Source organism: Anser cygnoides, chromosome 26 (genome assembly GCF_040182565.1).
Source record: "Anser cygnoides isolate HZ-2024a breed goose chromosome 26, Taihu_goose_T2T_genome, whole genome shotgun sequence".
Classification (NCBI taxonomy): domain Eukaryota; kingdom Metazoa; phylum Chordata; class Aves; order Anseriformes; family Anatidae; genus Anser; species Anser cygnoides.
This window is the reverse complement of record NC_089898.1, coordinates 5,589,264-5,654,772: the sequence shown is the minus strand read 5'-3', so window position 1 is coordinate 5,654,772 and position 65,509 is coordinate 5,589,264. Positions and strand designations below refer to the sequence as shown.

Genomic DNA, 65,509 nt, shown 5'->3' with positions numbered 1-65,509 from the left:
CTGGAATCCAACATGGGATGACTGCAAAATCACAGTGCCTTCCTCCAAATTGAGGGGTTCCTGGTGCAAACTGACCTACATCCAATGCCATCTGCTCTTGCAATGATCAAATCTGATCAAAATGTTTCAAATCTGAAACTTGATAATTGGAGATCTCAGCAAGGATCACAGTAGCCCTTTGCATTGGTCAAGTGGGGCTGGTGCCCACAGCCTTATGGAGGGATGGGCATCATGAAGAAGACCCCAGGGAGGACAATGCAACCTCCACAAGGCTTAGTCACCTTTAAAGCTGGGCTATCCAAGCCTCACTGTCATATTGCCCATTGCCTGCATGCCCTGAATGCCATGGCATCCCAAGACAACACATTTCTTGCATCCCAAAGTCTCTTTCCGGCATCTCTACCACCATTGGCACTGCAAGTCACAGTCCCCCCCCATGCACCTATGGGACCCATGTCTTCCCAACACTCAGATCAAGAGGTTTCCAAAATGCCCATGAGATACATTTCACTTTCCATCATTTCAGAGTAACTTGCTCCCATTCATGGTTGTTTTCTGTGTGATTTCAGATGACCTTGAGAGTGCTGCTTCAGTGTTTAAATATTTTTTTACCTTTATAGGGATCTTGTTAGTAATCTGGCCATGAGGCTCAGAAGCCATTTAGAGAGACACTTCTCTATCGGGTCTAGGAGAAGCGTCAGGAGCATCTGGGCTGGAAATGCCACACGCTCTTTTCTGTGAAGATCAAAAGTGTGAAGAGGCAAATAATTCCTTCGTGGCTCACAGTAGACCATAATGACGTGAAAAGGCTTGGCTGCGGCTCAGAAGTCTCTGTGATTAGGACAAGTGCACGTTAATTTAGTATAAACTGCACATTCCTCCACTTCCGCTGCAGATAGGCAAAACAACCTCTATCAAACCACGTCTGTTTCTGAAGAGCAGAGTAACTTCTTTGAAGATATTCTGCCCATTAAAAATTGAAGTGTTTATAGTGGCTGTATTTAAAAGATAGACTTTCCAATGAGGTCAGGTGGTCTGGAAATTCCCAAGTGCACAGGGGAAGCAAGCAGCCTCTGGGAAGCAACATGGGCATCTTATGAGCTGGTTATGTGAGATAAAGATTTATTTTTATTAAAAAAAAAAAAAAAAGTAGGCTTTACCAGTAGAAAGAGATAGCAATATGTTTAGAAAAGCACAGACCTGCCCATGTGGACAGACCTGTGGAAATTTTGCAGCCTTAAGGGCACATCCTCTCTGCTCAGCCACACAAAGCCCAGAGCTGCACCTGAACACTGGCAATACCCAAATACTGCTCTGGATTTCATGCACTTCCAGAGCTTCTGTTGGGGACACCAGAACATGAGATCTCCAAAAACTGAGTGATGCAAGGCCTAGATTTGCCTCCTCCTTTTCTTTTTGCAGGCTAGCCATGAAACCTTTTAGGGAAGGAGTAGCAGAAAATGGCTCTTCTGTTCCCAAAGCAGGGGTTGCTGCTCCTCTGTGCTGCAAAGGACATTAAAACACTCACAGAGGGTTGCTTAGGGGCTGCTTTTCACTTCAGCAGGATTTAAGCATTGATTCTGTAAGTGTGAAACTGGTACTATCATGTAAAAATACATATATATATATGTATATATATACTATAAAAGGATAAGGATAAAGAATAAACCCAGTAGAAATATCTATTTCAGTCCTGTCCTGAGCATCATAGATTTGGAAGGTTGCTTCACCAAAAAGGCTTTTTTTTTTTGCCCCCTTGGTCCTTGCATGGCATAGCCATAGGTCACAAGAACATCCCCTTCAAGGAGATGGGAGAGCATGAAGGATAACCACAAAACACCCATGGGGTTTTCCTTTCCCTTTACATGTGAAAAGTATTTCCAGATTAGAGCAGACCTGAATGCATCTCAAGCTGCTAAACCATGCATTACGGAGTGGAATCATGTCTTATAGGACATTAATTTTAGTCCTGCTCTCATTGTCTAGCATTCTTTGCCTTAGAGCAAAAATCTATTTTGCCCTTCTTAGGTATTTATCATATGCATTTAGTAATTCACTTCCTTGTATCCAGGCATTTGGTAGGCGTGAGGCAAGAAAGTGAAATTACCCTTCCCACACTCTTTTCTTTGGATCCCGAGCCAGTCACACTTACACTGACTTATCCCCTCATATTTTATCAAAATCACATTTTTGGCATGATAGTAACTTTCTTTTTTTAGCTTGGCTACTGCAGAAAATAGCAAGTTGCTGTGGGAGGCGAGGTGGACGTGTGGGAAAAGTGTCCAGCCATTATTCAGGGTGTCTTACACAAACGGATGAAAAACAGCGAGAACATGTTGTTCTCCCCAGGAATGAGAGAGCAGTGTACGTCCTTCCCATAAACGGGAGCTGAATGATACCCCTAAAGCAGGCTGCGTTTAAGAATAAAAGACTGTGAAATTGAAACTTCTTATATAAATAACTCTCCAGAAAGGTGGGGAGAACGAAGGTCCACAGGCCTTCAGCCAAGCCCTGGAAGCAGTCGCACCACCTCGCTTTCTCTGTGTTTTCCTGCCACCTTGCTGCAGCACAGGGGTGCTACGGACCGTCCAACCGGCCCGGAGGAACAGCAGCCTCCAAGAGGCTTTGTCACAACCCGACAAAGTGAAGGCCAAAAGGGGGGCAGAAGGAAGCTGCCAGGGAAGAGATGGAGCACTCCTTTGGAAAAGTCCTCATCTATTCTAGCATGAAAATCCCGCAAGGTTGGGTATTCCTACTTACGCAAGCAGATAAGTGTGATGAATACTGCTGAGAGGCTTCAGCTGGGACAGCTTCTTCCTTGGGTAACTCTCATTGCCAACAGCTCACTGTGTGCATGGTGTCCACATTCATTTACCATTCTGGTTGTTGTCCTACACAAGAGTTTTCTCCATAGGTAATTCCCATGAACGGAAGCGCTTAGCAGTTGATTGGGAACTTGGAGTCTAAAGAAATAGAGCTTATAATTTCAGCCAAATACACTGGCCAGGTAACAGCCTGAGTGATGTGGGTTTGGGTGTGATTTTCCCAACTGCTAGGCTCTAGAGCAGAGCAGAGAGGACTGCCACTTGCGAGGCACCAGGGTGTGCTCAACCTCAGGCACACAGCCTACCAAGCTGAGAAACCCAACAAGCCCAGAGCTCAGCAAGAAGAAAGCATCCTGTTTACTCCTTGAGTCCACTATGTATGGAGGATTCAAAAAAGCCATTTTTCATGCATGACCCTGTCTGAAAGGTCTTGCTGTACCCCATGTGCAGCCAGCTCCGGTGAGCCCCGTCAGCGGCTGCTGGTGCAGCTTCTGAAAATTTGCTTTATCATGTGTAAAAACATGATGTGATATTTTGGCCTTCTTAACACAATACACTGATAACAGGAACTGGGAACAGGGGAACATTCTTTTAATCTCATCAGCTGGCCGAGATGCTGTTTGCCACGTCCAGGGAGCTATTTCCAAATGAGTGTATTTATAAACCAGCTAGTGAGGTGAGGGGCAGGTTTTGACCTCTTGTTAATGAAATAAAGATAAACATCGGCTTGGCATCTGCTTTCTGACCATGTGAGAGGTTAATTTTTCCTTTCCACAGCAGCGTTGCCTTGTTTCATTCCTCACCTCCATGATAAGGGTGGGCACAGGCTGCCGTCCAGCCTGAGGCTCCCCATGATCTCTGCATGCTCTGGATGAGCTCCGCGCTTGATGCCAAGGGCCAGTGCAGGTTTCGAGACTGTTCCATGACACCTTTACCCTGCCTGTCCCTTCCCAGGCCTCAGGGGATAGATTTTCTACCACTGCCAAGAGTTTCTTTTGCATGAATCCACCTTATTGAAGCTGCTAAAAATCTGGTGCTCGTTTTGAGTGCTAAACTCTATGGAAATGTGAATCCAAAAGGAATGAAGAAATCAGCCAAGCACCCCTAGGACAGTTGTTCCCAAGAGAACACAGGCCACACCGAGGAGGGAAAGTTCAAACACCCACTGGAAACTCTTGTGTTTTCACACCCTCAGAAAGGAGGTTTCCATAGGGGCGGTGGGAGCATCCTGATCCCTTGCTGCCTTCCTCCTATCCGATGTAAAGAAAGCTGCATGAACAAGTCTGAAATGGGGTTAAATCACATCTAGAGATTGCAGAAGACCTGGAATACAGGCTTAGAAAAGCATGAGCACCATAGGACTGGATCTTCCCTCTAGCTGGCAGTGATAGAGAAATGGATTATGGTCAAGGATAGCGCAAGAATTTATGGAAAAGCACCAGGAGATTAAATTGCTGTCATCCACTCTGACCTGCTTCTACTTACTCAAATATAAAGCCTCACTAATAATGGCAAACAGAATCATAGCAGACTCTTTCTTCCATTTTATTCGGCTGCTCAGAAACCACATGCAGGAACTCTGGCTGGGACAAAGCTCCCTGGCATCTTATCACAACATGGGGCTATAACGTGGTGAGAATCTATACTGTCTTTATGGAACACTGGTGTAGGGCTAAAACGATTAGATTGCTTTTTGCTTGACCTTCCATGTATCCTAGCGCCACATCCCTTTAGCTTCAACATGGGCAAGCAAGGAGTCCATTGCCATGAAGGTGACAAGGCAAAGGAATTTGCAGCAGAGTGCTCAGTGATCACCATTTGAGCCAAAATAATGAGGTCTTTTGCCTTGATGAAAGTAAAGCCATTGAGGCAACAGATTTTTTTTCTCCAAAACTCAACACAAATGTCATTATTTGAAAGCTTCGGAAAATGTTTGCAGAGCATATATGAAGCAGAGCCATACAAAGACTTGGGAGTCTTGAATCCCAATCTATTCTATAATATATATTTTGGTCGTAAACTATATTGCTGATCTTGCCAGATAACCCTTCCTTCTATTAACTTTATACTAAAGGTTTTAGACCAGAAGTGTTTACAACATTGGTGTCTGTGGTGAAGACACTGGTTTCTTCCCTGAGACTCAAATGATGCAAAAGCGGGATGTTTACAAGCAGAAGATGGAAGTGCAACTCAGATGTCCACAGAGGTCCTGCTGCTTGCCAGTGGCTGCCCAGTCCCCCAGAGGCTGCTGCATTCCCACATATGTGCTGACCGCAGTGTGCAGCAGGGTCCGGCTTGGCTGACAACTCTATCTTCAGCGTCACTCCTTCCTCATGGAGAAAGTACAGGGGTTAATGCATCTCCAGAGTGCTCACTGAGGCCTTCATCTAAATTGTTTTCCTGTCCTGGAACTCATTAGCATTGCATGCAGCACCCTGAGCCATGCCAGGAGGGAGCCTGTGGCAGCCCCATCAGGAAGGACATGTCCTGCGAAGCATGGCCCCCTCCCTCTGCCGTTAGCTCAGCACGTGTTGCTTGTCTCCATTGCTCTAATTAGGGAGGACAGAGGAAGTGCAAGATATGCAATCAATGTTATTGGGCTAAATCTGAAGCTGGTGTAATTCATTGGTTGGCAGAGGAATGCAAAAATTAACAATGTGAGCTAGAGAAATCCCAAGGGAGAAGGAGTGAGTTCAGATAGGAAAGCAAAAGTGGTTAACTTTAATCACTGCTATCCCTGCAAGATTGACTTCAAAACTGGTGCAAAACTATAAGTGAAATTCTGGATAGCAGCTTAAATGTGACTGATGTCATGCTACTTCGTGCCTACCCCAGCAGCAAACAACTGATTTAAGCCAAAATCAAATCTGCTCAACAGCTGGGTCAGCCCATTATTCTCCTAAGCATGTTTGTCTCAGTTTCCCACAGATCCCTACTCTCATTTTAACCCATGGGGGAATTTGGATTGGAATTTCTTAGTGAACAGTTATGCCAGCTACAAATAATTGTAGAAATGCTAGAAAGGGGTAGCATTTTTTTTTTCCTACAGTAAGATACTTGCTCTGCTTACAGTTCAGATGGCATATGTTTCAGTCTGTAGGGCTCTCTGTATCAGTATCTCAAGCTAGACATCTAAAATCTGGCAATGGTAGAAATGATTGAAGCACATTCAGTATTACAGGATAATTGGTTTCGCTTTCACACTCTGCCAAATCTTTGTATTTCAACTTTGCCTGATTAGCCAGTGGTGACAGCTCAGGAAATGGATTCCACCAAATCTCGCAACAACTGATCTAAAATGCTCTAATCTCTGGAAAGATAAGGAGTTGCTACAGCAAAGCCAACATAAACCTGAGAGCTATGGAAGGTTGGATTGTTGTTTAGCCTCTGTTGCTAGTTAGCTACTGTACTTGATTTCAAAGATCACCCTGTATTTAAACCTTCTCACTTAACTCAACACATATCTTTTCAACACCATCTGAGGCTCGGCATCCTGGATAGCATCAGCCACACAAAGCTGAAGGACATTGTTTGGGGAGCTCAGCACTGCAGTGAGCATCTCCTCATCCTAAAGTCACTGCAGATACATCAGGCAGCAGCTCCTGTGAAATGTAGTTATTGCTAATATCGAATTAATAGTACTGCAGCTGCTCATTTAAAATAAAATACTGTGTATTGTTTTCATTGGCCATATCTTGGGCCGTCATAGAAAATGTAATATTTGGAGCTAGCGAAAAAAAAAACAGTTCCCACTTCTTTTCAGGAAGCATTGCTCTATGTCACGGAAATCCATTCCTCTCATATCATTTCCTTTATTGCAACCATGTTGATTACTTTTATCCCCCATATTTCCTTTGTTTACTTTAAAAAATGCAATCAAAGGTCCGGCTAAACCCTTGAAATGCTGAGCAGGAGGTTGATCAATTTGCCTTGTAAACAGAATCACATTGGGCACATATCCAACAGCGTAAAACAAGCAAGCAAACTTCCTATTTCAAACGTAAGCTCATTTGGCGTGCGCTGTATGTGACTTATCACCCACTGGATAAATTACTGTGTATACGTTAGCAACTATCTTTTATATTTTCTGGCATTGTTCGCTCCAAAAAGTAGTTCAGTTTGCTGGAGTAATGCAGCTGTATCCTAAAGAATTTTGTCCACAATGCTGTGTGGTGAGATGGGGTTGGATGTAGAAAATTTCACTGCTAATTGCTTGCTGAAATTCTGCTTTTATTGATGTGAAGTGATGCCTTGAGAAGCAGTAGAGTGAGTTGGCATTTACTAACATGCATCTGAAAGCAAATGTGCTCAGTTGCTGCAGAAGATCGTAGCAAGACCTCAGCATGGAGAGCTGAATCACCTTCCACTATTCATCTTCTTGACAGGGATATCAAAAGTTGGACTTTTTCCTCCATTTTATCTGGGAAAAGTAGCAATAATTCTAATGGCTGCTCCTTCTACTGTTTTGATAGCCTTTGTGTTTCCTCACAACGTCTGCTCCTGTGCGCAAGCTGCAGATACTGCATGCTGCAAGTCCTGGTCACCAGGGAACAGCTTGCAGAGATGCAGCCTGAGAAAAAGCTTATCTTTGAGTGAAAGTGGTTGCAGAGTGATAGAGGGCTATGAGGAAGAGCAAGGCAGGGGAGAACGGTTGGAGGAGAGTGAGGCAAGAAGCCCAGCAGCCAGATTTGTGCCCAAAATATGCCCAAGGTTCACAGGTCATTCAAATGTTCTGCAATCATTTGAAAGCATGTCCCTGCATTGGGGTGTGTAAGTGAGATAACTCTGGTAAACCTGCCTGCTCTTTGAAAATTTCTGGCTTTATGGTTCATGGAAAAAGATTTTTATTTTTTCTCATGTATGTTTCTATTTCAGTGGGCTTGTAGTGCAAAATGTACCTTTTTCTTCTTATTGAGAAGATGTCTTTAAGGGAGGTCATTTGCACAGCAGCGAGTTTTAAAGTCCGTGTTTATTAGGAAATGTCTGGGGGTGTTAGGCCAAGAGCTCAGGTTCTCTTTGGGTTCGGGCTGTGCCATCTACAAGAGTGACCACACATGGGTGCTTTGCGCTGCTTCTAAATCAGTTTACTAACAGGTGGACACAAGTGTTGTGGTTTAACCCGGCTGGCAGCTAAACACCACACAGCCGTTCGCTCACCCTCCCCCCTCCCTCTCTGGGATGGGGGAGAGAAACGGGAAAGTGAAGCCTGTGAGTTGAGATAAAGACAGTTTATTAAGATAGGAAAATAATAATAACAATAATAATAATAATAGTGATAATGGTAATAGTATTAACAATAATAATGTGTAAGAAAACAAGTGATGCACAATGCAATTGCTCACCACCCGCTGACCGATGCCCAGCCTATTCCCGAGCAGCCGCCCCCCCACCCCGGCCAGCCACCCCTATATATTGTTTAGCATGACGTCAGATGGTATGGAATACCCCTTTGGCCAGTTTGGGTCAGCTGTCCTGGGTCTGTCCCCTCCCAGCTCCTGCTGCACCCCCAGCCTGCTCGCTGGCAGGACAGAGCGAGAAGCCGAAAAGTCCTTGGCCTGGTGTAAGCACTGCTCTGCAACAATTAAAACATCAGCATGTTATCAGCACTCTTCTCATCCTAATCCAAAACATAGCACCCTACCAGCTACTATGAGCTACTTAACTCTGTCCTAACTGGAACCAGGACAACAAGCCTGCCTCATTTTGGCTGAAGGAGGTTCAAGGTGGACGCACTTGGGATGTCTTTCATCTGTCCTCATTTAGGCTTCTGAACTCTAGAAATCAAAGCACGTGTGTGTGGCCCCTTTACTTGCAGGTAAGAGAAAGGGGTATCACCCTGCGCTGCCTCTCCTCATCCAGCATTGCTGCCTGAGAGGGCTCACGTGGTTTCCGTGTCATGAAGAGGCTTAGCCTCAAATGTTCCCCTTCTCACACCCAGGTAAATCACACCTTGTTACCCTGTTTGGGTCAATACAAGAGAAAAAAACACATTTCCACCTTAGACTTAGAAGAAGGAATCGAGGATAAGGCATGGGTCATGATTTGTGGCTGGTTTCTGCTTTCTGAAACAATGGCACCTCCCTAACAGCTCTTCACTCCTGACATTGCCTGTGCTAGAAATACACAGCGCTGGCCAAAATGCCTGGGCCAAGCACTAATATTCAACAACAATACTTTCCATATAATAAACTCCTTCTTCCAAGGGGTGTTGATAAGAATTTCCATTTTTAGTCGAGGGCAAATGAGCCATTCAGCCTTTATTGGTTGCTGTTGCAATTGAAGAAGGAGCAGAAGCTAATTTTTTTACTTTTCCTGTAAATAGTGCATTAATGAAGACAGATGGGTCAGCAGTATAAACAAAACCTCTATCTCAAGCTAGTTTTGTTCTGGCTTTGTTTCCCGGTATAGTAAGCAAACTACCACCACCCCGGTTCCCATCCTATTAACAGTGTTTGCACTCCAAATGTTGAACTGGGTTATAAGGAAGTTTAAATTAACCCTGGGCTGTAGTTTTTCAAATGCGTGAAGCAGATGTTCAAGTGCCAGGGAATCCTCCTTTCTTTCTCTTTTTAAAAACAAGTAATGGATTTTGCTGGGGTTTGGCTCAGTGTTTTGGATAGAAAATGAAAATACTTTGCTGAACCTCTTCCATTGTGCTGTAGGTAAGCCAGGCACAAAACTGCCAATGGTTGTTAAAAACTCCTTTTTTATTTTATTTTATTTTATTTTATTTTATTTTATTTTATTTTATTTTATTTTATTTTATTTTATTTTATTTTATTTTATTTTATTTTATTTTATTTTATTTTATTTTATTTATTTCTATTTCTAGGCTGCTGGAGCTTCTGGTTTGCTTTGGCCTCTGAGCAGTTTAAGAAGGGCAGTGCAATATCTGGAACTTGGGAGAAGAAGATGGACTTAGTTTTTGGCTGCAGTTTTGGATGATGGTTGCTTTGGGAGATGATTTTTCCTAAGTTACCTCATTTTTGGGGAGGCTGATTCTTACGCTTTTAGCTCCAAAGCTGCTCCTCACTTGTCAGGGCCCACTGTCTTTGGTAAGAGAAGAGATATAGGTCCATGATATCCTTTTTTTTTTTTTTTTTTCCTACAGAGACTTATGTTTTGGCACTTGCAAATGGGAGCAGCAAAGATTTGAAGCTGTTTGAAAGCCTGCTACTATAGAGGCTTTCTCTTCACAGACCAGAGTGTGTTAAGGTTTAATTGCAATCTTAATTTTGGAGTTTGGCACATTTGCTTTACGTGGCCTAAAGGAAAAGTTAAGGACCTTAGAAGCAGAAGAACACCCTCCTTGGAAGGGAGACAAGGCTGGTGTATGTGCCAAAGAAGGTGATGAACAGTGATGTGGTGGCCTGGGCCAGCATAAGCCACTGCCAGGCTGCTGCTTCTGCAAGCAGTGCTGTGGGGAGAGGTGATGCCCTGCTTCCCTGCCAGGACAGCACGGGGCTCTGCCCCTTCTGCTCAGGCTCTGCCAGCTGTCCCAAACAGCCCATCTGCCCAAAGCAAGGGGTCTGTCAGGGCCAGGACAGAAAAATCTGTGCTGAACTGCCAAGCTTTAATGCTCAGAAAGCTGGGAATTGGTATCTTCCATCACCCAGGCAGGGCACAGCAGCCAGAGTGAGCGTGGGCTCCAGGAACTGTAGCCAAGGAAGTGATAATGAAAGAAAGCTTTGGGGAGAAATTTACTTGAGTAAGGTTTAGTCCATGTGCAGAGAGCTAAGAGATATGGATCATTTAAGGGAACCTCAGACTTCCAAGCGCTTCTTGAAATCTGGCATTGGTGCTGCGTTTGCACAGGAGACACAGATGTCATGATTTCTCCAAAGGCCCAGGAATGAGTGAGATGTCTTGAAGTTCGTGCTCTTCTGGAGGCATCATGTGTGTTGATTTAAGAGTAGCAATCCAAGACCAAAGCTCTAATCGCAACTCCCTTGCTGATATGTTATCCAGGCTTTTCCTCTCTTGTTTTTTTTTCTTTTATTTTTATCCTTTTTTTTTTTTTTTTCCTGTTCCTTCCCCTTTGCCTGTCCTGTCTGTTTTGACTGTAAGCACTGCCTGGCATTTTATTCAGCGTTCACCACAACAAGGACTTCACATCTACTTCCATTGTCATACATATTCATTTAGAAACAGATGAAGGTGAAATGATTTTCATTGATTCAATTGATATTGATTTTGATGAGAGAGGGTTGCTGCCTCCTTTGGTTGCATGTGATAATTCGGAGATGGATGTATAGAAAGATACTTCCATACAGAATTTACATTTTTCCAAACCTTTCTAAAATTACTTTTTGTTTTTAAGCTGTGTCAAACATCTGCTAGTATCAGATCAGAATGATCAGAAATGAAAGGAAAATCAATGCATATTATTATTTAATGTGAGAAATACATTCTTTTAGAAACAGAAGAAGTCACAGTACTAATGTAGATGGATGGAAAGAAGGAAAAAGGAAGAAGTGAAGAAACAAAGAAAAAGTAAACATGCACTAGGATATTCTTTCAGGGACTTCTCACTGACAGTACCAGAACATACAGCTTGGTAGTACTGTCTCTTGTGATACACTCACCATATTATTTGTGTGCCATATTTATATGGACAGGTGTGTTGAAAGCTAAGAAATAAGAAGATTCCGACTTTGCAGAAACAACCTCAATTTGCTACTTAAGGAAAACTGTTTATAAAATAGCAGTCCCCAATTTTATGTGCTATTCTTCCTGATCTCTTCTATCTTACTACTTGAACATCCAGCAAATGTCTTTGCCAAATTATTTTCAAAGGTACAGTAAAGGTAAGGTGAGGTTTTGCTAATAAAGCAGGCATACAATCTTAAGAGGTGCACATTAAAAAATGAAATACTATTCTCCATAGTTTTGAGATGATGAACAACACAGTTGCAGCTGAAGGATTCAGGAGATGCTCAGTTTTCTCCTGAAATAGCGCAATAGGATATTTTTGTTTTACTGCTCATGCTTTACTGCTTGTCTTCACAAAGTCTGGCTGAAATCCCCTTTGATCATTGTTTCATTATAAAGGTTACTAATACCAAAAAGCTGGCTGACACCTGATCCTAAATAGGCACATTAGATATTTCTATGTTCATACATGCAGGTTTCCTTACTGATAAAACTACACGCCTGCCCACATTTGCACTGTACCATAATACTCTGCATCCCATCAACTCTGTTACAAAACGTCTGTGACAATAAGAGAGTGTGAAAGCAGCCACTCTGATTTGCTATGTGGTCACAGGGAAATTTATAGTGATTGCAGGTGATTAGAGTGGGTGACTTATTATTTTTAAGGCCTAGGTCCTCTTACATGCTTCTCAGAAATGTTAAAGGACAGTGGTACAAAAGCACGCCGGCTAGATCACTGCCACAGGAAGAGTTGCAGAAAAGATATGATAAAAGCAAATGTCGGATTATCTCCCTAATGCTGGATTATCACTCCTAACAAGGTGAACGGTTTGTCTTGGCAAATGGCTTCATAGGAATTGTGGATAGTTTTGAAAGGTTCTGTGTGGCGACACTTCAGCCGTTGGCTGCAGCAGTTCATGTCAGCAGAACGAAATATCACACCTCTTATGAATTCTTTTAACATAGCATTAACTACAGACTAAGATTGCAGAGTAGCTCAGGGGAAAGGTCTGTGAGCAGTGTCAGCCACTTGCAGGGTGAGATCCTGAGCAGGTGTAAAGTAATATAGCCCCTTGGCACAGCTCACTATCTGGAACCATGCAGCACAAGAGTGGAGTCTGTATAACTCTACAATAAACTACATAGCTGACCACTTAAAGCAATGATACCACTGCAAGAGTTGTTATACACTGAACAACACCATACATGCTTCAGAATGCTGTTTAAATTATTGCAGTGAACAGTTCTGTAAGCAAGGGAGATAACTGTGGTATACAGTATTCACAGATATCTAAGGCAGAAAAAAAATCAGCAACTGCAATCTCTGTGCAGCACAACTCAGTAAAGAGATTCCATGTACAATAGTATCGGTACAAGGTTTTTATCCAAGTGGGATTACATACAAGCACAAAAATAAAACATTCTGTATTCTACATTATAATACAAAGGCAGGCAGTCAATAAATAGGTCAATAAATTATGGGAAGCACAGAAGAGTATGTGTGAAAATAGGTATGTGTGAAAACCAGGAAACTGTTTTTAGTTGGTGCATGATAATGTCTTTTGTGTTCATTCCCATGAAGTGCTATAGTGATTCTTTCAAAGGCCTTTATCACCTCCAGTGAAGATAACTTTCCCTTAAAAGTGTAAAACAGATGCAGGGACAGTACAGTAGGCTCTGGTACAGGCTAAAAGAGTCAGCGTCACTTACACTTTCCCAAGAATCTGACAAATTTGCAGCTTAGTATAAATAAAGTGACGGGTCTATTGTTTTTCAGCTCCGACACCTTCTTATCACCAGAATTTGTTGCAGAAGACTGGAAGAAACATGGCATGTGACTCCATCATATATAGTTTAAGGGGGGGGGGGGGGGAAGGGGCAATACCTTTATGAATTGACAAATTCAGCACATACATAAAGGAAAGATCCTCTCTATCTAGCTGGTGCAAAGGGGTTTCCTTTTCTGTCTAGCTCTGTGCAGACAGTGCAATACTACTTGGCCATTTGAATTGTATTAAATAGGTGTTTTGTATGTAGCTTACTGGACTGGGCGGGGGGACTAGTTTTGTAACTGGTATAAACTGGTACAATTTCAAGGATTCAAGAGATTTACTGCTCTTATTTCTGCCACCAAAAGCTCTGACCCTTGAGGGACAGCACATGGATAAAGGAACAAAGCCAGTGCTGCTTTACACAGGGTGCTTTTGTAATAAACATGCACAGGGGGAATTTCTTGCCATTGCATGTCAGAGCACTGCAGACACCTGGCATTGCTCCTGGGCTCATTGCTTTAGTAAGAAAAATGGGAAAGGGAATGGTTCCCTTTTGCTCCAAATGCCAAATCATCCCTGCCATGATATCTTTTACTTTTAACTGAGACAGGGAAAGATAAAAGAAAGGATTAAGAAAAAAAGAAAGAAGTCTAAAGTCTTGTTCCTTAGTGATTTAGGAGCCTGTGTTTTATCAGGTAAGATCTATAGAGATAAATTTTCAAAGAAAAATCTGATCATATAAAGATCCTTATAAAGATTTTACACACAAATAAAAAATTTAGGAGTGTATTGTCCATAATTTTAGCAGCTCTGGGAAACTCTATAGATGCCAATCAATATTTACAAAGTACAAAAATATGCCTTTATTCCTGTGAATTTGAATGTGCCCCTTCTGGTTTGAAGAGCCTACCCAAACAACCCAGTGATCCGCACTATGCTCTGATACGAAGAGAGACTTGGCCATAATTTGGGCAGCAAAGAATAGCAAGAAGCAAGCAATGGAACAAAATATACATTCCCTACAGTCATATGACTTGCCAATTCCCCATGACAGGAAACATACAATTATCTGTACATGCCTCATTAAATAACCTTATTAAATAAGAAATCTGAAATGTACAAATTTACAGACTGAATCATTAAATACTTCCCGTGTGCACTCTCCTGTGCATGTGTTCCCTGCTACTATCTGCAGCCACACTCTGATACCACCATGCCTTCATATTTGAACTTGTAGGTGACCACCCCTGCATCTAGGTAGAGAATAGAGATAGGATCAAGTTTGGTTGGCACGCAGCAGGCCTTGGAGGCTTTCTGGGGATTCTTTAAGTGAACTAAAGTCTGGACAATTGCATGTTTTGTTGGTGTGACATGCTCTGTCAAGGGGTAGGCGCATACTCCATGGCACTCATAAGCTTCATATCCCGCTGGAGCGATGATCCAGGAATCCCAGCCAATCTCCTTGAAATCTATGTAGAGTGGAGTCTTTTTGCAGTAGTTGCCTTTTGCGTTCCTCCGGATTCGGGCAGTAGAGTCATATATGATGTTGGAACGCATCTGGAGCAGTGCCTCCTCACCAGGGTGGCCATGGAAATTACCAACCTCCAGGTTCTCCAAGTCCAGGAGCTGCTCATGGTCTATCATTTCGTTCAACTCTTGCTTCTCCTCTTTTTTGTCATTGCTTTGGTCATCAGAGAACACAATCAACAGGGGCACATGCTTAGCCTCAGAGTTGATGTCGATATCGAGTTTCCCCTCTCCATTCTGCTCCTCCCCTTCCCTGCTCTCAATATGAACTTCCAGTCGGTGCGTGGTCAGCCCTGCCCTTCGCCAGCGCCTGATGGCTTCGGTGACCTCAAAGCTTTCCCACTCACTGCTTGTGCCATAGATCTGTCTGGATGCCAGCGCCACTATCTTTCTTTCTTCTTCTACCCCCATGTGGTCGTTTTCCAGCACTTCAAAAATTGTGACTTTTCGGTCAAGCCCATCATAGAGCATTTGGTCCCGTTCTACCAAGGTGTAGAGCCTCAGCTCTGCCATGGTGATTTCTTCATGGTGAGGGATGGTCACATTGAATAGAAGGGGGTATTTCCGAACTCCTGTAATACCAATTGGGTGGGAAGCCAGATCTGGAAATGACAAAGATCATGCATTTTAGAAGGGTCAATACATCCAGTAACACGTGCACTGAAGTTCATCTGACATGTTTTGCCTTGCTGGGTTTCAATGAAATAATTTCAGGTGAGTGTTTTTTCATCACTTCCTAAAACTGTACTTGGAAAAAAGGCCAACTTCATTCTAGATGTTTAAGGACAGAGAGATTGCAGATATGATAAAGCCCATAAACTTGGATTTAAAGATTCTCTTTCTGCTCCAAGTCTTCCAGGGACTTCCTTGTCACCTGGAAGGATTTCATGTTAAAAATATATTGCCTAATACTGAAATGATATCAATTCTAGGTTGCTCTGTGGTACCTGCTTAACAAATGAGGAAAAACAGCAAGTGTAGAATAGGAAGGGTAGAAGGATATGGCACTGGAGTGAACATGAGACAGATAAGCTGCATATGCAAGAACAGCAGGCTGTATCTTGGTCTGCTTAAAGTTTCCGTGCTAGCAACTATTCCCTTCCAGTGAAATGTCCCTCACCAATGGAGAGGGGCAATCACAAAGGGAGGAAAAGTCTCTTGGGAAACTGTAAAGGCTCCTGGTTAGGAAGAACAGGCGGCAAACACCCAAAGTGACCTGCCAATCAACAGAAATCCTGCTACAGACTCAATGGGTTTCAAGTGAGCAAAGTCAAACAGCTGTACTCAGTCAGGCACTTTTGGCAGCTTTAGTTAATAACTTGTATAAGAAGAACATAATATCTGCTTGTCATTCAGACTGTCTGTCCTATCTGTGTTGTTTGTTTATACATAGGCAATATGCATTTCTTCAGGCAATGCCCGAGTCTTAGCTAACGACTATGTATTTGTTGCTGAATTACTGTGCTGTCTACTTGTAACTCAGAAGACAGATTAGGACGTAGACACTATGTGTAACATTTCTGCAGAGGCAAACTGCTTGTGATCTACTACTATCTTCATCTCTGACTTCTCCAGTTTTGATATGTTTGTAGAAAAGTGACACTGATAAAGCTGCAAGTATTGGCCATGCTCCATCAGTGCACTTAAGCAAGCAGTTAACTTAAGCACATGAGCTGTCCTACTGACATGAGGAAGGTTTTGAGGCACCTGCCTTTTTCTTTCTTTCTTTTTTTTTTTTTTCCTTTTTTGCACTTCCATCCATTCATTAAAAAAAAAAAAAGTGCCATTCTGCTTGCATCTCTCTACCTGTCTATTGATAAGGTGGGAGCTGAATACGTTCCGCACTTCACCAGGGTAGGAACACACTACACAGGGTAGGAGAGCTGAAGGGCAATGCTATTCAAGCACAGGGATGTTTAGCTTTAATCTCTATACTGGAAGTAATTGAGTAATTGTTGGGATTTCCTTGACCTTGGTATGCTAAAGCAAGTCTTCAGTCATTACAGATGACAACAGGGTGGAGAAATGCCACCTGACTATACAGAAAATGAGCATGAGTAATTCTCTAGGATGGAGGGCAAGGCTACACCACATGTAAGAACATGGTTGAGCACTAGCAGGGCAAGAAAAGAGTTCATGTGTAAGTCAGGATGTGACCTTGCTCTTTAATTAGAAAGGCCATGGGGTGAAATACCTTATTGTTACCAATAGTAGGGTCAGGAAGAGTGATCTGGAGTCCATAGGAAAAGAAACATTTCCCTTAAGACCTGTACTCAAGTTTTAAGAACAGATAGAATATTACAGCCCCATTTGCAATGGAGACGTTATGCATGGGTTAAAACAAAGAACTACTTCCAGCCGTGCAACATGTTATAACATCTTTATAACAATAACAAATTTAATATAGGAATCAATGAATACCATTACTGCTAGTTTTCAGTAAGCAGGTGAACAAAAAATTCCACGGGATAATCCATTTCTACTGTCTTGACCACTACAGTAGTACAAGTAATTCATTTCTCTATCAAAAAGTTATTTTGGCATGAAAGAATGGTTCCCAGTTTCACAAATTGTCAAGATAGAAAAAAAAACCCCACACATTAATTGCATCACTCCTTTAATGCATGTGTTTATGAAGCTGTGTTAATATCAGTATCCTCACTTTGCATCTTGCTGTTTTGGATTAGAAGAGGTGAGAGAAAAACTGAAATGACAGACAGTTACGCTAAGTTTACCCTATCTGGTACAGAACTTTTGCTGCGATGACAAAGACATTGAATGTGATGCTTACAGAAAGGCACAGAACTGTGAACCACTACTTGTATTACTCAAGAAAAGGTCAGTCTGTAGAGTTTTCAATGCTGCAAATCAGAAAGAATTTTGGTTTTGCCACTGGAATAATTTCAGATTTACTTCACTAAACCACATTGTATTTTATTGTTCAGCATAGTTTAAATTTGCCAAATTTTATCACATTTATTTCTTCTGAATAATGCAAAATGAGAAAAGAACAATAGGCATTCCAGCATATGTCTGCATTTATACTGATGCACAGTGACAGGCACAGCTCTTGAGGCGAATAACTGTTCACCAGTGGGTGTAACTGGTGTGCCATTCATCTTTCAATAAATTCCTCCACACTGGAGAAAAGAATACATAAAAAAGATTTAAACCACAATGCAGTGCCTCTACAAACCATAAACATGTTGCCAATAAGGAGTGTCTGGGCCTGGCAGAATGATAGAGCAGAGCAGAACAGAGCTGATGGATTTTCTCGTCACATCTGTGTTGCCAAACTGAAATAACTTGTGCACCATCTCTCCTTATACTTCATTATTTTTAAATTGCAAATGTTAGAAACAAACAAAAGTCAACCAACCAACCAAAAAAAACCAACGATATTACCTGATATACTTCATTAAGTAGACTAGTGAAGTAGGAGAGAAATCCCATGACAGTTTGAATAGTAGCATATATCTCTAAGTTGTTAAAAATAATTAATTAACGCACTTGTATTTGCCAAGTGGAATAACTGGTATTTGGAAATAGTTAGCTGAAAAACATTTTTACCTGTAAAACCTGTAATGATGCAAATAGCTATTGACAAGTTATTGAATGTTAGCACTGAAACGTTATCTTGACCTTCCTGAACTGAAGGGAAATGCTGAAGCAGAAACATTTTTTTTTTTAATAGAAAATATTCTACTCCCCTAAAGTAAAACCTAAGCGTTATCCAAAATTCTGCTTCACGTATTTCTGTATATTTTCTGAACTATGCTCAGATGTCAGAGGAAGAAAACATGATGAATCCTGTGAAGATCAATAACGAGAGGATATTAACAGAAAGCCATATTTGGTTAAGCTCTCAATATGAAAATACTGCACATTTGAACAATGTGTAAAACAATTTCTTGCCTTAATTTCAAATATTAATGAAGGTATCCAGTTGAAAATCAGGCAGATAATTGCAAAAGATGGGTGTCATTCTAGGGATAATGAAAATGTACCCAAATTATAGTTAGTGCCATACAAACACTAAAGGAACATCTTCTTCCCCCAAAACCTTACAATCTCAAAAACAGAGGACAAGGGATCTATCTTGCAGCAAGTTGTATCTGGCTTACATTGGTACATACAGTATTAGTTGTCTATTTCCGATGGTGGCCTCAATGAATGGCAGTTTTTCCTCTTAGTGCAGTTCCTGCTCAATGCCTCGTAAATACATTTCATGTTGACTACAAGGGTGCTTATTTCTATTTGCTTCCTCTAGAGATGCACATATCTTACCTTCATTTTTGAAGCTCCTAATAATATTTGCGGATGGCATAGATGTCCTATCAGTGGCAAACTTGTTGTACAGCTCTAGCATGTACTCTGGTGGGTCCACCTTGGCCGTTTCATGCAGGGGAATGTCAGAGAGGTTCAACGTCTTCAGGAACTCATTCTTCATATTCTGAAGCAGCGTGTTGAAATCAACACCATCCTGCTCGGAGAGGATCTCATCGAAAAGAGGCACGTCTTCCTCCAGGGAAGAGTGCTCCAAGCTCAGGATGGGACTGCAAGCAGCAAAGTGAACCAAGAGACAGAGGACAGCCCACAGCTGGAGGACTACAGAATCCATGGCTTCGGCTTCGCTCTAGTCTCCAACCACACTCAACAAGCTCTAGCTCTCGTGTGGGCTAAGTGGCGGTTTTATCCCCTGGGTTATATGCCGCTTGTGTCACAGGGAGATGACAAGTTTGGAAGCTCTTGTCTTGAAACTTGTGATCCGTCCTCTCTCTCCCCCTTCCCCCTCCCCAAAACCAGGTCTCAGTAATTGGATATGGCTTGCTCTCTTCTATGGTTGCCTTGCCTCTCTTATCTCATGTAGTGTAAGCTGTTCACCAGATTTGTTGCTATCTTGCAATCCCCTTTCCCTTAATGAGCGTTTTGTAAACATTTGCGCTAGGACACTAGGAGATAGGACGAGTTTCTCCTCGGAGAGGAACTGCCCTTACTTTCTGCCTCCTGGTAGCTGACTTCCTTTGGCGTGCGTGAACAATTTCATCCACACAGATTTCAAGCTAACGTAAATTCTACAGAGCCTCTGCCGAAACCTATGAATTTTGCACCAAGGGCAAAGAATAGCTCCTTTAAGGTAACAAATCTAGCTTTTTAAAAACTAATATAAAAATAAGTTTTAAAATTTCACTTTTAAAGGAACCTCTCTGGGAAAAGGTCCATTCTTCTGTGCCTTTGCAGCACAGGAGGGGAGCTGTTGGTACTACAGCAACACTGGGGTCACAAGGCCCTGAATGCAGAGAAGCTTTTGAGCTCAAGATATTTGGGTGAGGAGGGTTTCTCACATTGCAGCTATAAAGCTGCACTTTGCAAGGGCTTCACTGGGAAAAGCACTTTGAAGACAGTGAATATGAGTCAGGGAAGATCAGAGTATGGCCTGTAAAACTGTAAAAAAAAACGGAGCCCTTTTTTTTATGCAGACACCATATTACATGCATAAGGCACTGTGTTGTTTAGTGATTAAGGACTTTTATTTTATTTCATATTTTATTTTATTTTATTTTATTTTATTTTATTTTATTTTATTTTATTTTATTTATTTTCAGTGCTTGTTTTTGCTATAAAACACTCTTTCCTGATCTGAACATTAACACTGGTTGAATGCCAGTGCTCAATGCCATGTGCCATATAAAGGCTCAGAAACAGAGAAAGTAAAGAAAATATTTTCTTCCTTTCACATCTTACATATTTGACTCGGGAGGTTATAGGTTACAGTTACTTTTTATTTAGTCACAAGACTGTCCAAAAACTATTGAAAATGCACAAAGGCCAACAGACTACTGACTTCATTATTCACCTTTGCACGACTTCAAATAGCTCAGAGGTACAATGTGGGGTATCTGGAAAAGTTTTTGCCAAAAAGGTGTGCTAAAGTTGTTCAGTGGCTGACGTGCAAATTTCAACAAAATGTGAGCATCGCACATGCAAAGAATATGTATATTTTCTTGAGCAAGTTGTTATATAACATTGTTGTTATATAACATTGACCACTTAAATCACTTCATTATTGAGACTTTTTCAAAGTGGCCTTGTTTTGGCTACAGGGCCAGAGCTCAGCTCCTCTCTAGCAGTCAACTTCAAGATGAAGGGCCATTTCTTCTCATTACCACTGCAAAGTTTTGCTGCCAATAAGAGCTTTACCAAGAGCTTTACCAAAGAGTAAACCTAAACTGATTTGTTGATTTTTCTGGACTCTTCCATTTAGCCATTTAGCCATCTTAGCCATTCTGGCTAAGCATGTCCAGTGATTTGCTACCCCATCTCTGCAACTTTCTTCCTTCTTCAATAGCCCAAATCTGTCACTGGCAGAAGTGGCCACAACTCTAGCTGACTTAGTTAGAAAGATACTCAAGCCATGCTTATTTAAACTAATACTCTCTATTTTTATATTTTTTTTTTCATAAATATCAATATCTTTGTCAAAGTCATGTATGGTATTGATGTCAGGTACATCAGCTAGGCCTTTTAACCTGGCTTTATTCAACTTTTCTCCTTCTAGGCACAGGAAACTTGATAATAAACCAAAACACATTATCAAGGTCCCTGTTACTGCTTAGCTGCATTGGAAGTTGATATTTGAGCTTAGGAAGATTAATTTAGATCTCAGGGTGGATTTCATGGTTATCTGTACAACCTTATCTATAAATCCTCTTCAGCCTTATCAAAGACTTTCTCTGAATATTGTGGCTTTCCAGAGCTAAACACAGAAAATCTTAGGGAAATTCTGGAGCTGAGCTGAGGTCAGTTATGTTAATTAACTTAAAAAGAAAAGCACAGCCTTCTTGCTTGTGATTCATCACCTGACTATGCTGAGCTAAGGTCCATATGGCCGTAGGGAGGGAGATTAACAATGAAAACTGTGAGAAAAGAGTCAGGGAACATAGCCCTAACTCTTTTCTTCAGTACAGTAACTGGCTACTGTAAAAGGAGATCTTTGAGATGGTTTGTCATAGACAGGTGAACAGGTAGTACATTTGCTATGAAAGCAATAGTACCTACAGAAGTGGTTTCAAAAGGTCCTTTTTATGCTTAAATATTAATTTCAGAAATGCACTGACTTCATATATATAAATGTATATATTTTTCCATGAAGGGTGTAAGCATTTCATAGGAGCTCCTGCCTGTTGGAAGGCAAGAGGTGCTGAATCTTCTCAGCACTTCACAGCATATGGCCTTATCCTTAGTGCTTGCTCATATCTGGTTTTCCTTCTCAGACAAGCATGAATAACAGCTTGAATGCATAGGCAACAGCAAGCAGAGATATGCCTTTCAGAGCTTGTAGGCATTGGGATCTACAGCATTATAGGGCCCAATTCTGAGGGTTTTGAGTTTTCTGTGAGTTTTAGAGCTAAAGGTTTTAAATTTAAAAGCATTTTTTGAGTATTTGTACAACTGAGGTTTTTCGCTGAATCTCTGCCCTTGCTATGAACACTGGTGATTCTGAGGAGTGAGCCTTAAGCACACATAAAGTCAGTCTCCTTTCTATTATTCTGTTAATCGAACAATTCTACAGCCAGAAGAGTTTTTCCATGTTCACTCCACTTTCCTACAGTTTAAAACTTAGCCTGCTGTGCAGCTTTGGTTTGCTGGGTGACAAAAATGAACAAGGTTACTGTAACTGCTCTGGCAGTGACATAAGCAGAGCTGACACTGCCTTCGAGCAGAGGCTGGGCTACTGACCTCTCTAAGCCTTACTAAGTCCAGACATTTTCTGTGAATCTGTACGTTCACACCCCGTAGATATAAATATGTAAGTAAAATGTAGTGTGCACACAGCGATCTGACATAAATTCCTTAACCCACAAATATGTCATCTTCATTCAGTGGCTCATGAGAAGCACAATCACTGCTCAGACATTCCAGCTGTCTTTGCATTTCCACTCTTGTTTTGATAACTCCTTGAACAATAGCATGCTGAAAGGCAATGCAGCCTGCTGTGTTATATACAAACCAGCTTTCACTGAGTTTCTTAGCTTACTCAACTTAGACCCTGTTGGGGATCTGCCAAATGAGGAGAACCCATAGAGTACATCTGATATAAAAGCAGCTTCCTGTTTCCCTAGGTTTTAGGCTGATTAATTTAACGTGATTTTTTTTTTTTTCCAGAGTTGAAGTATTTAACAGAATGGCTTTATTTCATGTCACTGAAATTAAGAGGTTTGGTCTTTTTTTTCACATGCACTGCAATTTACATGTACAATAAGTATCCTGGAAAGGAAACTACCCTCAAGAAATCTATGCTAAACAGATTAACTGAGGTAGATGGAGAGAGAGAACATTAATAGGCATTACTGTATAATTGTTATTAAATTTTGTAGCATAATTGATGACCCCATTTCATGAGCAATAAATTGTGCATCAGGCAGGTAGCGTTACAGAAAGGTTTCTTGGCCTTCATTCCTAGGAAATTTGGGTTCTTTTCCCCAGAGAATTCAAAGTTGTACATGGGAAAATGTAGCTAATGGAAACATTAGCCTTTGCACTGATCCCGACAGAATCAGGGAACAATATTCAATGCAACTATGGCATTGTTTAACTAATGCCTCGCCCTTCCTGTTCGAGCTGGCTGCTGGTGGAGGTGGCACTCTAGATTGGACACTCTCCATTCTCATGCCATGAGACATGGAGGAGGTGTGCAGAGAGAGGGCCGTTCGCACTCACAGTGCTAAGCAGCTCGGGCAAGAACGTGAGCGCGGCTGACACAGCGGTAGCCGAGGCTATGCGGCAGCAACTCCTGGGAACAGCTCAGCTGTCGAAAGGGTCAGTCCTGAAGATTGTGGGTCTCCAAAATAGACTCTAATCTCAGGCACCATGCAGCTTCCTCCAAGCTGATGCCTTTACGGCTTCTTCTGTCAAGAGGCAGCAGAAGAGCAGGGGTTTGAACAGGAATGTGTGAGGCAAGCTCAGCGCTGAAAGCCTAGAAAGTGAAGCAGAGCTTTACGAAGTGCCAAGGTCGACGATACACCATGATTGAAATGGTGTGATGCTCCCCTGGGTAAGAGGAAGTTGGGAAAAAAGAATGTGAAGTGTTTTTTAAGCATCCTTACCCTTCCTTAGCATGATTTTCAGCATGGAGAAAAACCTGCTCTCACTAACACACTCAGAAAGTGTTGGGATGTGGAACTTTTTCCAAGAGAAAGTGTTTAATGTTTGCTTACATGTCCTGGGCTTTTGTGACTTAAATGGTTCCTCAGTGAATAAACAGAAAGCTTGCCAGTTAGTTACAAGAAGTCACGTGTAATTTTTCCACGTGTAAACTCAGTCAGCTGGATTTTGGTTCAGTAGTGCATAACAAAAAATTTTCATAAGATTTACAATCCAATTTTATTAGATATTCAGGTTTTTTAAACATGAATAAATCTGTTTCTTTTCCTTTTTTTCTTTCTATTTTTACTCCTTCTCCCTGATTCCTTTTTTGAATAGATTCTATTGAAAAGACCACTCTGAAAACATATAAAAGAAAACCCAAAGAGATTAAGTTTTCAGTAGAGGAAAAGAATGTAATTGATCATGGTTTAAATACAAAAGCATTGCTGAAAATCAAATATTCCTTACAGATTACTCTTTAGTTAGTTTGTTTGTTTGGTAATAAAAAAGAGAGATATTTGATGAAAAAATATCTGATTAAATAAATCATCTATTGGATAGGGGAAAGATATTAAAATATTGTCTGCTCTGTTTATAAATGAATATAAATATCACAGGTAAAATTTGGGCTGGAATATGGAGGTAAGAGCTTTTCATTTCAGATTTCACAAGGGAAGGCTTTGCATCCAGTATGGTCTTTTAGGGACTTTTCTTATAGATCTTTAAACTGTAATTTCAAATCCCCATATTTAGGGCTGGAGACACAGGAAACCAAACAAATATTGGACATTTCCAGTATCCTGTGACCTTGAGCAGCTTTACAGTTTTCATTTAAGCTTCATGTTTATTTGTCATGGAACATTTCCGTATTTGCATGTGTAATACATAAGAAAAAGAATCTGTCCTGCAAGAACGTACACTGTATAGAAAGAAGAAAGAAGGAGAGGATAACAAAAGGGATGCATCCTTGTTTCATAGAAGAAAATTTTTCAAACAACTTTGAGTCAGCAATCATGCCTCCATTTCTGGAATTCAAAATGCAATGCCCTGCTTTGCCACAAGAAAATACCCCCTGCCCCTCCCCAACCTGCTCTTGCAAGTGATTTGCATTATAGCACAAGGGAACTTTTGTTTCTGTGCTAGAACCGTTGAGAAAAAAATAATGTCAAGCCTGAGAGTCTTTTCTAAATGACACGGAGAGTTCTCATTCTCAGACACATGACTTCTTTTGCCCATTAAGTAATACAGAATTAATAAAGGAGAAAGGATGTGTTTTAATGGAGAAAAAAACATCAGTGCCTTTGGTGACGTTAATCACCCCTTAAAAACACAGATAAATCTAAAAAAAGCCCACATATTTTTCCACTGCATGGTGTTAAGAGGTATAACGTATCTCTATCACAATACTTTGATCAAATGTCAACATTCAGACTGAATCAACATTAAGACATCTTGTTTGGAAATTTTCAAAATTCCTGCTGAGCACATCTTCAATCCTTTCCAAAATCTGTATAAATGCAGGAGTTTTGGTTCAAAGCTGCTCTCTAATCAGGATACCACTGACATATATGCCATTTCAGGGAAGTAGGAGAGTGATGCAAGCTAATGTGCTCTAGCAAGCATCCCAGCATATGATTTGAAATTTTCCAAAATACAGACACAAAATTATTACGAATATGGCCCACAATTGTCTCTGTCAGGAGATAGCTGTGGCATGAGGCAACTGTTGGATGTGATATGGTAGATAAAGAAGAGTGTGACACTGACAGTGTGATGAGCTTGCAATGGAATAACTAAAATTAGTTTCCATTCCTGCATCTGCCTGAGTCCTTGTTCCTGTATGCCTCGGTTCATGGCTGCTCTGGATTTTCTTTCCATAAATGGGCTGTTCCCCAGCAGCTCTCTGTTCTGATTTCAGATGGATCTGGAAATCGGAAAGATATTATTTAAAGAAAGAGTGGGAAGAGAGAGGCATAGCAATGTGTTAAAACCAGAGTGACGGAGAAAAAGAAAAGAAAACAGAGAGAAGAAGGAAAGACATTGTGCAGCCACAACAGAAGGGAACTACTTAAGCTGTGTAACACAGCCTCCTTGTGACCTTTTGGAGACAATATTGAAATGCACATCAATAGCTCTATAAGGGAAGCCAGTGGCATTTCATCTTCATCAGCTATTTCCAGGCAAGAGAAAAGGCTGGGGGACACACTAACAAGTAGGGCACGCAGACTACCTGCATGTCTGCTGTCAATTACCTTTTTTTGTTCTGTTTTTCCTGCTGAGGTGGCAAAAGCTCCAGGCTCTAGGAAGGGAGTCCATCACTGTGCATTTGCACAACTGCAATCTGGTCTTAGCGGCAGGTCATTGGCCATGAGGCGGTACAGATAAATAATGATACGCAGAGATTTTTCAAGCTGGCACAAAGCCTGAATAACAGAAACAGAAAGAAGAGGACTGGAAAGAGCTGGACATTGCCTTCTCATCAGTGTCCTGTCAGTCGTATGTGGCAAATTCACTGCAAGCATGTGGCTTCATTTTTACTGTGAATCCCAGCTCCCTGTGTGCTCAGTTCCTTGAGCACTATTTGGAGGAGCTACCATTATCCAGTGTGATTGAATTTTCTTTATATGTAATTGGGAAATTTGTGCTAGCATGCAGTCATGCACATAACTCAGTCTTGTGTAGTGAGAGAATGATACACAGAAATTCTTAGATCCTTACATGAGAAAGACAATGCAGCCCCTTGCTTTTGTGTCTGCTTCTGTACATTTCAACATTTAATCTTTCTTTTTTCCTGCCAAGCTTCAAAACACATCAATACAGGTGATAAAAATGTTTCCATGAGCATAAGTATTTCCAGGAACACTAAGATAAACATTTGCTTATATCATTTATGAGATGGGGGACACCTCAAGAAATCTATTGATTTGTCTCCCCTCCCATTATTTGTGTATATACACAGATTGAGGCTCTAAATAATATAAAAAGGTCATTTAAAATTTAGTACCTTTAAAGGTCACACAATTTATTTAGGCTAACAATTCAAATCCAGTGGGACACAGTTGAAACGAAATCAATATCTGAGATCTTCATAAAGAACCTGATTGTATTGTAATGCTAATGAACAGCAGAGTAGGCACGCTGTTTAATACTAAAAGTTTTGACTCCGCTGGCTCCTTATCATACTTGCTTCACAGCACAGCTTAATAGAAAAAGGTCAAGAGAAAGTTTTAATTTTACATTGCTGAAATTCCTTCTCTCATAATCTAGTTATTTTGTGAAGCTTTGGATTCATGTGGGTGTTAAACTTTGGGCAACCCTCTGAGCAGCTTCAGTGACACTGACAAAAGCAAGACTCCTGAACAAAACTTTACAGAAATCTCCCAAGTTGTTCCCCGTTGTCAGCTATGTCCAAGTGGACTGTTTGAGGAATAACATTCTTTTCCTTAATGACAACTCCATTTAAATACTTCCAAAGCCCTAAAAGGACAAAGCTCTTGGGAACAATGACTAATTATATCCTGTCCCTGTTTTTTGGAACTATAGATTTTTAATCTTGAACAATGGATTTGAAGAAAACAGGTTATGTTCACCTGAAATTATTTTGATTAATAACTCAAAATTACTTAATTAACAACTAAACATAGATGGAATATTTTCTGGTAGTTTGTTGATATCTCAGTGCGAGATGGTAATTACAAAGCCAACAGCTTGTATTCGCCTCAACAAAACATGAAGAAAAATGAGACAAGTGTGTCTAATAATTGTTCTGTTTATTTTATATTAGGGTTGGCATCAAAAAGGAAAGTTAAGTTCTATGTGACAGTAGAAGAGACTGATTCAGTAAAAAACAAACAAATAAAAATTGTCTAAATCCATCCTTAAAAATTGAAAGAATTAAAATTAACATTTCAGTTTCTGTAATCTGATGATTGGAATTATAATGGATAAATTAGGATGGTCAGCAGCCTTTCTCAGTTATGTTTGTCATGCAAATGAATACCAAATTCTGTCTTTTCCACTTAAAAAAATAAAAAGTGTAGAAGTTCTTTTTATTTTCACTTCAAACACAGCAAAAAATCCAAATATGGTCTTGTCCTCCTAGACTCTATGGTGTTTTGCCTTCTATATGTGCTGGTTATCAGCAAATGAAAGAAAAAAAAATGTTTTAAATGCTTATTATATTTAGTGCAGAAGAAAAAGGTAATGATTACATTCCCTATGGCTAAACCTTCCAGAATGTTTAAACTCATGGCTTTTTGTTGCCAAAACTACCAGAGAAAGGCTGGGAAAAACTGTTTTGGAGACATTCTTTTTTATGAAAAAGTTAAAAAAATTGAGAGAGAAACATTAATAAATATTAGTTTTTGTCATACAGTATACTTTTCTAAAGGGAAAGAGCTTATGTATAGCCCAGGTATAATTGCATAGGGTTTGCTTGTCTGTTACTGATTTTAGTTTGGCTTCTGCATCTTTATTGTTTAGGATGCTCAGGATACATATATATTGGTTAGCAGTAGTTAGAAATTTGATTAAATGCTGCTAGTAGCTCAGTTCACAACTGCTGATTTTCCTCACCTGAAAAAATCTTACAAGACCAACAATAAAGTGAAAGACTAATTCTTCTCCAAATTTAAATGGCATATTAAAAATGTGACTTTATCTTGACAACTTAAAAAAAAAAACAAAAAAACAAAAAAAAAACCACCACAATGGGCGGTGAAAATGAGAGCCCCTAGACAACTGCTATAAGTAGTTATTGCCAGGATGCTTTCCTGATTGATACACAAATTGTTTTCTGATTAGCTGTCCCATCAGTTTGAGTCCATTCTAGTGGCAGTGCGTGCATAAAAAGACACCTCTATCTCACAGGTACTAATTAAACTGTATTAACAGTTGTGATGCTCAGGATCACGAAAATACATTTTAATTGGAGAATTTTTAATGATTCTTCCACTTTTTAGAGTTTTGTACTGACAGTTCTATCCTTCTTGTTGTGTTATCTCCTTCACTGCTGTTTAACATCTATGAGCTGTGCATAAACACTTTTCTATCTGAAGGATCCCACACTTCTGGTGTTTCCTCACTTTTGATTCATGAGACCCCCACATTTAGGATTGCAGCTTGTAGGAGTTTGTAATGTGCTTTAAATCATGCTGCACATCTCCCAGTTTTTCTCAGAGCGGCTTGGCAGATAGGAGTGTCTTGTGAAGCGCGGATGGCAGCTTATCTTACTGAGAGCATGGAACAAGCCCCTCACAGTCCCTGGTGTTAAAGGGCTCTACTTATCTGGAATGAGTGGCAGAGTGCCCTGGCTCGGCTCTCAGTATATTGCACCCAGGGACATTGCTTAATGTGATGCTGTCAAACACCTCCTGGTGTGCTCAGGGCAAATTTCTGATTTAGGGAGCTTCTTTAGGTGAAAACTCCCCCTGCTTCCTATCACACGGGATGGAAAGGGTTAGTGGCTACCACTGTTGGGTCAAGCCTTAAAGTCCTTATGTCTCAAGTTAAGCATATTTCTAAATGCTTTCCAATTACTATTTGACCATCTGTACAATGGTGACAGCAGGGGAAAGGGGAAACTCCACAGCAGCTGGCATGGTGGCAATCGCAGCATGTATGCGATGGGTGGATGTGTTGTGTCCTACCCAGGAACTGTTGGGCAGGATTTACAGCATGCAAACAAATAAAGGCCTTAGCTGCCTTTATAGTCTGGGCTGTCCTGGAAGCCATCAAAACCGTAAGAGCCTTCTCAGAAAAACTCATTGCACTGCTTTACCCCTCTACCCTCCATTATATCCCCTCATCAGCTCTCATCCTAGTACCAGAAATTACAGGATAATTTTTAAAGGATACTTTCCCCGGTCTGAGCATGGCCACAAATGGGTCTATATGATACATCCGTTTTTCTGTCCAACAAGAAATGGCTGGATCAATTAGAGGACCCCACTCATTAGGTCTGTTTCACCTTACTCTCTTTATACACACCCTCAGAAAACTAAATAAAGTGGGAACTTTCAAGTCACATGAGTCTGTCTACCTCTTACTGAGCTGTGAAAAAGAGCAAAGGAAAAAAATTGCAGAATAGGAAGAGAAATGTTAAAAACAGTACATGGTATGGCCATGATGAGCACCAGAACAGCAGGACCTGCCTGCAAGGAATAGAGACCTGGATACAGAACTCCAGCCAGCCTGCCTGCCCACTTTCTCCCTGGCTACCTCTCTAAACGAAGCAAAGCAAAGAAACAAAAACCCAAACAAGCAAGAGTGCAGAATCCTTCTGTGGAGTATTTATGCCTGAGGGAGGAGCATAGCCAAGCAGGAAGAGCAGAGGTAGAGGCAGATGGCAGGATGAGGTTTGTTAGATTTCACCTGGTGACAACAGGGGTGAGAAGATAAGGAAAAGGAGATAAAGGGGATACAGGAGTTTTGGGGCTTCCCCCCTTACCTGGGCTCATGGTTAGTGTGTGATTGGCATTTGTCAGATTTATCTTACATCCTTTGCTGTATTCCTGTTCTGAAACAGAAAAAGATTTCACTTAAATTGTGGGAATCTTTGCTACTTACATTTCTGGAATTGTGTGAATCTTTGCTACTTACATTTCTGGAATGTTTTGGTCTCCAATTAGTAAACCTTCTACAAATGTAATGCTTTATTAGATAAAGGGATACGTCTATATATTGTAAAGAGAAGAAATGACAAATATTATGAGAAAAAGAAAAATTAATTTAGTCAAAAAATGGGGCTTAATTTCACATGAAAACAAAAATCACTGTGGTTTGGAAATCTGAAAGAAAGTATTCTAATCTTCTGCAATCCAACCCAGCATTTTCTTCCTGAGGAACATGTCTCAGGTTGACAGGGACTCACTTTATTTTATTTTTGTCTTATGGTTTGCATGTAATCAGTGTTTTTACTAGCGCAGCGAGAACAAGCTCTCACCTAGTAACAGTCATGGACACAGATTGTAATAAAGAAACCTTAACTGTTGAGATTACTGTAACAATTTGCCATCTAGTGGTCAATCAAAATCACACTCAGTTCTTACGGGCCATCAGAATTGGATTATGTGTCTTGGAATATCTGGCGTGGCTCATGGGCCATGACATTATCTTATACAAAACAAGTGATTTTGCAAAGCCCTCCTCACCTCCTCCATGGACAATAACTTAAGACTTGAGTACTTAAAATTAGGCACCTTGTTTCAAATTGTGCGCATACTTCCAATTTACTGGGATGACTTTTTTCTTTTTGCATGTAGATCCTGTATGTTGTTCACTGTTCAACTGCAGCTATTTGCTCCTGAGTGGTTAGAGGTTAGAGACAAGCTCATGAGGCAAGTCCTTTACTTCTAAAACTAAGGGATGATTTTTTTTTCCCATTACTATACATTGTTAGTATAAAAATGGTGGGAAGACTTAACAAAATGAGGACAATCAGACAGCACAATTTTAGTTTCAAATAGTGGGCTTGATTCTCCAGCCCAACTTCAATTTTATCTTCAAGGGAATTCTGTCCTATAAAGCAAAGTTTGCTCATGTAGACAGCCATCCCTCTTTGTTACTCGATGCAAACTGGAAGCCTTTTTCTCATTTATTAGACAGCTTATCTGTTTAAGAGCTCCAGCCACATGGCCTGGGCCCCAGAAGACAAAGGCAGGGACTGGAAGAATGTTGAACTGCCCAGTGTAGGAGAAGGTCAGATTCGAGACCATCTAAGGAACTTGGAGTCACACAAGTCCATGGGACCAGATGAGATACATCTGCAGGTCCTGAAGGAAGTGGCAGATGGAGTTGCTAAGCCTCTCTCCATCATATTTGAGAAGTCATGGTAATCCAGTGAAGTTCCCACAGACTGGAAGACAGGAAACATAACTACCAATTTCAAAAAGAGAAAAAAGGAAGACATGGGGAACTACAGGCCAGTCAGTCTCACCTCTGTGCCTGGCAAGATCATGGAGCAGATCCTCCTGAAAACTCTGCTAAGGCACATGGAAAATAAGGAGGTGATTGGTGACAGCCAGCATGGCTTCACTAAGGGCACATCGTGCCTGACAAATCTGGTGGTCTTCCATGGCGGGGTTACAGCATTGGTAGATAGAGGAGGAACAACTGACATCATCTACCTGGACTTGTGCAAAGCGTTTGACACTGTCCCCCATGATATCCTTGTCTCTAAATTGGAGAGGCATGGATTCAATGGATGGACTACTTGGTGGGTAAGGAATTGGCTGGAGGGTCGCACTCCAAGGGTTGTGGTCGACAGCTCAACGTCCTCAACAGCTCAGTAACGAGTGGTGTTCCTCAGGGGTCAGTACTGGGACCGGTGCTGTTTAACATCTTTGTCAGTGATGTGGACAGTGAAATTAAGCGCACCCTCAGCAGATTTCCTGATGACACCAAGCTGGGTGGTGTGGTCGACATGCTGGAGGGAAGGGATGTCATCCAGAGGGACCTGGACAGGCCTCGAGGTGGGCCTGTGTGAATCTCATGAGGTCCAACAAGGCCAAGTGCAAGGTCCTGCATCTGGACCTGGACATTCCCAAGTACAAGCACAGGCTAGGTGGAGAATAGATTGAAAGCAGCCTTGATGAGAAGGACTTAGGTGTGTTGGTCAATGAGAAGCTTGACATGAGTCAGCAACGTGTGCTGGCAGCCCAGAAAGCCAACCATGTCCTGGGCTGCATCAAAGGAAGCATGGCCAGCAGGTCAAGGGAAGTGATTCTTCCCATCTGCTGTGCTCGCGTGAGACTCCACCTGGAGCACTGTGTTCAGCTCTGGGGCCCCCAACACAATAAGGATATGGAAGTATTAGAATGAGTTCAGAGGAGGGCCACAAAGATGAGGGGCTGGAGCACCTCTCCTACAAAAACAGGCTGAGGGAGTTGGGGTTGTTCAGCCCAGAGAGGCGAAGGCTCCAGGGAGACCTTATAGTGGCCTTCCAGTACCTAAAGAGGGGCCTACAGGAAAGCTGGGGAGGGACTTTCTGTCACAGAATGTAAGACAAAGCTTTAAACTAAAAGAGGGTAAGCTTAGATTAGATATAAGGACAAAATTATTTACTCTGAGAGTGGTGAGGCACTGGAACAGGTTGCCCAGAAAAATTGTGGATGCCCCATCCCTGGAGGTGCTCAAGGCCAGGCTGGATGGGGCTTTGAGCAACCTGGTCTAGTGGGAGGTGTTCCTGCCCATGGCAGGGGGGTTGGAACTAGATGATCTTTAAGGTCCCTTACAACCCAAACCATTCTATGATTCTATGATATACAAAAACCTGCCACTCCTAATTTAAGCAGTCTATTTCATGTAAATGGTATTGCTTACCAGGGTAAGAGTTTCTGGGTCAATCTCTGATTTTAAAATGATTGCAACTGACAAAACTGTCACAACTTGATCTAGATAAATAGTCTTGCACACTGGGAAACACCCAGAGGCGACAGTGGGGAAAGTTCTCAGTGGAATGGCTTCAGTGGTAAAAAGATCTTAATATGCAGGACAGGTGTCTAGATAAACTGGTGTCCTTGGCAGTGAGGGACCGTAGATGCTTCCTGCCCACTGATATGTGTAAAGGATCAAGAAAGGTTAATTGCAGCAGACTTGGAGACGTGACTGGAATGTGTGCTAATTCTGCCATCCCAAAATACTTGACATATTTTAGCTGCCTGTCAGAGTGCATCCAATGATACCATTGCTGGGATTCCAGGCACGCCTTTAAATACTTTTTTTTTTTTTTTTAAAGCTGAAAGCAAATAATCAACATTGTTCTGATTATCATATCCTAGGATAAATACTGTTTTAACACACAAAAGCTGCCCATGTACGTGTACACACATAATCACACACTCAGGCACACCCAGACACACTCCCAATGTGCTCTCTTCTACATGAAATATTTTTACCACTTTTTATAGAACAAGACTAGCTGAAAAGCTAGCTAAACTTCCAGGACATGTATTGCTCGCATGGAAAGAAACTCTTGGAAAGACCTGGTAACCTTCAACGTAGCAAGAGTCACATCCTGATACTCTTCCTTTCTAGACTCCTTCCACCCATATCTCTATAGCATCTAAGCTTGAGCACTGGCTCCATTCCTCATTTCTGTGACAGATCTGAGTTCCAGTCCTGGTGGGATCACCACAGCACTGCACGTCCCCTGATGCAGATATACCAAATGCCTGTGCTATTTTCAAGGTGTTAATCTTGTGCTTAAGGCTAATAAGCCTCACGCACGATCTTCTCTGCATGTCAACCTTTGGCAGTTGTCATTAGGATAAACACTCTCCTTTGACTGTGAGCATAACTGTCTCTCCCATTGTTTCTGGGAATGGTCACTGGCTGCTGGCTGCTTAGCAAGTGGCTGCAACCTTCTGTGGGTTCCTCACATGGAAATCAGTAGGCATTTTCTATCCATTCCAGTGGGAGATCTCAGGAATCCAAATATTAAAATATCCTTATCCATAAAGCTGATGAATAGCTTATAGAGGAACCATAAAGCTATGAATACCTAATGAGCTCTGTGATAGCAGGTGCTTCATGTTATGTAGAACATATGCTTAAGTTTATACAATCGTAAGATCATAGAATATCCTGAGTTGGAAGAGACCCACAAGAATCACCAAGTCCAACTCCTGACTCCACATAGGACTACCTAAAAATCAAATCATATGTCTGAATGCATTGTCCATAGATGTCTTGAAAACCAGCAGGATCGGTGCTGTGACCACTTCCCTGGGGAGTCTGTTCCAGTGCTCAACCAACCTCTCAGTGAAGAACCTTTTCCTAATATCCAACCTGAACTTCCCCTTTCACAGCTCCATGCTGTTCCCTTGGGTCCTGTTGCTGTCACCAGGGAGCAAAGGTCAGCACCTGCACTTCTGCTCCCCTCAGGAAGAAGCTGCAGGCCACCATGAGGCTTCCCCTCAGCCTCCTCTTCTCTACGCTGATTAATCCAAGTGATCTCAGCCTCTCGTTGTACGTCATGTACGTCGCTGTACGTCTTGCCCTCTACACCCTTCACCATCTTCATAGCCCTCCTTTGGACACTCTTTAACAGCTTTATATATTTTTTATGCTGTGGTGCCCAAAACTGCACACAGTGCTCAAGGTGAGGCCTCACCAGCGCAGAGCAGAGTGGGACAGCCACTCCCCTTGACCAGCTGGCAGTGCCGTGCCTGAAGCATCCCAGGGTACGGTCAGCCCGTTTGGCTGCCAGGGCACACTGCTGGCTTGTGTTCAACTTGCTGTCAACCAGAGCCCCCCCAGATCCCTCTCCGGGGGGCTGCTCTCCAGCCTCCCGTCCCCCAGTCTGTATGCATAGCCAGGGTTGCCCCATCCCAGGTGCAGAATCCAGCACTTGCTCTTGTTAAACTTCCTGTGGTTGGTGATTGCCCAGCCCTCCAATTTGTCAAATCTCTCTGCAAGGCCTCTCTGCCCTAAGGGAGTCAGCAGCTCCTCCTAATTTAGTATCAGCTGCAAGCTTACTTAGCATGCATTCCAGTCCTGCATCCAGATCATGTATAAAACATTGAAGAAAACTGGCCCCAAATTGGAGCCCTGGGGAACCCCACTAGTGACTGGCTGCCAGCATGGTGTAACCTCATTTGTAACCTTTGAGCCTGATCTGTTGGCCAGTTGTTCACCCATCTTAGTATGTATTTTTATTCTTTTATCCAGAGGGATACTTTGAGAAACAGTATTGAAAGCTTTGCTGAAATCCAGAAAGATTACATCAACTGTCTTCCCTTGGTCAACTAGATGGGTAACCTAATCATAAAAAGAAATTTATTTAGATAAGCAGGACCTTCCTCTTGTGAACCTGTATTGGCTGTGACCAATAGCTATTGTCTTGCAATGTTTTTCAATATCTCCCAGAATAATATTCTCCATAATTTTATCAGGCACTGAAGTGAGACTGACAGGTATTCTTTCTTGCCCTTCTTGAGAATTGGAACAGTTTTTGCCAGTTTCCAGTTCACTGGGACTTCTCCAGATTCCCAAGACTGTTGAAAAATAATTATGAGAGGTCTCGCAATGACATCAGTTAAGTATTAAGTTATAAGTAAAATGAAAGTTATACTTTTCCTTCAGATCATGAAAATTCAGTCCAAAGTCTTTGCTGCCAGGCTGTGGATTTAAAGATTGAAAACATTTTCAGACTACAGTTGTTTAGTTGTTTAAGGCAACCAAGGGACTATATCTCCAGGGACACTTTACCTGTTGTTGCTGCCTTTTAATTCCTTGGTCTTTCCCTGTAGTCCACCAATAAAATCCATCACTTTGCAAAACAGTTAAAAATAGATTAATTATAGTATAAAATGGATACATAAAACACATGGCAAATTGTTGCATAGTGAGCAGGAAATAGCACTGGCTAACTACAGTATCAAATAGATAAAATATCAACATTCTTTTTCATGTGTAGGTCCTTTTCTTTGCTTTTGTTCAGAGCTGAGTTTACATTTCTGTTTGTCCTGTAGTTACAGTTACCAAACTCTGAATTAATTTCTTCTTTCTTCTTTCTTTCTGGTGGTGCCAATATGTTTGGGTTCAAGGTCTAAAATTCAAAGCTATAACATGCAATGCACGTGCTCCTGTGAAAACAGAACAACCTCTGAGAAACAAGGGTAAGGGGAATGTGGACATGTGAGCAACATGGTATATGATTCTCCCTGCACTTTCTTTTCTCTCTGTTGTGAGGTACACCACAAAAGGTGCATCAACAGCAACAAATTTGCCCCCAGGGTGCTCCATCCAGAACATTTTCCTCTAAGCTGTGCAGTTTGACAGTAGAGGTGCTGTGAGAGTTCATGGATGGCTGAAGCATTATTCATAAAACAACAAACACAGTAGCCTAAATGCAAATCTATTGCCAACAGGCCTGATGGATACAGTAAGACTGTGAACTAAAAGAAAAGCTAGAAACCTTCTTCCATGTTTGACTACATGAAACATAGAAACGCTTTATCTCCCTAGTTCAAAAAAAAAAAAAAGTTGTGGGTAATAAGGTATTGGAGCTTGTTCTGGACTTCTTTGTAGAACCATTTACTCTAGTATCAACTGCAAATCTACTGAGGAGTTGAAGTACACGCTAAAAACATTTCAGTAAACTTTTAGGTGTTTATGCAATATTTTCTAAACCAAAAATACAAGATCTCAAATATGTACATAATTTAAATGAAAAAGCCATTAAAACACATGAGATTCTTCTAAGCCTTAAGTGAAGACTGAAAAGCTGCATTCAGTTCCTGCCTTGGTCACAGACAACTTCCATAGAATCATAGTATAGAATCATAGAGTTATTTAGGTTGGGAAAGACCTCTAAGATCAGAAAGTCCATGATAACATTCAAACTGTACAGGGTAGATTGTGCTTCAGTTTCCCATCAGCAATATCAAGGCAGCAATGCATCCCTTATTTTGCCCATTTAGAAAAGTCTTCAGAATCTCTAAGCAACTACAGAAGAAGAGAACAGAACTTTTCATATGAGTATTGCTCATTATCCCTGGGTCAACAGAAGATTTTAGCACTGCATTTTTATAACTGTGCATAACCACCCTGTTGTTTTAATTAGACTTCATTCACTAGATGATCTTTGAGGTCCCTTCCAACCTGAGACTTTCTATGATTCTGTGATCACAACTACAAGTCCTATTTCTACATCTCTTCAGTAGACTTCACTTCAAAATACGGCTAAACAGACTATACTGTATCTGGCACACACACAAAAATACTCTTGGATTTAATTATCTAAGTCTGACTCTCAAGAAACATTCTCCAGATCACCAAGAACCTGCAGACTGTTGTAATTCGCCCAAAAGAACAGTTCTACCATAAGATGATAAAATGCTCTTTTAAAAAATAGCAGATGGTTTGACTAGGAGCCTGATTTGAAAATAACAAATTGCAGACCTGGGCCCAAAAGGAATACTTTGCCCTTTGGCAACTATTAAAGTCTCTGATAAACTGCAAATATTCAGTATTCTGCTGCAAAATTCACTCTTCTTCCAAGCACTGATGTGCAAATACAACCATTCACTGAGATCCATGGGAAAAGCACACAGGTAGCACCAATTCTGCCTCATCTTGTATTTTAATCCTGAGATATAAACTGCTCTCAACAGGTAAACTGTTCTCCAACATATGAGGGGAACTCAGCAAGTGGCCACAGCTCTGTCTTACACACTGGCATTGTGTGAAAGGATAATTTTATCCCAGGTTACAAACTCTTTAGGACTGACAGAGTCTCCTCTATCTAGGCTTGAAAAATGCCTATAACAAAGGGTTCTCTTTCTATTGCAGCTGTTCAAATTGCTACAAATTTTCATTGGCCTCACAGAACTCAAGCTTATTTGCAAATCCTAGTGTAAATCTGCAAGAAATCTAAAAGGTATTGCAAAACAATGGCTTGTTATCCAAAATCTGAAATCCTATTCAACAATGTTGAACACGAATTTCTAGAAGCGAACTTTCTCAAAGTGTCAGGTTTAAGATATGGGCCTTTGTTTCAGACACATCTGTAAAAATAATGTTTAAATGAAATCTGCTTAAAGATATTCTGAAGTGCTCCACTGACATTCAGTAAGATATACTTACTCCCTCTCTTTATCTATCTGTTCATCCATTTGCTTCCTCTGTCTCTCCCTTCTTCTCTCTAGTAATCATATGTAAAGTGACTCTGCCTGAAGAGCATGGGTGCTGATATGAAAGGGAGGTTCTCCACCAAAACCATGTTCTTTTACTCTTTCTTCTTTGGCATGAAGCATATACCAATGCCTATCTCATGTTGCAGCCTAAGTATACAAATGCACCAAAGTGAAACACATCTTTTCTGGAGGAAAATTTCTAGAAAGTCCTAGACTGTTTCTGTTCTGCTTTTGAATGAAGAAAAAAAGACAAAGCATTTGAGTTACTACATTATCTTTATTTGTAGAGCATACATTTTTTGTCTTCAAAGCTTAGGACAGGTAAGATGAGTATGTTTTGTTCCAGTTTAAGAATGTTTTCTATCACAAAAGCACACAGAGAAATGAGACTTTTCCATAAAGCAGAACCGTAAAAATCAGGATTTTTGGAGTTTTTCACAGATATTAATGCCCAGAATGGTTGGAATTCCTGCGCTGGCACAGCTATGAGATTTCAGTAGTGCTAAAAATGAAACAACGACAAAAAAAGATATTTTCAGTGACAAGATCCCTGTATCCAGAAAGGAAGAGTCAAATACACAAATTCATTCTCAGTTTTGGCCCTGCTCAATGTTCCTGTTGGTCTCAGTTGATACTGTATAAAACTTTTATTGTGTAACTGAAAGGGAGGAAACACCTGTATGGCTTTAAATCACCTCTGTGCTCCTTTCCCATCACCTGCATAGAGCAGGTAGCATGCTGTCAAATGACAGCAGATTTGTGGGACCATTGTACCATTGGATTGTAAGATGGGTACAAGTGCTACACAGTGCCTTCCTCTGTGACACTAGGCAAACCACTTCGGAACAGCTGTTTCAGATATTTAGATGCCTGATGATGAAAAATGGTGCTTCACTGGATTTTCCAAAGCATCCAAGAGCCTTACTCTTTCAAATTTTCTTAGAGGTTTACTCTTCTTCCCTAAAACAGGGCAATATGTTCCTGCCTCACAAAGGTGCCACATGGATTTAGGTTTAAGATAGAAAGGTGCTTATACACTGTAATGGAAGCACAATGTTCTATTCTTGCTACTTACGTTGTTCAGTCTTCACAAGCTTGTAGAGAGGCAGACCCTTGCACAGTTGTTCAATGGGTTTACCATAGAGAAACCAATCCTTGATATTTCCAAACACGGAATTGCCGGATTGAAACTGTACCCACACGTTTTGTGGAGAATACACTTTCTTCATAGTCTAAAGAGAAAATGTTAGACACCATCAGTAATGTAGCTTTGGTTTCATGCTACTATGATGCCATGCTACTATGGCATCCATTGAGAAAAATGCCATGATCTAAAATCACCTTCCTTTGTCTCATATAAAACGTTAGCTAAAGAATCTACATGTTTTTAAATACGTTTTTTTCAGTCTATTCAGAAACAAAGTGCACTAGATACTAATTCTATCAACACAGTGAAACTGAGTTGAAGTGATAATTAATAAATTGCTAATTGACTGCAATATAGTCAAGTAATTTTCACATACATTAATCTTCCCACTCCATAAAGGTACTCTGAAAAGCACAATGAGAAGTTTTGTTATAAATGCACTATTGTTAGTCTGTCATAAGATGGACCAGAACTCAAGTTCATCTCCAGGCAATGCTTCCAGTCACCTTCATGAAACCTTTGCCTGAATAGGAAAATCACCATCTGGTCATAGTAAACTGATTTCTAAATTCAGTTCTGCAAAAAATAAAAATTAAAATATTTCAAATGATGTCAAGGACAAAATCTTAGCATACCAATGAAAAAAAATCAATAAACCTTGTGTGATCTCACTTTGAGGCCACCCCAAATTTGTCAAAATACACCATTTCCTCAGGCATGGGATCTTACAGTTCTAACTATAATGACAATCTACTATATGCAAGGTTGGTCATGATTGTTTATTATTTTAAAATGATGTTCTATATGATATTTCCTTGAAGTTCTATCTTGTTAGATCTGTTTCATCATTGCTAACCCAGTAAAAGACATTCCTAAGAACAACAACTGTTCTTGAAGGCAGAATGGAGGGATCCCATCATACCATGTAACTTGTACACAGTAGACTTTCTTGTATACAGAATAGGTATCTCTACAAAATCACCTTTTTCTCAAAAGCCAGGCGTCCAATTTCTTGCAGCTCTGGGATGGAAGCCTCAGATATTTTCAAAATAAAGCAAGCATTTCGTGAAAACAGCCTTGTTGCAACATATCCCTGTGATTAAAAAAAAAAAAGTAATTAATTAAAAATAGTTACCACTGGTGTTTGTTGATTCTCCCTAGTTTTTAGGGCAATCTAGAAGAAATATGAAGTGGCTACACTGACTGTCATGGTGGAATGATTCCTCATTTCCTCATTTACATTGTCACCTTTGGGGAACAGAAGCAGCCTGCTAACATTAATATCTGTCCATAAGACTTGAACAATCTTTTCCCATGGACTTCTGCTGTACTTGCTAACTTTCTATACATGAGTGTATACAGCCAGCTCTTCACTCCCTTGCATTGAGGTCAATGATATTCTTCTCACTTTCATGAATGACTACCATGTGTTTTACTACAATTCTCTTAAAAAACTTCATCATCATAGGTGTGAAAGAGAGATTGCATAAGAGGAGTAGAAGTGATGGGAGTCTTCAATGAAACAGTGTTTCAGGACAACTTATGATGACAATGCACTAAAATAATTTCTCTGAGTATATTAACTTCTTTAAAGAGATTGTTAGAATCTAGTCAGATTCTTAGATTTACTTACATGACTGTAGTCAAAAATAGTATCAGAGGAGTACAAGCCAGAACGGACATGGACGTCAGCAAAGTTCTTCTCATTGCTGATAGTCATAGTTGCAGTGACATAATCATTGTTAGGTTCGTTCAGGACAAAAGTCTTTGGTAAAAAAAACACAAAACCATTGTTCACCTGGTTTGCACTTTTAAAGACACAATATAAACAAATGTTTTCTCTCAAATGGACAATCATGATTGTTTTATATACATGTGAAATCCATTAACAACTCTCTAGCAATCTCAAGAGGCCCTTGTGGTAGAGACTAATTATGAGAGATTTTGAGTCAGGGTGAGTGGGAAGGGGACAGGCCCATACTGCAGGCTTTGGAAAACAGCATGTGGCATCCCAGTCATTATACATGGCAGCAGCAATGACTCAGAGAAGACTAAAAGAGTCTTCAAATTTTAGCTTGAGCTAAGGGGACCTATGCTCCACAAATTTCTTGTCACTGCGCAGGTGCACAGAACTGCCTCTTTGGCTCATATGATTGTCACCTTTGGTAAAAGCTAATTTTCTCTGTGCTTGGTAATAAGCATCATTTTAGCTTCTTCTGTTCTTTTCTTCCTATTAAATTCCTCCTTGCCCAGGAATTTAAAACATTTTAAACAAATACATGCACTAGAAGGCTTGTCAGTCTACTTACTTGCAATGCAGAAGTTTGAGTCCAAAAGACTCCCAGCAAAATGAGAATTGCAGCCTGTAAAAGGAATAAGCGTTCTCACTCAGAAGAAACAACATGCAGTGTCATACACAGATGGACAGAGTTAGACAAAAAAAACTTTGTTCATGATTTGAGGGAAACAGTCATATTTTCAGTTTGAAAAATTACCCGATCCACATGTGTATTAGTTTAAAGCAATTACAGTTCTTCATTATAAAATTCTTGCTATCAGGCTTTCTTTTGCCTGTAATGGTAAAAATGCAGAACAGTCGTGACATTTTATGCTTCTTTCAAAAGTCACACCCCTTGATAACATGTTACATCTTTTTTTGTCTCAAAAGTGGGAATTATTAAATCATAACTAAATCTCCTGCAATCAAGTTCTGCATCCTTCAATCAAATTATGTTTCCACTGACTTCAAGGAGCTTACTGCACACACAAGAAACACAGGTTTCCTACTGAACAACCAAAATAGAAAAAGAAAAAGGAAAAGAAAAAGAAACCACACCAATACAGAGGTCATATTAGCCCCAGTACTGTACCGCTAATTTGCGCATCTTCTTTTCTATACTTTTATTTTAAAAGGAACTTTTAATAATATAAATTCAATAAAAATGTATATACTTACAAATCCGTTCATTTTTCCTTCAGATTAAAAGCAAGAGGCTGCAGAAAGTAAGAATGCAGGAAAACTCCAGAGACCTTCAACTTTTATATCTTGCAGTAGGTGTGGGAAATACTTGACAGAACTGTTCTTCGTGATTAGAACAAGTCCATATCTACATGCCATGTACCTCATATCTGAAATTTTGGTCTGGCATAGATAACCAGATCTTGATATGTTAAAAGCAGTCAATACATCAGCTTTTGTGAGGTTAATCACTCTCCAGATGGCTATTATTTACTGGTTAAAACTTTACAGGAGTTTCCACTCCTTCTAGTTCCATTTTTTAATATTTAACAGGATATTGTCTAGAATTAAATGGCATCAGGAACTCTGCTATTCATTCATACAATATGCATTTTGTCTTCTTAAATACAATCCCTAACAGCCTGATAGTCTGCAGACAAAGCCTGGAAAAAAACACAATCACCTACGTTATGCCGGGTTATGTGCCAACTACTAAATAGACCACCTTTTCAGCCATTTCTTCTATCTAGCATATGCATGATCTTTTCTAACGAAAAGTGCTGCTCATTTTTGAACAATTGCCATGATACATATCACATGCATTGAAATTAATGACGTAGTTAGGAATAATGATTGTGCTTCACAGACAGAATCTAGTTAACTGCTAGCCTAGGAGGGAGTAACACGAAACTTCAGAGGATGTGTGGTTCACACAAGGTCACAGAACGACAGAAACAAGATGGAGATTCCTCCTTTAAAGTTACAACTGTTTTCCGTATTTTATGTCAAATGTCAATGACCACATGATATTGCCATGAAGTATTCTCCTGTGAATAGGACCTTGCCTGGACTTCTCATCTCATCTGTGACTCCACATCAGCTAGAGCAGATAACCTTGATGAATCACAAACTATTTTTTACTAAAATGTCTTAACTAGGGCCTATTCCTTCAAATAAAATGAAAATTCATCCTAAAAGCCAACAAATTTCTGTAATCTGTCAGAGAATCACAGAATGGTTGAGTTGGCAGGGAACTCTGGGTACATCTGGTCCAGCCACTGCTCAGGCAGGGCCATGCAGAGCAGGTTGCCCAGGACCATGTCCAGACAGTTTTTGAACATCTCCAAGGAGGAGACTCCACAAGCTTTATGGGCAACCTGTTCCTTTGCTCCATCACCCACACAGCACAAAAGTGCTTCCTGATTCTTTGATGGAACCTCCTGTGCTCCAGTTTATATCCTTTTGTCCTGGCACTGGGCACCACTGGCAGGAGCTTGGCTCTGTCTTCTTTGCACCCCCCCTTCAGGTATTTATATATTTTGATGAGATGACCATTTAGCCTTCTCTTTTCTAGGCTACAGTCTCAGCTCTTTCAGCCTTTCCTCAGGAGAGGTACACTGGTCCCTTCATAATTTTTGTGGCCCTACGTTGCACTCTTTCCAGTATGTCCAGGTCTCTCTTGCACTGGGAGCCCAGGACTGGACCCATTACTACAGGTATGGCCTCACCAGGACTGAGTAGGGGGGAAGGACAACACCCTTTATCTAGTTGGCCACACTTTACCTAATGGAGCCAGGAATACTCAGCCTTCTTAGGGGCAAGGGCACACTGCTGGCTCATGTTGAACTTGGTTTACACCAGGACCCCCAGGTCCTTTTCAGCAGTGCTGCTTTCCAGCTGGGCACTCCCAGCGTGTCCTGGTGCCTGGGGTTGTTCCTCCCTAGAGGCAATATGTTGCACTTTCCCTTGGTGAATTTTGTGAGGTTCCTGTGAGGCCATTTCTCCAGCCTGTCCAGGTCCCTCTGGATGGCAGCATGACCCTCTGGTGAATCCATCACTCCTCCCAGTTTTGTGTCATCTGTGAACTTACTAAGGATGCACTCTACCCCATCATCCAGATAATTAGTGATGATTATAAACATTCATCATTCATCAGGAATAAAAAAAAAAAAAAAAAAAAAGAGGTTGTACAGAAATTATCTCTGCAAACACGCCTCAATATAAAAAGGAAATTGCATGCATTTTCTTTATAACACACAACTCTACGTGGAAAATTTTATCTCAAGTGTGACAAAGCTCTGCTGCTAAGAAATATATCAGAACATATATATAAACAGATATGAAATTGTGACAAGCTTGGTTAGATTAGATTAAATTAGATTAGATTGATGTTATCCTGTTGAAAGCTGGCCCTGCCCCTTCTCAAATGATTCTTTGTTGGCAGAATTACAACCTTTCACAGAAGGGTTCAGGCACAAGCTAAAATTAAAAGCTTTAAAAAGTCTTAAAAGTTTTAAAAATTAAACTAATGTTAAATTAACTTCTAGTAATAATTATGTCTTCATATATTAATTTCTTTTGAGAAACTTTTGTAGCATTAAAGCATGAGCTTCTGCTTTCTTAAGCATCAGTATGCAAGGCCCCATGTAAGAGCAGAGCAATAAGCAGTATTTAGTGAAGACGACTTATAACAGTAGTCACGATCTCATGACTTCCAACTTATATTCACTGAGAATGTCAATTAGTCAGATAAGCCCAAAGATAAAAGATTAGTTCTAAAAAGCATTTGACTAATTAACATTATTGCAAGAGAGAAAATAATTCTAGTTGTCTCATGTCTGTAACTCAGCAAAAGCCTAGATATACCTCCAATAGGAAAGCCCTGCTTTTTGGAGACTTTTCCCCACACTGAAATTCATACGTCTCCCAGTAATATAACTGAAATTAGCATGCATTCATTTGGAATCAGAAATATCCATGACCATGCCACAGTCCTCTAAGTGCCCTTATATATTAATTAACTGAATTAATGAGCTGCATAAGAAGAGCTATAAATCGCTCTAATTTTCATGTACACAACCATCACTTTTGCCTGCCCTCAGTCAGAGCAAGGTTTGGGTTAGGAAGTAGCCACTCAGAACTTCTCCATGACACTCAAATTTCAGGATGATACCCACTCTCTCAAGGCAGTCTTATTGCTTTGGATACTTTTGATCTAAGTGAAGACTCTCAAACTTCTCCCCACATGAAGTGACTGTTACACTTGCAGATTGTTCATATCAGTATAGAGAAGTCTGGAGGAAATGGAAACTTAGTAATGTTCTGAACAAGCAATATATTGTTACAACACAGCAATGCATATTGTTACAGGAAACTTAATTTCTCTGGTATTTTCATAAAGCCACATATTTTCAAATACATTCTAATTTAAATCAGTAAAACATGATTAAGTTACAGAATTACTCTTAATCTATGCAAGCAAAATTGCAAGAAAAATTTGACCCATTATTTGGCACCATCATCCACTAAAAAACATTTAAACAAAAGACCCTTGGAAACAGTATGAAAAGAATACTTGTATAATTACAGTTCATGTTTGATTACCAAACCGGAATTTCAACATATAAGGGAGATGGATTTAATCAAGTTAATGTGGGAATAATACTATCAAAACAAACTCTCTTGGTGACTAATTTTATTTTTTTTCATGTACTTTTGATAAATATTTGCTTTATCAGGGAGTGAGCAGGTAGTGGGAGAAAAGTAAAGAATGAAGCAACACCTCAAAAAGGAACAAAATTCTCTATGCTTATGTTTGCATTCAGCTGGGCATGTCACACACTGGATCAAGATGGGGTGACAGAGTCTAGAAAAATCTATGTGCGTGGACAGGTCAAGCAGAATTCAGTTGCATTCAGTAATTAAAAAACAAGCTTCTAGGATCTAGTAAAAGCGCACCCTCTCTGCCCTTTTTCCTGGCTTCTACAATTGTAGTTAGTTTTGTAATCTATTCTAAATGTCAAATGCTCTAGCTGTGTACGTTTCCCATACAACTACTTAAGTAATCAAAAGTTGATGGAAGATTTGGAGATTCAGGCTTCCAAATGTGACACATTATTATAATGGCCAAATTGGCTATGGCTGTTAGAACAAATGGACCAAACTGTTTTCCAACTCATTACTAACACCACCACAGGGACTACCATTATAGAGTTCGGTTTCTCACTGCCTTTCTCAGGAACTAGTTGATTGATTAAATTTCCAGAGACTTGGAGAGGATTTTGTGACATTCATAACAGACTTTCTTGTGTATTTTGGATCTTTGAGGCTAATGATATACCTGTCCCCATACAGCATCCACAAACCAGACTGATTAGAAGAATGAAATATTTTTGCTTAGTAATTTAATACTTCCATTTACCATATTTTACACCTCGCGCAAATTGCAAAGTGGTAGAAAAATGAAGATGGAAAACATTTCTTCCACTCACCCACATTGCTGTAGTCCAAGCAAGACATCCATTAATGACGGTATGATGAATTGGAGCCCTTACTGGTATAAATGAGAATTGGACCTCACCGTCTTAGTTAAAGTGAGATTCCCTGGCCTTGTCAATAACAGTTGCAGCAGAGATCTTCAGCAACTGACAGCAGTGGAGAATTTTGTTCAGAGACACGAATTTGTGAGAGAGTCTCCATCATGTCATTCTGGAAATGCAAAGGAAATGTAAGGGTGCAAACCCATACTGAACTACTGTAAGGTGCAGGATTGATACACAGAGAAAATGATAGAGCTGCTACTAAATAAGAACTGCTTTTTGAGTACTTAAATGAGTACTTCTTAAAGTGCTTCTTTTGTAACAAGCACAGGTAAGAAACAAATCCAAATTATCTAAGGCTATATATGTATCTCTATATATTATACAACAATGGAAACCATTCTAGGGCAACAACGCTCAGACATCTAAATGGGTCAATTAAAATATTAAATAAACATTTGCAAGGTTTCTGCAGCAAACAAGGCAAATAAACTCTTTCTGGGGCATGACTGTACATAATTATCAAATTCAAATGAACTTTAAAAAATATACTTTCTAAATAATAATTATTATAAAATGTCCATTGTTACTGCTTCTCCCTTACTTATTTTCTTATAATCTCTAGTTTATGGTCCCTTTCCAGAATTAACCTTAAAAGGCTAATTACAGATTAAATCTGTAATCACATAGTACTTTTGTGAAGAGGTTCTGTGAAGATCCAGAGACCAGGCCTCAAGACTGGAAAGGAGATCCTAAAAGACAGAACAGTACAGAAAGGATTCAGAAAGGAAAGCAAACAAAATAACTCAATAATTTCTATTTATATAGATCCAACCTCATCATTTCTGGGGACATGAATTAAAATATTTTAAACCAATGGAGGTGGTAATCTTGCTATTTTTAAAATGTTATGAACTATGAATTAAAAAATTAGGCTGAGTTCTTATGTTGTACAGGCACAAAATGTCACTATGAATTTTATTAGGTATCCATTTTCTGGTCCTGATTTTTTTTCCTTTTAGAAGTTATTATTAAATGCTTTGAACTTGCCATTATAAGTTTTCTTTCATCTTCCTGTATGTAATGAATTCAATTAGGTTAATATCAAAGCCTACTCTTATCACAGCACTTCCACAGGAAACCCGTCATAATTCTGTGAACAAAGGGCACTTGCCAAGAAGGTAAACCCATTTTACTTCGGGATATTACTGTATAAGAAGTAAGAGTACACATCAATTACCAGCAGAAACTGCCTTGCCTACCGTCAAAATGAAGTTCACTGTAAGTACATATATCACTTTCTCATAAAACTACTAAGGCTGCAGAGTTTTTAAACTATTTTGAGTCTTTCTTGGCAACTATTGAACTATCACTGATTTATGTAGGGTTTACAGAATAAAAAAGGCCAATTGGATGGCGACTTCATGGGTGAAATTTCACTTTTGGCAGTGATTTCACTCCATAAGCTTACTCAAACATGAGAGAGGAAAGTGCTCTGTTACAAGCGTGAAAGGCACATATAAAATCTAGAAAGGGCAATATTTTCTCATTCATAACTCTTAGATGCAAGTCAATAGTCTTACCAAGTTGTATGAAGCTATGGCACACCTGCCTGTTGAGAGCATAAAGAGAGGAAGCATGAGTTTTGAGACACTCCAAGTGCATGAGCATGAAGCATAGAAGTATTTACAGCAGTCTGAAATTGTTGCAGGAGATATTCCAAAATGTTACTGCTAAATACTATGAGTCACATTTGGATCTCACTAGTAAAAAATTCTTCTTTGAAGTCTACAAAATTTGTGACCAATTCAGTTATTTGAGGGATTGTCTCCAAGAGAACAATTGTTCACAACAATTATTATTACAAAAAAAATTAATATTAAATCTTACATAAAAATATACTGGCAGTAGTTTTGACCCTAGAGAAATCTGAGCAACAAGCATGTGAGTCACTGAAACTGTAGTTTTACAAAGGGGTAACAATGTGTAGTATTACTTTTTTTTGTTTGTTTGTACAGAGGAGATTGTGCCTACCCTTACATTATTAGCTCTGTACTTAGACGCATAAGATTTATGGTATGTTCCAGGGACAGAGCTGTACTTCACAATAGATGTGCCTGTATGCTGCATGGGTTTGCTCCATGTCTGAAACTAAAATGTTCAGAGTGAAAAGTTCACGCTTAAAATTAAATACTTCAGTCCACCTGTTTCCAAGGAGTGTACTGAACTGGGGCTAGACATTTTAAAAATCACAAAATTTAAATTATCTTTTTACCTGCACAGCATGTACTGCTAAGAGTAAGAGTAATTTATATGAATTGATTACCTGACTTACGGTCATTTTAACAAAAAAAAATCTTCTGCATATTCATATTTATATATTTATTTACTCATATTTATATACTCACCAGCTTCAGAAATGTGCTGATCATTAACATAAAGTTAAACAGGAAGTCAAACTTATTTTGAGACAGCAAATAACTTGATGCAAGATGAGCAGTTGCAATGTTAAAATGTTGTGAATTTCAAATATTCCTTTCAGATTGTGATTGCTTTTCTTGGAGTTCTCCTGGCTCCAGCTCCTGCCGATAAGGTAAGTATAGTGCTAGATGCAACTATACACTGCTGTCATAAGAACCAGTGGTCTCTAGTTGTAACATCTGTAAAATATAACTCTGAAAATGAAGCTGTATTCAAAATTTGACACTTAGCTTGAAACTGCATTTTTTATACTAAAGAAAATATTTAAGAGGTGATATATCAGGCAAAAAATGTCAGTTTCTAGGTATGAAATCAGCAACAAATTCTGTCTTGAGATTAGCATAAATACTGTAAAGTATTTATGAAAGTAATTGTGTGGGGAGAGACCAATGGTAGCATGAAGGATCTGATCACAAAATACAGTGAAATACTATAAATTACTCTCTGCCTGCAAATTCCTCCTGGGGAAAGGACAATAAGAACAATTAATACCTTCCTAGAAATTTTTCTTCCAAGTTGAACTCTGAATATTCAGTTTAGTTTTTAACTTTAAAGAAAACCATCCAGTGTTTAAAAGTAAATGTAAACTTTTCCACCTGGTCTAGTAGGCGTTCTGTACAGGGTGGCAGGGAGGACGGAATGGTGCAGTAATGTTATTAAAGCTTGTCTGTCTTCACAAGGTAGATGCCATCAGATATATATCAAAAACAGGGCTTGATAAAGCCTGAATGTAAGGTTTGACACAAAAGTACTAATAGCTTCCCAGCCTCCCCTCTGAGGCTGGAATTTATCTCCCTTTTACTCTGGTCTCCAAGAGCAATTATTTTCCAAAGCATGGTTACTACAGCAATAGTGTGAAAGTCAAATGAGAATCTCCAAACCTAAATCCTTACCTTCTTTAATCTTGTTCAAAAATCAGAACAGCAAGGAAAACATTAAGAGGTACCATGGTGAATATTCACACTATCCTTTGGATGACACTGCAGTCGACTCTGGCTCAAATAAGCACTCTGAGATCTGGAAAACTGTCTGGGACGCCAAGACTGTAAGTGGCTGCCACCATGGCTCAAACAGCTTTTTCACTTCTGCTGTGAAGATTATGGTGAAATTTGGCACTGGGTAGAAACTGGTGTTACTTGGTCGGTCTCTTCTTGATTAAAATGTAAGATACATAATAATGGCTAGAGAAAATCCTAGGAGACAATCAACCAAGTAATCAAGTTGTACAACTTGATTCCATGAATTCAGCAAAGATCATACAAAGCTGCTTTTTCTCAAGCAGCTGAGAAACCTGAGTTAGTACTTAGATTAGCACTGAAAAAGAATCAAATGTTTTTCTGAAACACCTAAGCTTTGTCAGTGAGATTTTAGAAGAGATGCTTTAAAAATGCTCTCACTTAACCATTTTATAAATTCTGTTGCACTGTATGCTGCACTGATTTTCAACAGTGAATTCCTTCACCCGGCCTAAGCAGGATCATGCACATAGCATTAGTGCTGAAGGCAATTTATTTTACCTTTTATCAAAGCCCATTGTTAGTCTCCATGACACATTTACCTAAACAATATATTTGAAAAACATTATTTTCCTTCCTATGATTATTTGTATGTTACCTTCCTACGATTATGTGTATGTTATAAAGCCTTTTATTTCTTCTTTTTATTTGTTTATTTAGTTCAGTGCTTCTCTCTAGCAATCCACTTCTCTTTCACTGAATATTTCACTGTATATATACTGTATATATATATACCACAACAAGATAAAAGTTTTTGTTATTTTTTTTTTGTTTATTTTAATAGGGCTACATTGCAACCAAAGTATTAACAAAAAAGACCTGCATCATTAGTAAAGCTGACACAAGATTCTTCCCTGCTAATCAACGATTTTCTGCACCACCTCATGGAGACACGGTAGGCTGGTGAATGAAAGTGCTGAGAAAGCTGATTGACTGCCTGTGAAAAGCATTTGTTCTATACCCACAAAAGGGAGAAAAAGATCATAAACTGGAGTTTCTCAGCAGGACTGAGTCACTCTAGAAGTTTAGTCTCTAGTTTTCTTAAAAGCTGCATTGCTCTTGAATAATTCCTTCTCCATTATGAAAGTGTGGACTTGATACTCTTTTTTTTTTTTTTTTTTCTAAATGCTGTATTCTGGGTTTGTTTCTTTAACACTTAGGAGTCTAGACCTCAGCACCTTCCACCCAGAGAGAATCGTTACATTATCTCAAAAAACAGACTCCATAACTTGCGCCCATATGGAGAACGCATTCAAAATCTGTGCCAAGGAACTCCCTCTTACTTTGCTTACCCAACCCCTGGTATGTATACTAGGAACTAGTGTTTTGTATACCAAAATAAACATTAATAAGATTACAAATAAGGATTAAATAAAGGTTTAAGTGAAAATTAATCAGCTAATTATTGAAATTCTGCATTTTTCTACTAGTTTTTATAAATCAGTGAGTGTGTAGTCAAGGGAAGAAAAGCAGGTCTGCCACTCTCCTGCATACAAATGGGAGATCATGCTACTTCAAGAAGGCTCTAGCTGTGGAAGAGAGTCTGATTTTTTTCAGGCAACTTCATGCATATAATATATATACTGCATGCATATATATACACTGCATGCATATATATATATATATTTCATGCATATATAATATACTGATGCCCTAGGTACCACAGGTGCAGCCACAGTACAATTTTGAGACTCAAAATCCAATTTGCAGATTAGACTTTTGTCTAAGATTGCACTAACAGTTGCTTGTATTATACATTCAGAAAAAGCACCTAGATTGTTAATTTGAGATTTTGGTAAATTTGACATTTTCTGGGGAAGAACATGATGTAAGAAAATATTCACCTATGTTGTTCTATTTTCTCACTCCAAATCTAATCAGCCTTTTTCATTACTTTTAGGCTCAAACTTTTTAAGGGAACATGTCCCATGTTTGAAAACTCACATCGAAAATGTGTCATATATTTACTGTGGCTTTTTTCCTGGTTAAATTTGGAAGAAGAAATTAGAACTGTGTACCCATGAAGATGCTTTTTCTTTTCTTTTCTTTTCTTTTCTTTCTTCCTTCTTTCCTTGGTAATCTTATCTTGATCATATTTTCAATCATTTATCTGCCTTCTTTTCTGCTCTCTGTGAAGCTTAGTGTCTCTCAGTAAAATTCATCATTAACCTACACTGGTCTGTGCTGTGTTTTTACTGATCCTTTTAAAAAGTAGAAGTAACCCCAAAGAAAAGTTCCTAAACTACCATTCCTGCAAAATCCCATTTTTTGCTTTTAAATCAGATCCTGTAGTATTTCCCAATGAGATTTCACATTACCATATGAAATTTTTCAGCATTGCTAAAAGCAAATGGTGTTACCTACTGCATAACTATATTTGAAAGAATTAAATACAGTGGTATGAAAGCAAGCATATTTCTGAGTTATTTTAATTTATCTTATTACTAAAATACTACATTCTACAATGTTTTACAAGAAAAAAATTATAAGCATTGCAGTGAATTACAGCCAATTGAAAATAGGCACACTATTGCTCTGATAAACACAGAAATCAAGCTTTCAATAACAGTATTATTGTGCGTTGCTAAAATGCAGCCTGTAGTTGAATACAGGTGTTATTTAACAATGTTTCACAAATATTTAACACAGGAAATAAAAGAACATACCCTAACCAAATAAAAGCACAGTTGGAAATATTAGAATAGAATTGTCATTAGGCCAAAATTAAGGCAGAATGGCTGGGACTCGTTTATACCACTGGTCTGAAAGGATAAATTCAGTAACTAGGGCTGGCTGGACGATATCAGATCTTCACCTTTCCTCCTTGCTCAGATGTCCTTTCCTTAGAATTTGAGGCACATTAACCTATGAGACACCTTATCATTCATGAAAGTCAAGGGTTACTTTACAGAATCACAGAAGCACAGAATGGCTGAGGTTGGAAGGGACCTCTGAAGATCATCTAGTCCAGCCCCTTGCTGAGCAGTATCACCTAGAGCACATTGCACAAGACGGCATCCAGGCAGGTTTTGAATGTCTCCAGAGAAGGAGACTCCACAACCTCTCTGGGCAGCCTGTCCCAGAGCTCTGTCACCCTCCCAGTAAGGAAGTGACCCCTCATAGTCAGCCTGAACCTCCTGTGCTTCAGTTTGTGCCTCTCATCCTCTTGCTAGGCACAAGTGAAAAGAGACCGGTTCCATCCTCTCAACACCCTCCCCTCAGATATTTAAATACATTGATGAGGTCTCCCCTTGGTCTTCTCTTTTCCAGGTTAAACAGGCCCAGTTCTCTCAGTCTGTCCTCGTACGACAGGTGCTCCAGTCCTCTCATCTTCTTAGTAGCCCTCCTCTGGACTCACTCCAGCAGCTCCATGTCCCTCTTGTACTGGGGAGCCCAGAACTGGACACAGTACTCTCCAGCAGGTCACCTCCCTAGCCTGTACTGGTGCCTGGGGTTATTCCTCCCTAGGTGCAGGACCCTGCACTTGCCTTAGCTGAACTTCAAGAGGCTCCCCTCGGCCCAGCCCTCCAGTTTGTTGAGGTCCCTCTGAATGGCAGCACAGCCCTCTTGGGGAATCAGCCCCTCCTCTGGGTCAAGGATGCAGCAGCCTGTCCTGTTAAGTAAAATGTTTGTTGGCTCTTTACTAGTTAACTGAAATTAAAACCAAATCTTGACTGTCTGCACCTAAAAATATTTCAGCACCTCCAAAGAAAAGTAACCACATGGCTGCAGTATTTAAACAAAGCTTCTGTCCGACTTGCCTGGGGTTTTTGGAGAGAATTCCTTCCTCTTTTCCAGCTTTATCCTGCATTTTCCCTGAGATAAAGCAGGCACAGCACTCATACTTATTTGATAGCTTGTCACTGGGAAATGTCTCTCCAGGGGCCTTCTAGCCCCTGAAGACTATGAGCCAGACCCTGTGGCAGATGATGATTCAGAGTCCCATGAGGCAGCAGAGATCAGAGTGGGCATGCAGAGGACAGCAACCTTGCGAGGTCCAGAGATACTCTCTTGCTCAAGCTGGAGCCTCAATAGCCTTCTCCTCCACAAAAGAAAAATCACCTCCAGGTTACATGCACAAAACATTGGGAGCAAGGTCCAGCTTCTGGATATGCTACTTTAACTTCATGCACATAGTTTCCAGTTATTATATTATTACACATTGCAATGCCTTTATCCAACGAAATTGGCCTGAAAAACTTCAGTTAACCCTGTGTACTACAGTGTCATTTCACAAACTTTGTAGATGAAAGAGAACTGCTACTGAAGCAATTAAATAAAGTATTTTTGTTTTCCAGACCTTAGGAATTTAATTTCAGTATTACATTCTGACTGGTTTCTTGCTCTAATTAGGATGTCATTACATTTCACAACGTACATTAGTCAAGTTTAAACTGATCCAGGTTTAAACTGTGAGGTCAAAATAATAATAATAATAGTCATCATCATCATCATCATCACAGTAAAATGTCTGTGTAAGTACAGAGATATATAGCTATTATTAACAGTGCAGAAAATTGGAGTTGCTTGCAAGAAGAAATCCTGCCCAACAAGGAACAGGCCTGAACTTTATTGGCAAACACACTTTCCATGATACACAGTTTAGATTCTTTGAGGGCAAGCCATCAGCATGCCACATCAGCATTACAAAGCAGAGGGTTTTAGCTTGTAGCTCTATTTTTCTCTTATCCCACAGCAGGCAGAATATGAACATTCAACTGCATTTACATTTTAAAAAACCACCTGAAAAAATGTATTGACAGAAAAAAATTCAAAATCATGATCTGAGTTTAATTAAAAGGCCATAAAATAATCTAATAAATGAACTTGAATAAAATTCAAGATACCGAGAAAACCTGATGTCTTATTATTCCTATTACTAATAGAGGGCTTTATTATTACTATTATTACACACCAAAAAAAAAAAAAAAGATAATCACAATTGACACCCTCAACAAAGGGTGTAACACCAGGCTTCAGGGAAAACCAAACCAAACCAAACCAAACCACAAAACCTCCACAAACGTAAATGAATATGGGATCCTAAGCATGTGCCTGGGCTACTCCCACCTCAGGCTGCTGAAGCGTGACAGCCCCTGCCCTTGCAGCTGCCTCAGGAGGGTTTTTCTGCCATTTTTCGTGGCCCTTAATCCCCTTCCTGTCACACACCCTCTCACCCCTCAGAGCCCCCCCACCCCCCCCCTACACCCCAGGAACCGCTTCAGGGCAGCTCTTCTGCCCTTTGCCTCCCTTTTCTGCATCTTGACAAAGACAAGCTTTTTCATTCATCTAGCAAAGGTTTCATTCCTGTCAAGCAGCGTGAGAAGGCAGTTTCCTTCACATTGCTTGTCAGGGTTTTTCTCTCCCCATTGGCGCCACAGGCAAGTGACAAGTAGTGTGGTCTGCCCTCACAGCCCCCAGAGAAACCTACATTTTCTGTCCAAATCCATACAAGCACTGTTGTTTGTAAAGAATCAAGAATGTAACCACCATTTTGCAAAATAGTATGCGTCAAAAACCTCCCCTAGGATTTGCAGACTTGACTCAGTTGAACCAGAATTTGATCTAATATTGCACTTTCATCACAGGTTAGAAGTGATGGAGAGAGAGAAAAATCCCTTATTTTTTTGAAAGATGTGCTGAATTGGGGTTGGAAAATAATTTTGGAATCTTTACAGTGATTCCCCGTTACAGACTCAGATTGCACTGATTGCACCCAAATCTAACAGATCAAGTTGAGACAAAAACCAATTATTCAAAAACCACCCTAAGTGAATCATCTATTCGTACAAGAAACGTTTACTTCACCACAGAAGATAAGCTGGGGCAAAGTGAAAAAAGTTATTGTTGCTACCTAGAATAACAAAGAGACACCTGTAGACTTACATGTTGTTGAAATGTCCTATTTATCACGAAACAATTTTCAGTGGCAATGTTGCATTTGAGCCATATATTTTGGTGAACCCTGTGATTATTTGGTAAAGTACAGCATGTTTTAGATGGTGCAAAGGCTCCAACTTATTTGTGTTCTGTCTAATGTAAAGTTATTTTTTTTAAACCTTAGGTTATCTCTGGTCCCCAGTTTGATGTAGATTTTCAAAATTAGATAGCAAATATGTCAGAAAGTTATCATAAAACACATTTCCTTTTTCACTGCAAATGGATTCTTATCTGATAATTTTGTCAGACTGGCAGGTCAGAATTTGCAGAAGTACAACCCCTATATTTATGAAATAGTTATAGCAGGAAATAATGTCCAATGACATACAAACTTGGATACAAATTACTAGATAATTTTATTTCAATACTTAGTCATTCCACGCCTAATTTTGAGGACTAGCGTATATAAGGTGGATGGTTCACCTCAGTCGTTCCATCTGCACTTGCATCAGCTCTGCAGTCAAAATGAAATTCACTGTGAGTATACATGCTATTTTCTTCTTATAGACTAAAACTCTGATTTATAGCTATTGCCTTTATACCTCTTAAATGCCTATGTCTATTTATAGTAGAAAGTTACTCTCTGGGGAAATTTCACTCCTCCAGAGGTTGCAGTTTAGACCATATTAACCTGAATAGATGAATTTTTGTAAAGGTTTAGCTATGCACTATTCAACCTATGCTAACCTTAGTGTGGTGTCCATTTTTGTCAATAGCCTTTTTGCAAATCTGGAGCAACACACTGTGGATCAAACCACTTTCTTGTGATGCCTATGCAGAGGAAATTTAAATTCTCTCTCCTCACTCTTGTAAAATATCTGTATATTATTATATAGATCTCTGTAGCAACTTCAGATTTAGCTCTTAAAAATGTAGACTACTAATGTGTACTTAGTTTGCATTATTCTGGGGTAAAACAAGAATGACTCACTTTAGGTGACTATTTTAAATCCAGTATGAAAGCAAAAAATATTCAAGGAGTACACTTCAACATCAGATTAAGAAAAAGCCACTATGATTCTCATGACAAGATCTGTCAGCCAGACCTGCAGCTACATTTTTATGTTTTCAATGTTATTTTCAGATTGTGGCTACAGTCCTTTTTGGACTCTTGCTGACTCCAGCTCTTGCTGAATACGTGAGTATAGTGACCAAATTTTACATTGCTGCTCTGTTTATACACTCCCTGCTTCTTGAATTTCCCCCTGCCTTTAGGGAAAAGGAATCTAAGATTTTTTTCACGCATAAAACTCTGAAACCACAGATGACAGTTGTAAAATACAGAAATTATTCACTGAATCTATTAAAAGATTCTCAGAGCTACTAAAGAATGCCTTACTCTTCTGTCATTTTGACAATATGGTGGTTGCTAAAGGTGTGACTTACGGGCCAGCATTTGCTATCTTATAGCACTGCTCTTCTAAAGCTTTGGGGAGATAACTGACTACCGCTTGAAAGTCTAAAAATGTTAATTTTGTCTTCTAGTTTCAGAATGTGAAAACAGTCAAGAATCAACCCTTCTACAGGAGAATCAACGTTGGCGTTGGCTACCAAATTCTGACCATCGATAGTGAGACCCTTGTGGCAGTTATTGAGGACAAAACAACCCGTGAATCATGGAAAACTGTTTGGAACTATGATACAGTGAGTGGCAAAGAGCATGCTTTTTCAGAAGATTTATGAGGAGACTAGCTCCTACAAAGCTGACTGAAATAGACAGCTTGTTTCTTTATTCTTAACATTTTGAGTCCAAGTTTTGGGGTAAAAACTTTCTATGTTCATTACTTTGATTTTTAATACAGACTTTATTTTCATCTCTGTTACTGAAAAACTGAATTCCTAAGTCTCACCCTTTTTTATACAGGGCTTTATTGCAAGCAAAGTAGTGTCAGAGAATGTCTGCTACATTTCTAGAATGGACAAAATCGTGATGCCTGCTCTTTCTTCAATTGCTGTACTTGCTGAAGAGATTAAGGTAAGATAAGAAAGGGGCAGTAACTTGTAAACTTGAACAGTAAAGAAAACTAAACTTTAAGTATGGGATATCAGAGAGCTATTTTCAACAGCTTTTAAAACAATATTTTTTTAAAAACAATCTACATTCATCATGAAATAGTATCAATTTCAATGACATTGTATATTAACATAATTTGAAAGCTTTGAAAAATTAAAATATCTTGTTCTAGATACTTGCAAGGGAGGTTTTACTGTTTTTGTTACATAGCACTTAAAATAATTTTATAATGATCTAAAGGATTATGTACTTTAGATTATCTACTTTTTAATACTGTGTTGTATTTTAAAAAATTAGTTTTTTAGCACAATACTCTTCATAATCTGACATTCTTTGTATAAGAAAAGAATTTTCTAAACTCTAATTTCTAAAAATACATTTTTTAGGAAGCTCTAGTTTGGGAACAGCACATAATCCAATAACAACAACAACAAAATATTTAGCTAAAATGTCAAGCCCTCATAAAACTTTTTCCAAAGAACTAATGTCCATACTAGTATAAGTCCAGCCCACAGAATTAGTGCAAAATTTTCAAAAATTTCAGCATTCAGCATATTAACCTTTTGTAGACATAGACTCCTGCTAAAGTCTGAGAACTAAATCCTTATAAAAATCCAGGCTTTAAAGGGAAAGAATGTGTGATGGGGAAGAAAAATGGGGTAGTTATATAAGTTCAGGTTTGAGCAAAACCTTTCACCTCTAAATATAGTTCCAAGTTTGCTTTTACTAAGATGTATATCTGTGCCCTCTGAAGCCCTCTCAACTCACTGCTTACCAGCAAGAAGGAAGTACATTTGAGTAGGCTTTCAGGAAACTTTTGATAAAATTCCGCAGTAATTTTGAAAGTATAGAACAGTCTCAGTAATCCCTGCTAAGTGTCTCTTAACTGTGGAGTTCATCAAGCTGTTTCTTAAGAGTATGTTTTCTCTTTCTTGAGTAAACTAGGTTGTTGGAAGTGTCATGGTGATGTCTTTTTTCAAAAGAAAAAGAGTAGGTGCATTCTACTCTCCCACTCTCCCCCCAGTCTACATTTTCTCTGAAAAAGTCTAAGTTCTGTAGTATGCTAAGAAACAATTTATTTTAGGAAGCTTTCAGCGATCTTATTTTTGGATGGCAAGTTACAAAGATGGTTAATTCCGAGTCATTTCAACAAAAAATTTCACTTTCCATTTTGGACTATTGCTTTGTGTGTGCTGTTGTTTGAATCTCCATTTTCCTTTGAGGTATAAGAGAGCATCTCCCCATATTCAGTTCAACTTCTGTATTAATGGTATGATCCAGAACAGGAGTCCTGTGGCTATAGCTGAATAATGAAATACAAACTAGCAGGAAGCCTAGGTCATAAGAGAAAATCAGGCATACGGAAACATTGTCTAGAGGACAAAGTAGGAAAATATATTTGAAATTCACTGGAAACAAAACACCCTGGAACAGTTCAGAGAAACTGTCCCATTAAAACATTCAGCAGTTCTCAAAGAGGTCATAAAAACTGCTTGCGAATTATATTAATGTAAATACATCTGCCAACTGTTGCTACTGCTCTGCTTGGTTCCAGTTTTAGATAACTGAACAGATTTCTTCTCTTTCCACTCTTCACGTATCTCTAGGGTAAGAGGTTAGTAAGTGATTGAGAAAATACTTTGGGGGGAAATCTGTGTTAAAATACTGTCTGCACTTCTCTTTTCCTATGCAGCTACTTAGTGAAGTTTTCCATTCTCTTTAGCCTGCTTCCACCTTGACTCCCTTAGAAAGATCTGTTCTAGGAATTGTCTTCAGTGCTTACTAATGTCTCATATTTTCACATCATTTTAGAAGACTATGCACTAAACAGAGTTTTGGTAGAACATCAAGCATTCACTCATCATTCCAGAAACAGGAATATGCATAACATTTAATGGATCAAGGCACTGATCTTGTTGAATGATGTTATTTGATGTTTAGAACGTGAAAGGCGAAAGAGTGGTTACAAAGGATGTCAGATACGTCATCTCAAACAGACGTATCCGTGACCTCAATTCCTATGGACCAGAGATCTACAGTCTGTGCAGAGGACTCACAGCTTACTTGGCTTATCAAGAACAACAGCAGGAATCGGGTAAGTGTGATCATATGAGCTTTATGTGTAACTAAGCAAGTGATTTTGTTTCCATCAGAAATACACAAATGCTGCTGTTACAACTAGAGACAGGCACAAATTAGGAGTTGCAGGAAGGGCTCAGTATCTCTGCAGTTCAGGATTAGAACAATGTTGAGTTACAAACTCCAATAAAATATTCTAATCCAAACTCTTACTACTCTTTTTACTAAAGTTTAAGGAAGCTTAAGTTTTGGTCCAGAATTTTGCACATTGAACTTACCTGTAATGCCAAGGTAAAGCGGCAGCACAGTCTCAAAAACTACTATCCTTCATTTCAGAGATTGCTGAGAGGTTATTGAGGAATCCCACCATTAAACAGCTCCTGTTGAAGTCAAGCACTTATGTTTCCCAGTATTAAGCCAAGCTGCTTCATTCCCTGTAGGTTTTTCAGAGAGAGAGTGATTACAATGTAGGAGCTTAGTGGCCTCAACTTTATAGGCTTGTTTGATAATGTCAAAGCCTGACAGGACCTATGAGGTAGCACTAACATAACTGTACAATACACAGTAGTATATACTAACAGTATAGAGTACTATAGTGCCCCTTAGTACTAGAAAATGTAGAGAATATTAAACAGCATATCTTTGTGATCCTTTTTATGAGTTAAAGGTCCAATTGCATTTGGTGACTACAAAAGAATCTTTCACTCAGAAGTCAGTCCTGCAGCATCAGCAAAGTACTCTGAGTCTTATAGCAACCTGGTTGTTTGCAACCAGTATCATGTGAGATATGCTCCAAAGATCAGGCATAGGATGTTGCATTCTGACATAGCAGTATTTACACTTAGTGCTGCTCACCTGGCTTTCATAATTGCTTTGATATTTGAAATGGCCCAATTTGAACAAGAATGCAAGTGCAATGTCCCAGGTATTAAGGGCTGCCAATCAATGAACAGATCATTTAAAAACATCTTGGATATTAACTCATCATACTTTCTTTTCTTTTTTTTAGGAACCCAGGTTTGGTACAACCAAAACTCATGCTACAGACTTGATGTCCTGAATCTTTTGGGCATTAACTACTGTCAGGCTCAGACCGTTTGAGCATCGTACCTTTCTTGAACCTAGTAAGAATGCCCAGTAGCTGAACAAAGCCATCCCTGATGATGTTCTTCCCTGACATTACATCTTTCCAGAGTTTTGTTCTTCATGATCCAGATGTTGAAACAGATCAATCGGTGATAGTATCTTTCAAATAAACACCTTTAGCATGGATGAACTGTGGCTAATTTCTCATTACTACACTCTTTACTCTTTACGATCTATGAAAGCTTCCAGAAAACAAACAAACAAACCACCCAAATCATAGAATGGTTTGGTTTGGAATGGACCTTTAAAGATCATCTAGTTTCATCCTCCCTGACATGGGCAGGGACATGAGTGGTGGTTTCACACTGGTGAATAGTTCAGCACCACCACACTGCTCTCTCACTCCCACTCCACAAAAAGACAGGGGGAGAAACTAAGATGAAAAGCATTAGCAGATTAAGATAAGTGAGATCCCTCACTGAGTACTGTCATGGGCAAAACAGACTCAGCACAAAGGAGATTACTGTAATTTATTGCTTACCAATAGCAGATTATAGCAGTAAGACCTAAAAACAAACTAAAAATACATTCTCCCCCGATTCACCTTCTACTGCCTCCTACCCCCACACAGCTCAGGGGAATGGGGGTTGTGGTCAGTTTATAATGCTTCATCTCTGCCACTCCTTCGTTGTCACACTCTTCCCCTGCTCCAGCATGGGGTCCCTCCCATGGGATACCATCCTTCCTGCACTGATCTACCACAAGCTTCCCACAGACTGCAGTTCTTCAAGAACTGCTCCAGTATGACTCCATACCAGAGGATGCAGGCCTTCAGGAACACACTGCTCCAGCATGGGTTCCCCATTGGCAGCAGCTCCCACCAGACCTCCTGCTCCACTGTGAGTGCCTCTCCACGGGCTGCAGTTCCAGCCCAGAGTCTTCTGCATGGGCTCTCCACAGGCAGCAGTGTGGTAATCTGCACTGACATACAACACCATGGGCTGCAGGGGGACAGCCTGCTCCTCCAGGGTCCTCTCCAAAAGCTGCAGGGGAGCTTCTGCTCTGGCACCTGCACCACCTCCTGCCCTCCTGCACGGACCTTGCAGGGTTGTTTCTCTATATCTTCTCACCCCTCTCTCACAGCTGCTGTTGCACAGACGTTTTTTCCTTTCTTAAATATGTTCTCACAGAAGCACATTCAAGGTCATTCATTGGCTCAGCTGTGATTAGAAGTATGCTCCTTTTGGGGCCAGATGGAACTGGTTCTTCCCTGACATGGGACATCTTCTGGACTCTTCTCACAGAGGCCACTCCTGAAACCCCAACCCCTCCCCAAAACCTTGCCACATAAGCCCAATACAACAGCTTCCACTAGACTAGGTTTTTCAAGGTCCCATCCAACCTGACGTTCAAAACTTCCAGGGATGGAACATCCACAATTTCCCTGGGCAACCTGTTTCAGTGTCTCACCACCCTCATAGTAAGGAACTTCTTCCTAATACTTAATCTAAATCTACCCTCTTTTAGTTTAAAACCCTTAACCTTTGTCCTATTACTAAACACCCTGGTAAAAAGTCTCTACCCATCTTTCTTGTAGGCCCCCTTCAAGTATTGGAAGGTTGCAATAAGGTCTCCCTGAAGCCTCAAAAAACTTTCTGAGGGTGCACTCGATCCCACTGTTCATGTCACCAATTAAGATATTATACAACATTGGTCCCAATACAGACTGCTGAGAGACAAGACTCGTCACTGGTTTCCAACTGGACATTAAGCAGTTGACCATAACTCTTTGTATGCACCCATCCAGACAATTCTTTCCCAACTATCCACCCAGTAGTCTATCCATCAAATCCATGTCCCTCCAATTTAGAGACAAGGATGTTGTGTGGGAATGCATCAAAGGCTTTGCGCAAGTCAGGGTAGATGACATGAGCTGTTCTTCCCTTGTCCACCAATGCTGTCACTGTCACAGAAGGCCAACAAATAAGTCAGGCATGATTTGCCCTTTTTGAAGCCATGCTGGCTGTCTTCAGTCACCTCTCCATCTTCCATATGCCTTAACATGGTTTCCAGGAGGATCTGCTCTGTTAACTTACTGGGCACAGAAGTGAGGCTGACCAGTCTGTAGTTCCTTGGATCCGTCTTTTTACCCTTTTTAAAAAAGGGTGTTATGTTTCCCATTTTTGATCTCGATGGAGACTTTGCCTGACGACCACAGCTTTTCAAATATGATGGATAGTGGCTTAGCTACTCAATCTTCCTGTTTCTTCAGGGCCCTGGGATGCATCTCATCGGGTCCCTCAGACTGTTCATATTCAAGTTTCTCAGGTCTCAAACCTGATCTCCTACTTGGGGTGGGACTTCATTCCCCCAGTCCCTTCCTTGAAGTTTTATGACTTGGGAGGTATGGAAAGAGCAATTGCCAGTGAAGACTGAGGCAAAATATTGAGTGCCTCAGCCTTCTCATTGTCATTTGTAGCCAGGTCCCCTATCTCACTCATCAGAGGTGCAAAATTTCCTTTATCTTTCTTTGCTGTTTTATGTACCTGTAGAAACCCTTCTTGTTATTCTCCGTATTCCTTGCCAAGTTCAGCTCCAGCTGTGCCTTGGCTTTCCTGATCCCATCCCTACACTCCCAGGCTATATCCCTATAATCTTCCCAGGATGCATGCTCCTGCCTCCACTGTCTATGCATCTCATTTTTGTATTTAGTTTGGTTAAGAGGTCCTGACTCAGGGATGCTGATCTCCTGACTTCCTTACCCAACATCTTGCATGTTGGAATTGAGAGCTCCTGTTCCCTAAGAAAAGTGCCTTTAAATATCTCCCAGCTCTCTTCTGTTCCTTTATCCTTGATGACAGTTTCCCAGCAGGTCCCAGCCATTAGACTCTTAAACAGCTGAAAGATTGTCTTCCTGAAGCTTAGGGCCTTGACTATGCTTTTGCCCTGCCTATACCCCTCAAGATCATGAATTCTAGTAGACCTGCAGCTGTTACCCAGACTACCTCCAATCTTGACCTCTCTAATAAGCCCTTCTGCATTGGTGAGCAACAGGTCCAGTAACACATCTCCTCTGGTTGGGTTTTCTATCATCTGGACTAGGAAATTATCCTCAAGGCACTCCAGAAGAGTGCTTGCAGTTTGCCACGCCACTTTTCCAGCAGATGTCAGGGTGGTTGAAGTCCTCTATCAGAATCAGTGCCTGCAAACATGTTGCTTCCTGTAGTTGAAGAAAGAACTCTTCATCAGCACCCTTTCCTTGGATCAGGCAACCTGTTGTAAACACCAAACAAGAAGTTCCGTTTTCTGGCTTGATCTCTAATTTTTCACCTATAATCCCTTGAACTGTGCATTGCACAGAGCTGTGACTGAAAAACATCAACCCCATTTTTTGTGTAGAGGGCAACCTCCATCAACATTCCTTCCTTGCCTGTCCCATTTGAACAGTTTATAGACATCGATTGCAGTGCTCCAATCATGTGCTTTATCCCATCCAGTTTCAGTGATAAGCTGAAGTCAGCACAGGGCTCAGTCCCCCTAAGAACAAATACAAACATTTCAAATACAACATTTGAAGAAATGCTTTTTCTAGTCCTCTCAAGAAAGCAAGCCAGCCATGAAAAACTAATTCTAAAACCTCAAATATCCTGTCACAGCCCATTCTTCACCTTGACTTAATTTTAGGGGGACACAGAGAAAATACTGAGAAATTTGTTTCTTTGCCAATTATTAGAATTTCCATGAATTTTCATGAGGCATACAGAACTGCTTGTAGAGCCTAACACACTTCATCAAAGCTGTCAACAACTACAGACAGCTGCTTGAAAATAGGCAAGGAAAGCTAAAGAGGCCATTGCCATGCCACAAGTGTGCACTGGGGAATGTTGTGTGCCCTGTCCAACA

General features: G+C 40.0%; 4 protein-coding genes across 5 annotated transcripts; 2 read left to right on the top strand and 2 right to left on the bottom strand.

The window, feature by feature from the left end:
• Window positions 1-14,358: 14,358 nt before the first annotated feature.
• On the bottom strand, window positions 14,359-19,739 carry BMP10 (bone morphogenetic protein 10). Its single transcript, XM_013199217.3, has 2 exons — window positions 19,067-19,739; window positions 14,359-15,381 (listed from the first exon to the last, which is right to left on the bottom strand). Exons 1-2 carry the CDS (start codon window positions 19,398-19,400, stop codon window positions 14,438-14,440), a joined length of 1,278 nt encoding a protein of 425 aa, XP_013054671.1. The 5' UTR covers window positions 19,401-19,739; the 3' UTR covers window positions 14,359-14,437.
• Window positions 19,740-19,741: 2 nt separating this feature from the next.
• On the top strand, window positions 19,742-55,836 carry LOC106047642 (gastrokine-1-like). 2 transcript variants are annotated; one of them, XM_013199221.3, is made up of 7 exons: window positions 19,742-19,916; window positions 48,128-48,271; window positions 49,533-49,583; window positions 50,391-50,516; window positions 51,272-51,382; window positions 51,648-51,789; window positions 52,388-55,836. In XM_013199221.3, exons 2-7 carry the CDS (start codon window positions 48,260-48,262, stop codon window positions 52,474-52,476), a joined length of 531 nt encoding a protein of 176 aa, XP_013054675.2. In that variant the 5' UTR covers window positions 19,742-19,916; window positions 48,128-48,259; the 3' UTR covers window positions 52,477-55,836. The 2 variants fall into 2 exon arrangements, with proteins under 2 accessions (XP_013054675.2, XP_047909948.1); XM_048053991.2 differs by having other exon boundaries at window positions 48,117-48,271.
• GKN2 (gastrokine 2) lies at window positions 38,809-43,034 on the bottom strand. The gene is made up of 6 exons (XM_013199220.3): window positions 42,669-43,034; window positions 42,022-42,075; window positions 41,346-41,477; window positions 40,695-40,805; window positions 39,641-39,797; window positions 38,809-39,067 (listed from the first exon to the last, which is right to left on the bottom strand). The coding sequence occupies exons 1-6, from the start codon at window positions 42,678-42,680 to the stop codon at window positions 38,982-38,984; spliced, it is 552 nt and encodes a 183-aa protein (XP_013054674.1). The 5' UTR covers window positions 42,681-43,034; the 3' UTR covers window positions 38,809-38,981.
• Window positions 55,833-61,792, top strand: GKN1 (gastrokine 1). The gene is made up of 6 exons (XM_013199219.3): window positions 55,833-56,904; window positions 57,512-57,565; window positions 57,913-58,071; window positions 58,292-58,402; window positions 60,383-60,536; window positions 61,530-61,792. Exons 1-6 carry the CDS (start codon window positions 56,842-56,844, stop codon window positions 61,619-61,621), a joined length of 633 nt encoding a protein of 210 aa, XP_013054673.2. The 5' UTR covers window positions 55,833-56,841; the 3' UTR covers window positions 61,622-61,792.
• Window positions 61,793-65,509: the final 3,717 nt, after the last annotated feature.

What these genes read in the sequence shown, in the direction of transcription:
- BMP10 (XM_013199217.3), bottom strand. Translation starts at nt 19,400, where the DNA reads ATGGATTCTGTAGTCCTCCAGCTGTGGGCTGTCCTCTGTCTCTTGGTT. An exon ending in TAGGAGCTTCAAAAATGAAG is followed by an intron (nt 15,382 to 19,066) that starts GTAAGATATGTG and finishes TGTCATTTCCAG; the next exon opens with ATCTGGCTTCCCACCCAATT.
- GKN2 (XM_013199220.3), bottom strand. An exon ending in CTCAAACTTCTGCATTGCAA is followed by an intron (nt 41,478 to 42,021) that starts GTAAGTAGACTG and finishes TTTTTACCAAAG; the next exon opens with ACTTTTGTCCTGAACGAACC. An exon ending in GCTTGTGAAGACTGAACAAC is followed by an intron (nt 39,068 to 39,640) that starts GTAAGTAGCAAG and finishes TTTCATTTTTAG; the next exon opens with CACTACTGAAATCTCATAGC.
- LOC106047642 (XM_013199221.3), top strand. An exon ending in CTCCAGCTCCTGCCGATAAG is followed by an intron (nt 49,584 to 50,390) that starts GTAAGTATAGTG and finishes TTCAAAAATCAG; the next exon opens with AACAGCAAGGAAAACATTAA. An exon ending in CTGTCTGGGACGCCAAGACT is followed by an intron (nt 50,517 to 51,271) that starts GTAAGTGGCTGC and finishes TTATTTTAATAG; the next exon opens with GGCTACATTGCAACCAAAGT.
- GKN1 (XM_013199219.3), top strand. Translation starts at nt 56,842, where the DNA reads ATGGTTCACCTCAGTCGTTCCATCTGCACTTGCATCAGCTCTGCAGTC. An exon ending in CAGTCAAAATGAAATTCACT is followed by an intron (nt 56,905 to 57,511) that starts GTGAGTATACAT and finishes TGTTATTTTCAG; the next exon opens with ATTGTGGCTACAGTCCTTTT. An exon ending in CTGTTTGGAACTATGATACA is followed by an intron (nt 58,072 to 58,291) that starts GTGAGTGGCAAA and finishes TTTTTTATACAG; the next exon opens with GGCTTTATTGCAAGCAAAGT.